Below are 70,475 nucleotides of genomic sequence, written 5' to 3'. Positions count from 1 at the left end.
GCTCCCTCCTGTTGTCCAGTACAGGAGAGGTCCCTTGCCCAAGGCTTCCAGTCCCCGAGGGCCAGGGTGCCAGCTTCCCCCTTGGGACCTTGCCCCATGAGGCCGCACTTTCCTGTCCCTCCTTTTGTATTTGAAACAATGTGTTGTAATAAATCATGAGACGGATGTTTTCCTCAGGCCTCTGCTGACTCTTTCTTAGGGCTGGTTGTGGGAGCAGTTGGGCACTGGGGGGCAGTCTGGAGGCTTCCTGAGACAAGGACCTGGTAGGTTGTGCCTGCAAAGTCTATTTACTAAGTGGGTAGAGGGGAGAATCTGAGGCTTATTTCTGGTAGACCAGGTCTAGAGGAGGGGCACAGGATCTGATAGGCACTCCTAGGATGTAAAATACCCATTTTCCGTACCTACTATTAACTGAATCCTAGAAAACTTTAAATATCAGTTTGCAGGCTGCAGAGATGCTTCACTCAGTATTTGCTGGGCAAGTGTGAGTACATGAGTTGGATCACCAGAACCCAGGCATGGTGGCATACCCTTGTAATCCCAGTGCCAGGAGGCAAACACAGAAGGATCTTGATGCTTTAGGGCCAGCCAGCCTAGCCTACTTGATGTCCAGGCCAACTTGTATGTGTCTCAAAACAAGTTGGATGGTGTTTTAGTTAGGATTTCCATTGCTGTGAAGAGACACCACGACCAAGGCAACTCTTATAAAGGCAAACATTTAATTGGGGCTGGCTTACAGGTTCAGAGGTTCAGTCCATTATCCTCACGGTAGGAAGCATGGCAGTGTGCAGGCAGACCTGGTGCTGGAGGAGCCGAGAGTTCTACATCTTGATTCAACTGCAGCCAGGAGACACTGTCTCATAGGCAGCTAGGAGGAGGGTCTCAAAGCCCACCCCCACAGTGACACACTTCCTCCAACAAAGCCACACCTTCTAATAGTGCTATTCCCTGGGCCAAGCCTTCTCAGAATCACCACAGATAGCTTCTGAGAAATGACACCTGAGGTCGACGTCTAACCTCTGCACACATGCATGTGTAGTCTGCATACACAAGTGAGCACATACACAAGAGCTCACTTGTCAACTGCCCTCACAACACAATCCTACTGTAACACAGCTCATTCCTCCAGATTTGTCTTTGTACACACACCTCACCATTGTCTTTCCACCACACATGGGGTTGACATGTAGTCTTTTATGCAGCACAAGAACCAAAAATATACTGGGGGGGTGCTGGCTTCTGCAGCACACACACTAAAACTGGGACAGCATGGAGAAGTTTAGCATGCCTCTTGTGCAAGGATGACACATAAGATTCATGATGAATTCCATTTTTTGAGACCCCTGGTACATCGACCAACGGATCTCTGTTGCAGCCTACCGTTTCTGATCCCCCAGAGGAAGTGCTCTTGGCTGTGACTGTAGCCCCTCTGCCTCATTCCTTTCCCCATCACTCCTGCATGTGGAAGGGTAAAGAGAGCAAGGCCCAGACCTTAGGTCATGAGTATCTTGCCAGCCATCTTTCCCTTTATCCCCACCGGGACCATGAACTGCTCCTTTCTCCTTGCTCACTCTCATCCCCATTGAAGATCTTTGGATTGATGGAAACAGACGCCAAGGTGGGTGTTGGCCCAGTTTCTATAACCTTCATTTTTTAAAGTTTGTTTTTGTAAAAAAAAAAAAATTAAGCAAAAGCATACTAGAGTGTCTGATGCGACCCCTTGTCTTTAGACACAGGACTCCTCTCTCTGGACAGATAATCCCTACATCAGTGCAGACCAGACAGTGCCCAGGCTTATCTCTTGTATGTTATTACAAGTTATGTGACCATGGGCATCCATGTACCATTTTATAGGACAGAGTTCCAGATGTGACTTTTACGGGTCACCTCAACATTTGGTCCTCATCCTAACCGTCTCTGTGTGGAACGCTCAATATGGACTACCCTGGATACCATGTGGGAATTCCTAGGTGGGCTTCTTGGAGGATTTTCCTTCTTATCTCTGTCCCTGGATAATGGGGCTTTCTCCAGGTTTGGCCATCCTATCCCAGAGACCCTTTTTGCTTTCAGGAAGACAGTGGCATTGTCCACTCATGTGACTAGATAGGTGTGTGTGTGTGTGTGCGCGCGCCAGGAAATGGAGAAGGAAGATTCAGGAGAGGAGGGGAAAGGATGTGGTTTGCCCCTCTTCCAGCGGATCTTGAATTCTGCATCCTCAAGAGCCCTCAAAGAAGCTGAAAGCTAGCAGTATAGTCTGCCTCTAGCAAGGGTATTTTTAGCTCAAGAACATCTATTTATAGCCCTGGCAGCCCCTAGGAGTCAATAAAACCAAGGACTGGAAAAAGCTGATGGTTGCCTCAAGTAGGCCCGGTACTCCCTCCACCCTCAGCATGCACGAGCACCTGCAATTGCAGAAGATGAGTGACAGCATTTCTCCTAGGAGGCCAGCTGAGAGCATTGGCTTCGGGACCCTGGAGGCAATGAAGGACACCACATGGAAGTGAAGGAGGTGCCATTTACCAGTGCACCAAGACTTCTAGAGGTCATCTCAGTCAACTGTGCTGGGCGAGCCCAGTGTTCAACTCCTATGCTGTCATACCCAGGTACATAGCCTCTGCGAAAGACCTGACTTCAGCTTGCAACTCCCTCCCCAGCCCTAAGCCATTGGAGACATGGTATAACACATAGCCAAGATAGCCTCAAGACTAGCCTTAGACAATGGGTAGATGGCTGGCAATGTGGAAGATAAATGAATAGAATAGATAAGATGACAGGTAAGAAGGATGATCAATGAGAGGATCAATGGGAGGATCGGTGGGTGGATGGATTGATGGATGGGTGGGTGGGGTGGAGAGATGAATGGATGGACATATGGACAGATAGATGGCTGGGTAGATAAGAGGTGTCTGGCTGGCTAAGAGAGAGATGGTGAAAGTATGCATGGGTAAATATTGCTCTACTGCAATGGAACTCTTCTATCTTATATTGAAGCTGTGTGTTCAGCCATGCACGGTGGTGCAAGTCTGTAATCCCAGCACTCAGCTGAGGCTAGAGGATTGCTTGGGGTTGAAGGCCAACCTGAGCTACGTGAAATATTGTTTAAAAGCAATCAAATAGGGGCCAGGCAGATGGGTTTAGCAAGTTAGGGCACTGCTGTCAAACCTAATGATCCTGGTTCAACATCTGGGACCCACAAGGTAGAAGGAAAGAATCAACTCTTTTTATTATTATTTTATTATTATTATTAAAGGGTTTATTTATTTGTATGTATGTTAGTACACTGTCATTGTCTTCAGACACACCAGAAGACACATCAGACCACATTAGAGATGGTCGTGAGCCACTATGTGGTTGCTGAGAATTGAACTCAGGACCTCTGGAAGAGCAGACAGTGCTCTTAACTGCCGAGCCATCTCTCCAGCCCAAGAATCAACTCCTGTAGGCTGTCTTCTGAGTCCCATGTGGAAATTGTGTCATGGACACAAATACGCAGGTCACACATAAATAAATGTGAAAGAACAAGCAAATGATAATAATATTGATGAAGGTATGTGTGCCTCTTCCCATTCTACTTTGGGTTATATGCAGACACTCACCTTAACTATAGAGCACACCCAGTGAACACCCTCTGACTAAGCCAACATTAGCAATTCTAGAGCTGCACACCACCATAGAGCCCAGTTTCTCTCCCAGGCCCAGAGAGAGGAGCAATTTTGTCCACTATCCCTCAGCAGGTCAAGGGCAAAGTGCAGTGATGAATGCTGCCCATTTTGCTCTCTTGTCAGTCCTTACAAGACCCTGTGAAAAATCTCTGAAGATATCCCAGGGGACTGTCCTCAGTGTTATGTGACCTGTGCGGCCCTGGGTGAATTTGTCAAAGCACTTTACTGTTCAGTATCGGAGGAACTTGCGAAGCAGTGTGGGAGGTCAGTTTGCAGCATCATTTAGCTTCTAAAGGCTGAGTGGTTGGGAGACTCTGAGCCATAGAGAGGTAAGGGGCATTGCAGAGGGTCACCAGACAGGAGAAAGGATGGAGGATAGACAGTTGGGAGCCATAGAGACGCTGGAAGCCTCTATCCAGGCAGGTATGCTGGAGATGGATGGAACCTTGTCACTGGACTTGTGGTTACTTTGTGGATTCTACTTTCTTCTACCCTTCTCCACCCATACTCCACCCTTTTAACACCCTAACACTAGGTAGGAGAGGAAAAAGGACAGGTGGGAAAGGTGGTGATGTTACATTAAACTACTTCCTGCTGATTAGAGGCATTGAGTTCCTTGGGGCAACTTTGATCTTTGCTGTCAGGATATCTGATTTCTTCTTTGAGCACAATTACTTAACAAATCCAAGAGCAACTAACCACCAACCCACTACCGCTAACCTACACCTCCTCGAAAGGCCCTAGTATTTATATACCCTCTGAAAAGTCCCCAGAATTCTAAACATCACACAATCACAGAAATTATCTGCCAATGGCAAAATCACATCCCTGCTAGAGCATGTGGCAAATCATAGTCAGCTGCTGTGGACAATCTGAAGCAGCCCCATAGCCCACATCTGGGATTAAAACACATTCCCATAATATTTCTGCATTTTCCCCCAAAGAAACCAAAATTATCACTACAGGACTTACCTGGCTCTAAAGGTCAAGTAGGGTAGAGAACGGGACTCATCTCAGGGTGGTGGCAGAGGTTTGGAAGCAATCTCTCCAGAGAAATCAAATCCTATATAGAAGACGTCAAAGCTCCTGCTAGGGAGGCAGAGATCGGCTCCAGGCCCATTCTCGGCCCCTGAGCACTGGTCTCTAAATGTAAGGTACTTCCTGGGAATAGAAGCAAGCATCTTGAAGTGAAGGTATCTTTATGAAAGGATTGGGCTCCCCAGCCCCTGCGGATCAGAAGGTGAGCCAGTCTTGACCAACGAAGAAAGACGAGGTTATCTGGGACAATTTCCAAAACTGTCCTGAAGGGTTAGGGAGCAAAAACTTGCTCGTTCTTCTGCTAACCTGTGTCCCAGGCCACAGAGAAGGATGCTGTAAGGGCAGGCTTGTTGCTAAAGCTCAGGCAGATGTGAGCTCCCTCCAGCCTTTCCAAGCAGAACAAGGCTTGTCTGGCGTTTAGCTTCTGCCAATGTACATCTTCACTCCCCAGAAGAACCCTGTGGTGGAGGTGATCGCAGAAAGGGGAAGATTTGAGACAGAAAACTTGGGAGACTTTCCCTAAGTAGAAGAGTGTTAAGGACACTGCAGGTGTGACCTAGAGACATGCCCCTACATATTTGCGGACACCAAACTGGAAACTAGAGCACCAGCCGAGGGAAGTGCTGGCAGCCAAAGCTGAAGTTCCTCTTACCCTTTTCTCACCAGGAATCACACCGAGGTATGGGGTCAGTGGCACCATTGGCATCTGTGGAGGAAGCCAGACTCAAGCTGATGCAATTAGTAGGCATGACTATAAATAGCCAAAGAGAGCTTTAAATAGAAGGGGTGGAGTGAGTCCCCAAAAGGCTGGTGAGGGGTAGATCGGATCTGAGTGCCTGACTCCAGAGGAGGCAACAAAACCAGTTCTGGGTCCTCAGTCTGCTACTGCCCCTCAGCCCAACCAGTCTGTACCCAGAATGTTTCTGGGAAGAGGGTAATGTCAGAGACTCTGCCCATTCATTCTAGGGTGGTAACTCACCTCACCATACTGGAGCTAGGGAGGGTCAGGGAGATGGGAACCTATGTCCTTCAAATCATGTTTTCCACAGCAGCTCCTGGCCTTGGGCTCCAGATTCTTTCCTGGCAGCACCCCCCACCCCCACCCCAAGACTAAAGAACGAAGTAGTAAGGAGATAGACTACCTACCTTTCTGTCCTTTTCTAGTCAGGTCATTGAATTTGACTCCTCCTACACATCATAGACACACCCAGAAAGTCCCAGATGGATTGACACTCCACTTGCCCTGAGTCTGGCGATGGTCACTTGTGAGGAGAGAAAGCTGGGGCTGGTAAGACATAAGTCACCCCCCCCCCCATCCTGAATCACAGGATTTTGGTTGGTTGGACGAAGTGGGAAGAGGAGGGGACGATTGGGCTCCACCCTTCCTTTGGCCCCTACGCCCCTCCCCAGCTTCTGCATCCTGGTATGGACAGTGCTAGGGTCAGGTGAGCGCTGCTGTACTAGTGGGAGTGGGCAACATCTTGATGAACATCGGGGGTAATTGACTGGTGCACAGCAGAGAGCACAGCGAGTACTCTGGGGCTAGAATTCTAGTCTGGGTAAGGCGAGTGCCTCCCATTCTCTGCAGCGCCCTCCTTTTAAGCGCTGCAGGGGAGCTTCACCAGCAGCGCAGAGACAGAGGAGCAATAGTGCCGTGGGCATCTGCTCACTCTGAGATCTGTACCCAACGCAGCTCGAAATCTTTACACTGGGTGGTCAAATGGTTGCCTGAGTCTCTCCTGGCACAACCGGGGTGAATAGGATTGTGTTGTGCACCGAGTGAGACCTGTCACTCACCTCTGGGCTCCAACCTGGGGCGGAAGCTGAGAAGGTTGAGAGCAGCCCACTAGTGCCACCTGCTGCCCGCGTCTGAGCGGACAAGGGCAGTCCGTGAATGATAACCATTCTACTCTGTGCTTCCCATTGATCTGGTTCTCCTCAAGCTGAAAGAAGGACTTGACCCAGACTGGGGTCTCCAGCTCCCCCCCCGCCTTCCCACCTTCCTTCTGAGGCCCTCCCCTTGGCCTGTCTGCAGCTATAACTGTGCTGGCATCTTGCACCTGCACCTGGCGTCCCTCTGAAAGGTCAGCCACACCCATGGTTTCAACTGTCAATTGACCCGATTGTTTCTTCCACCAGATTTTTTTCCTGTACTTTCAGACCTGGAAATGCCAGGCTCACCTGGATGGTTTTACCACCATCCCTCTATTTGCCCAGCCACTCCTCCTACTCTATCTACAATACCTCCCAGAGGCATCTGTCTTTTTGGCCTGCCTCCAGCCTGTGCATGCACCAGGCTGGCACTCCTACCAAGCTGCTGCCAGGTTCAAGGCTTCATTTAAACCCCTCTATGTTGAGTGAACAAACATTCAAGTCTTGGGGTGGGAGTCAGTTCTAGCCATCATATCCGGTAGGGCCTGCCTGGTATTAGAGTTTCTCTTTAAGGTACTATGTGTTTCCCGGGGCTTCTGTAACAATCCTCAGGAAAAGGGTGGTTTAAGCAATGGGAGTTTCTTTCTGAATTCTGGCTAGAAGATGAAAATCAATTGTTGCTAAGTGGATGAAGGAGTGGGTTTCTTCTCAGTGATGAACGAGAAAACCCAGCCTGGGCCTCATCCTTAGCTGCAATGGGCTCCTAGAACCCTTTATTAGATCACCAATCATTTTGGATCAGATCAGCATCCCCACATATTTCAAAATGACCTCATCTAAGTTATATGGATAAGGACACACGTTCACTAATATAACATTCAAAGATCCAGGGTATTAGACTCAAATACAAATCTAGGGGGTTACAATCCAACAATAAGCATCAGAGGTTGGCAGCACACACATTCTGGGGCTATGGTCATGAAAGCCACTTGGACCTCTTGAACTGCTGCTAGCCCTGATGGAAGCCGTAGGCAGGAAGGTGGTTGACTAGGGAAAGCCACTAGTGATCATGAGTCCCAGTGGATTCCCGTCCTCTCCGTTCCAGAGAATGTCTGTAAATGCAGGCCTCTTGGGCCCAACCCAGAACTTCAGGATGAGACCTAAGGGAAAAGGCTCAGGGACGTGTCCCCAGGGATTCCCCAGAGAGACCTCATGTCTGATGGTATTCATCCATTGGTTGGGAGGAACAAGAGTGAGCTCCAGTTGGTCAGCACAGAGAAGGGCAGCAGAGTCTTCTGGCTTCCTCCAAGCCTTCTTCCTGCTCTCGTGTTAGTGAGTCACCTCCCAGAAGTGGTTTGAACACCAGAGAGTCAGGCTTGCTGAAGCACAAGTTATGCCTGGCTCAACACTACTTGAAAACCCATAATTGAAATGCTGAGTGTGGCCCTTGCCCATCCACCCTCGTGACAGTTGATCTTTGTTGTCAGTTTGATTGCATCTAGAGTTAACTAAGAGACATGCCCCTGGGAAAGTCAGTGAGGGTATTCCCTGGAAGTATTAACTAAGGTAGGGAGAGCCTATCCTAAAGTAGATGGAATCTCTAGCAGTAGCCCAAATATAAAGATGGAGGAGAGGAATACAGTGTTGCTTTTCCTGCCTGTCTTTGCTTCTTGCTAAAAAGTACATGTATTATGTTGTTGTTGTTGTTGCTGCTGCTGCTGCTGCCGCCACCACCACCACCATTCTTTGCAGATATCAGAGCCCAGTTTCGTTGCCCTTCTAACGATGGTTGAAAGCTCTCCAGGAATCCTTCAGGCCTTCAGCCCTGTGGACTGAGAATCTACAGGGGTCTTAGTCTGGCCACTATTGGACTACTGAGTCTGGATTATATAAGCTAATCAAATAAATCCCCCTTGTAATACATATTTATTCCATCAGTTCTAATGAATAGAGCCTCTAAGCCTCCTTGTTGTATGAAGACAGAGGCAGAGGTTGAGCTATGTGTGTGCAGCAGAAGAACACCAGGAGACATGGAGCTGGGAAGAGGCCACAGGGTCCTTCCCTGAGACCTGTAGCTCATTGATCTCATGCTTCTGGCCTCCAAGAATCCACTTCTATTGTTTGAAGTCAGCAAGTTTGTGGTCATTGCTAGGACATCCCTAAGAAAACCCATAACCCCCTACAAGTCACTTCTAGGTCTCTCCGACACAGCATAAGCTCAGAAGTGACAGCCTCTGAAGTTGAACTGTAGCGAGCCTCTGGGAACAGAGCACCTGATGTGTGTCATGCTTTTCAGGGGCCTACTTCCTCTTCTGATGACTTCAGGCCTAAGTTAAATGGGCAGGATGCCTTTCAGGAAGCAGTGAGATCCTGACTAGCATGCTGTCTCATTTGGACTTTGACTGGCAGGAACTGTAATGAGCCTGATAAAAGTTCCCTGCAGATGCCAGGCAAGCCCAAGGTGAATAGGACCGGGTACACTCCAGGATGCAGGCCTCTGCTTCTGAGACCCTAGGCAGCACAACACACACAGTGTGGAGCCTGGGAACAACCTCCCACTGTGTCACCGTGGCTAGCCATCTTCGCTGCACCTACCTGGAGTACAGTGCCAGACTGCCTAGAGGCTGCTTGTGATGCACTCACCAAGCTCTTGGTGAGTTCCTGGAAATGATCCACACTCGTGAGCATCCCCTACCCAGAGCTCTGGCTACCCCAGGAGCAGAGGACCATGCCGGGTGAGCCACAAAAGGGGCTTCTGTGCTCTCTAAACACATTTTAGCCTTTCTCTGCCACTGGGTGGAGAACTTGCTACCACCTCAACAGACCTCTTGGGCCTGAAGAGGGGAGCTCCCCTGGAAAGCAGAATGGCTTAAGAAGATGAGAGCACGGTTAGGGAGCATAGCTCCCTGCCTGAGTGGCCTTAGATAAGTCTCTGTTCCCTGAGAATGCAATGGAGATACAGAATGAGCTGCAAAGGGTGGGTGGGTTGGGGGAACACATCTGAGGGGCAGGGCTTGGGTGGGGGGAGGTCAGACTACTGAAGCCCACAGAGGTCTGACTCTCCACAACTCTTCCCCCAAAACAAATCCCTAGACTTATAGGAGGTGAAGTAAATATTGTCCTTCATGGATGGTGAGGAGAGAGGGGCCCTCTCTCCTGTCCAGCAGGCACTAGAAGCTGTGGGTGACCTCTGGCTTCACTTAGGACAGTCCTAAGTGCAGAGCCCGTTCCTGAGGTGAGAGGGAGCCATTGTTCCCAGTCTCCAAAGGCACTAGAGTTTGTGTCACAAGGCTCACCCTATGCTGAGCCCCCATCCATGAGGTGGCAGCAAGGAAGAGTGGAGATACTTGCCACCCCACACTGGCTGTGCTTTTGGCTGGGGGAGAGGCAGGGCAGCAAAAGAACTCTAGGGAAAGCAAGAGTAGTCAGACCCAAGTTGTGAGAGGAGAGGGCCGAGCAAACTCATGTGTCTCCAAAGCAGTCTGACTCGGGTGAAGGTATCATTATCCTCTGAAAACTTGGCCAGTTGGTAGGTATTGTCCTGAAGGCCTCAGCCCTCTAATTCATAAGGGGACAGCTTCTGGGGTAGGGGTGAGGGTCCCATAGGTTCTGACTTGAGGGCTGCCTAGTCTGGGGTGGAGACCAGCCTCCTAGATAGCTGAAGGAATCTACACCCTCACTTCATGACCCAGAAATCCCTCAAAACTGGGCAGAAAGGAGGGACATGATAAAAAAATGGGATCTAGGACCTGTGTCTTATTCCCCAAAGCTTCTGTCACAATGTGCCACCAACCAAGTGGTTCAGAAGGGCAGGCATGTGTTGTCTTAGCTCTGAAGGCTTGAAGTCCTGTCTTCAGTAGCCTCAGGACTGACTCCTCCCTAGGGCTGTGAGGAGCACCTGCACTGGGCTCCTCTATGCCTTTTGGATGGCTGTGTTATCGTAGCCTTTCCTCCTCGGTGAGAATCTGTTTGAATTTCCCCTTTATGTAAGGACATGATCTACCGAATCAGGCTCCTCCACAGTGACCTCACCTTCAGCGATGATACCTCCAATGCCTGTTTTGCATATGGTCCTGTGCTGAGGTACTGGGGGGTCAGGGGCTTACAATGTCTTCTTTTTACCCCCTCTGGTGGCATACATCAATCTTCAACAACCAGCATTCTCTGACCCTTGTAAGCAGTGGTTTTATTATCCAGTGTGCCCATTACTTTCTGACATGTATATCTCCTCTTTTTTTTTTTAGTCAATTAGTAAGTAACCTTGCCAGCCAACTGTTCTTCTAAGGAAGGCTTATGTGTATTTTCCCATTTATGTTTCCAAGCACCTTATAAATGCCTAGAGCATGGTTGGCCCTCTGCACTTGTTAATGGATGGATGGGCAGATGCAAAGGAGGTGGGGCTACATGGGAAGCTCTCTGATTTCTACTTTCTTGGTAAAATAGTATAGTAAAACTAAAACTTCGGGGCTGGAGAGATGGCTCAGTGGTTAAGAGCACCAACTGCTCTTCCGAAGGTCCTGAGTTCAAATCCCAGCAACCACATGGTGGCTCACAACCATCCGTAATGAGATCTGACGCCCTCTTCTGGTGCATCTGAAGACAGCTACAGTGTACTTAGATATAATAATAAATAAATCTTTAAAAAAAAAAACCCCAAAAACTAAAACTTCGTCTCCAGAGAAACCCAGAGGTTGTTGCCACTCTCTCAATTCGAACAGATATGGAGAAGGGGCTTCTAGAATTGCAATTTTATTCCCGCGTTCCATCCCTGCACAGGACAAGGAGTGTCACTAATAAACTGGATTGTCATACATTGGAAGACATAAATGATTCCAGTTGCAGCTATTTCTCCAGAAGTGGGGACCACACTGGTACATCAATAGTTATTAACCCAGCAATCCATCAATGTATCAATGAGCTTTAAGTCACTATAATAAAATATATTGAGCTCATGCTAACTTTGTAGAGTAAAGAGGCTTGTTTGGACCTTCTCCCCCCCCCCCCCCCCCGATCCCCCCGCAAAAAAGCCGGACAGTAGTGGTGCATGCTTTTAATCTCAGCACTTGGGAGACAGAGGCAGGCAGATTTCTGAGTTTGAGGCCAGCCTGGTCTACAAAGTGAGTTCCAGTACAGCCAGGGCTACACAGAGAAATCCTGTCTTGAAGAACAAAACAAAACAAAACAAAACAAAAAAAAAGGAGGCATTTAGCTCAGTTTTGTGCAAACAACATGGTGCAGGCTCTGGTATGGGCCCTTCTCTTGGCTATAGCACTTCACAGTATATAGCAATGGTGGGAACATGTGTAGGGACTAGTGATTGAGTCCCAAACCCAATGGCAGAGATCCCAGGGAAGGGCCAGCTCTGCTTCTTTTATAACAATTACCTTTGAACAACCACAAAATTACCTTAATGCTTTTCAGAGTAGGGCCAAAGGACCACCCCACTTCACCAAATGGCTCGTGAAGGTTCTGACACCTCCCCTACCATCCTGGGAACTACATTTCTAACATTTCCACATCACCCCAATAAACAGAGGATGCCAGAAAATAACATGTTGTCTCTTGGAAGGATGAACCTATCTCTATGATCTTGCCTTAAAAAGTAAACCAGTTCAAATTCGGTTCCCCTCAAGTTAACTCCACACAGACGTGTCCCAGCATGTTCAAGGTGTCACAGCATTCTACTACATAGACAGTGTTCCATGGGTAGACCCCGGAGCTGAAGTGCTAGTGAAAGGCTAGATACCAAAATAATGTACTAGTCACTGTTCTATTGCTGTGAAGAAACACCATGACCAAGGCAACTCATAAAAAAAGAAAACATTTAATTGGGAACTTGTTGCAGTATTAAATTTAGTTTATAACTAAACTAGCTATAAGTTTATAAGTTTAGTTCATTATCATCCTGGCAGAGTATGGAGGCATGCAGGCAGATGCTGGAGCAGTGGCTGAGAGCTATATCCTGATCTGTAGGCAGAGAAAAGGAGCCTGGGACTGGCATGGGCTTTTGAAACATTGAAGTCCACCACCAATGACATACCTACTTCAATACGGTCATACCTATTCCAACAAGGCCACATTTCCTAATTCTTCTAATCTGTTCAAAGAGTTCTTCTCTGATGACTAAATATTCAAATATATGAGCCTATTAAGGGCCATTATTATCCAAACCACCACATACCCAAGAAAGTTTAATAACTCAGACATTGGTGACATTTGAAGGCTCTGTGGTCTGGGAATGCCAAGACATCAGCTCTAACCAGGTGAGGTGGCTCATGGCCATAAAGCCTAAGGCAGGAGGGTTGCTGAGATGTTGTGGTCAGCTTAGGCTATGAAATGAATTTCAGGTCAGCCTGGCTACAGAGTGAGACCCTGTCTTAAGCACACAGTGTTTTTTTGGACGTGATAGAGTCATTGTAATTATGAATGTTTGGCACTCGAACAAGCCAGTGAACATTCCAGTATGGACAGGAGAGGGGTTCATGAGGTTCCATTCCTCACTGAGGAGCAACTTTCAATTGATAACTTCTGGAGAAGGAAGAATCATTTTTCTTTGAGAGTGTGGCTGCTGGTAGATTGCTCATGCTCCAGTGGATGGGCACACACTTGCATGTACCCAACACTCAAGTGTTTTGTTTTGTTTTTTTACAGAAGAAAACATGAGGGCTGGAGAGATGGCTCGGTGGTTAAGAGCACTGACTGCTTTTTCAGAGGCCCTGAGTTCAATTCCCAGCAACCACATGAGCCATCTGTAATGGGATATGATGCCCTCTTTCTGGTGTGTCTGAAGACAGCAACAGTGTACTCAAATAAAATAAAATAAATAAATCTTTAAAGAAGAAAAAGAAGGAGAAGAAGACATGAAGGTGAGAGGGAGAAGTATTGGAGACCTCTAAGGGATGGGGATGGGGATTTTTAGTTGAATATGAAGATAAAATTTAGGTGTAAGAAATTATCAAAGAATAAAACATTATTTTAAAGAAAAACCACACATGCATTCACATTCACAAAGAGCAAGCAAGCAAAATCATTACTCCTATAGAGAAATATAAGCCATCTTTATTAATCTCAGCTACTTGGAAGGCTGAAGCAAGAAGAGACAAAAAGTTCAAAGCTGGCATAGCTTACAGAATGGGTTCAAAGCCAGCCTTACCAACTCATTGAAGTTCTGTCTGAAAGTAAAGACATCTGGGGATACAGGGGTAGAGTATTTGCCTAGTATGAACAAGACTTTGGGCTCCGTTTCTAGTACTGCAAACAAGAGTATTGGTTGTGAAACATTCCATCACTAGGACACAGGGCTCCCAATCAGAAGGTTTGTAAAGTCCTGGGGTATCACACAGCATATGATCTGAAACTGCCCCCTCTGAACTAGGCATTTGGGTTGGCCTTTAGTGCAGTATCATCCAGGGAATGAAGGCCAAGGTTGAAACCAGGCAAGCTATACCAGCCAGTGGACCACAGTCCCAGTATGTTCAGTCATACCTCACTCTCCCCTATTTTTCACCTACACAGTGACTTCATGAAGAATTACTTATGCCCTGTTTTGTAGACATTTATAAGATGTTTATGTGATCTATGTTGTAGTAACAGGTGAAATCCATATATGATGGTGGTCCTGTAAGAGTTTAATGGAGCTGAAAACTCCTACTGATGTTACAACATCTTAAGTAATCCATCACTTCTGTTTGTGGTGGTGCTGGTACAGATGATCTGTTTAGATACCTAGAACCCAGTGTTGCAGTTACCTACAGTGCAGTAACACACTATACAGATTTGTAACTCAGGAATAACAACCTACACCATGTAGCCTATGTGCAAAAGGCCATAGCATCTAGGTCTGTGCATGTTGACTTTAGAACACTTGTGCGACAAAACGGCCTAACCAGGAAGTTCTCAGAATATATGTCCATCATGAGGCAACACATGACCATATTATTATTCTCATTACAATGAAAAGGAAATAGGCCACGAATGTCAGTGCATGCCTTTAATCCCAACACTCAGGAGGCAGAGAGAGGCAGATCTCTCTGAGTTCAAGGTCAACCTCATCTACAAAGCAAGTTCCAGGACAGCCAGAGCCATTACACAGAGAAACACTGTCTCAAAAAACAAAAGCAAAAAAGAAAGAAAAGAAAGGAAGAGGGCTGGAGAGATGCCCAGAGGTTAACAGTGCTTGCTGCTCTTCTACAAGACTGGAGTTCAAGTCCCAGTACTCACACCGAGTAGGTCACAAATACTTGTAACTTTAGCTCCAGGAATTTGATGATCTCTTCTGGCTTCTGCAGGCAGCAAACACACATGGTACATATATACACCTACATTCATACCCACATACACACTCACACACACCTTTTTTTTTTTAATACATATAAGAAAAGAGATAGAGGCACAGGCCATTAAACAGCTCGTCCAACTGTCCCACATTAGAAACTGGAAGAGACTAGCACAACTCATGACACCCAATCTAGGGCAACAGCTGATGGCAGATGGTGGCAGTCAAAAGCAGACTAGCTCACCAACGACTGATGCTCCTCGGAAGCAGGGGACAAGGCCACACTGCAAGGTAGTCAGCTGACGGCTGGCTAAAGCAAAGTGATTATGATGTGGGGAAGTCATCCAGTATGACTGGGCATCCATAGGAATAGAAACAGAGGAGAGCACAGGCCTGATTTTTCTCCTCCTGATATGGTCTTGACTTGGTGACTTTCCCCTCTCCAGATCTTTCATTATTCAGCTTCATCTCAGGTATTTTTTGGTGATAAAACTGCAACCCCACCCACTCCCAGTGTCTGACTGTTCATGCTATAAAGAAGGAATGAACTGGACATTTCCCAGCATCCTGGAATGGTTCTTTGGGGAAGGTGAACCCCATTTCAAGTATATGACAGCTGTATTACAGCAGGCAGCTGGCCTGAGGTGTTATCTGTCTGGTGCCTGCTATTCATGACACTCTATTGAAGACACTAGTGAGTTAGGTTGTTGTGATCCTTCTGCTCAACTGTGTGCTTCTGCAAGCATCTCTCCCGTGAAGAGAATGGAGAGTCGGCCTTTTAAAAGTATTCAATGAGTTCCTAGTACTGGTCAGGCTCTGGAAAGAGCGGACAATAGGAAAGATACCCTGGATCACGAAGAGACTTACTCACTGGAGAGAAATATCCTGGATAATAGAGGCTCACCCAGGAGCCAGAGGGTACAGCACATAGAGGAAGGGAACAGATGGGGATTGAAGGGGACAATCATGTCCACTGGGGCGGGCAGCTGGGATGCAAATGAACAGCCAGCAAAGCGAAGGGACACAGAAGAGGCAAGTGTGGTCAGAACAGTTCTGGCAGAGGCACTAGGTGTGGCAAAAAGATGATAACAGTGTGAAGATGGACATCAGGAGGGATGTAAGCAGCAAGGGGTGAGGCACTGCAGAGGAAAGGAACACATCCTGCAGGGCAGAGGAACTCCAATGTTCCAGCCTGGGGGGTCTGGGTACTCCCAGGTCTGGGATACTGGGATCAGGGATACTCAGGTCCCAGGAACTTCAGACTCCTACGGGTCTGTGCATTCCACAGATTCAGGCACGCTGGTGGTAAGGTTCACTCCTGGGGTCAGAGCACTCTATGGAGTCCTAGCACTAGAGGTGTGCAACACCGGAGTCACTCTAGAGACACCGGGGGTGTGATACTCCAGGATCCAGGGCACTGCATTATTACAGGCAGTTTGCGAGTCCGAGGCACTCTGGAGTTCCGGGAGTCTGGGTTTCTGGGGCCCTCTGAAGTTATTCTCACTCTGGTGATCCAGAAACTCTGGACGGTCTTCAGATACAGGATGCTCCTGGGTCTCGAAGCCCCGAGGTTGGCGATGGGGAAAGGTCCTGAAACTCCAGAACAGGTACTCGGGACATCGCCGCAGGGGCCGCTGGGACTACGCGTCCCAGCAAGCCGTGCGCGCGTCACTTCCGGCAGCGGGCGGGAGCCATCGAGTGTTTACTTCCGGCCGCCGGCGGGGCTGAGGCCGAGCGAGGCGCGGGCTCCGCGCAGCCATGGACTGGCTCATGGGGTGAGTGGCGGCGGACGGCGTAGCGCGGCGCTGCGCGGGGCGGCGGCGAACGTAGGGAGCGTAGGGCGGCGGGCGGCGGGTTCCAGGAGGGGCCGGGGCACGGGAGGACCGCCAGCCGCTGCGGGGTGCTGGGAGGCCGGGCAGGCGGCCGGCCAGCCGGCCGGCGGGAGAGAGGCCCGGTCCCCGAGGCGCTGTCCCGAGAGGCCGCGGTCCCTCGCCGCGAATCGACGGGCCGCGAGTCGGGCACCTGGCACTGTCGGTCGTCGGTCTTCGCGGGGCCTGCGAAAGTTCTTCCGCCCAAGTGACTTTCTTCCAATTTACTTTTGAGGAGAGTGAGAGGCGGGCGCTCCTAGCCGCGCGCGCTCTCCCGGCGGCTCGGTTCTCGACCCTGTGGCGGTGCCCGCGGCCCTGCTGTGGGGTCCGTATAATCCTGCTGGACCACAGAGAGAGCCGGCCTTCGGATTCGGCAGTGCGAGGGCTGCGCGGGACTCTGGAGATAGAAGCGGGGAAGGTGGAGGAAAGTGTAGTGGTGGCACTGTCAGGACGTCTGAGGCTGTTTGACCTCCCAGTGCTGCAACCTAGGGAGACGGCGGACTAAGGGAGCAGCCCCAGGGATAATCAAGAGACTAAGGGAGGCCGGGAGCCACATAGTGCCACTCAGGACGTTAAGTGTGGGTGACACGGGGGACTAGGCGGAGGCCCATCTTGTTTCTTCAAGAGGAAGCCCTGTCACTGGTTCCTATCTGCTTCCTAGCTATGTGGTCCTCTCTAGACTTGTTTTAATGGGTCGTCTGTCAGATGGAAGCTGTGAAATCTGCAGTGCAGGTTTACTGAAGGGTTAACTGAGGTAAGGGCCAGCACATGTTTTGCATATGGTAAGCTTGGCAGATGTTATGTCCTGGCCATTTACAAGGTCTCTGAAGCCCAGGGGTTTTAAGCATAGGACACATATTTGTAACCAGCCTATTCCAGATCATTCTTCCTATGTGCACTTGTGGAGAGGGCCAGCACTTGACTATAGCTTGATCTAGGTATGGTTTCACTGCAAGCGAACTGGATCTGTCAGCTTGGTGATTGAGGAAGCTGACCACTGCTGTATGTGTAATTTTTCCAGGCTCATACCCATCCAACGGCAGGTGCTTTTTGCTTGGAGGCTGACCAGAAGGCGGTCTTTAAGCTACTCATCCCTCTTTCATAGCATTACTATAAAAGTAGGAAGAATGGAAGTTGCAGAGTGAGCCTTCAGAGACACACACACCCCCAAACCCCCATCTATTCCACTTTGTCTTCTGATCCCTGGTGAGAGCTGACAACTTTGTCAGTAGGGGGTGAAGCCATTTTTTTGCTTCTGAGTACCCACTGTCTGCTCAGGGCTGAAACTCTCTCTGTAATTAACCATTTAAGTAGTTTTTCTGTCTGGAAGAATAGGACAAATGTATCATCTTTTATTGTGTCTTGGTCTTTTTCTTAATTCAGACCATCCAATATCAAGGAGGGGTTTGGAATGTTTCAAGGTTTGTTTGTTTGCTTGCTTGCTTATGTTAAAGTAAAGGTTTTGTTAATTACTTCATGTTGGGTGAACCCAAGTATGGGTGCAAGAGTAGAGGTCTCTTGCCAACAGGGAGGTCTACAGAAGTGGAAAGCTACATCTTTCTCTTAGTTGGGTGAGGATCACGCTGGGACTTTGAGCATCTCACAGCCTTATCTTTTGTGTTCCAGCTGCTCAGGAGGAAGGGAGGCCCTGCAGGGAAGCATGCTTTGGATAACCAGAGCAGAATTTGGCACGTTGGGACTTGATGGTAAACCTGCTGGGACTTTTCTGGAGAATGTTGTAGGTGTGGCTCTTAGCCACCTCTTGTCCTGTAGGTTTCCTCTGCTTGGAGAAGCGTTAAGCTTGTTAAGCAGTATATATAGTCAGGCTCCCTTCATTCTTTATTAGAAAGGGTTACAGTTTTTGTGTAGTGGGTGTTTGTTCTGTTCTGGACAACCAAGTGCAGGGTAACACCCAGGGGAAGCTGCTCAGGATTTGGAAGAGAGAACCCCAACATGCTATGGGATACTTTTGGCAACACTTGAATCTTTTCTGAGGTAAGCATTTAACAGGAGGTCTGAGTGTTTGAATTTTATCTAGCAGAAAGCACAGTCCAGAAGCCCCTTGGAGTCAAAAGAATATATTTTCTCCTCTTCCCACTGATGATAGTGAGTTGTCCCTCCTGCCTGGCCACCTTAACTGAACCTCTGCCCTGTCCAGTAGTCTCTCTCCAGCCTGCTACTGAGGCTCCCTTTCCGGGTGTACCTGACTCTTATGGAGCCTTTAGATCTCTTCAGTGCAGGTAGAAAGAGATGAAACCTGGTGTAGGCCATTTGATACAGTGTATATTTGAAGGTCTACTCTTGCTCATCTAACAGATAAAGCTAAATGGCCTCAGACCTTCCAGCCTGTCTGGGGCAGCCTTTAGCAGTCCTGTACTCTGAGCAGTTGAGTGTAGGTGTTTGCAAGGTTGGCATAGGGGTGAAAGGTTTTATCTTCTGGGAAAGTATTTCTGGTGACTGACACCTGACTGGGCTTGTAAGAGTCTGTAGGTTTTGTTTGAACAGCCTCATGTGGTATCATTTACATACCACTAAGTTTGCTTGTTTTAAGTATATGATTAGGTAATTTTTAATAAAATTATAGACTTGTTTCTTTGACCATGATTTAATTTACTTTAAAGTGTATGTGTGTGTTCCTATGGGTGGAACCCAGGGCCTTAAGTATGTTAGGCAAGCCCCTTACCATCATCTTCTCAGCTCAATGGGACATTAACATTACTCTTTGGAGAGCCCTCTGGTTGCACCTCAATGAGAGGCAGCACCAATCTGTTCCATTCCATTATTCTGTGTTAATGGAGTCATGAGATCTGGTGGGGGATGGATTCAGTGATAGGTGTCAGCAATGATGTCCGTTTGTTACTCCCCTGGACATTGTGAGGAGGCCTGCATATTCTCTTTCTCCCTTTACCTTTGGGTAGAGGTGGTTGTGGAAAATTTGCAGGCATGACTGATAATGCTGTAACCCAATCTTTTAAAACTGAATTGTACTACTTCCCAGCCAAGGATTCTGAGCCCACCTATGCCGAGGCCAAGGCTTCTGAAGACTCCAAGGTCAGTGCTTTGAGGGCTAAGGCTGGCAGAGGAGGACAGGACAAGCACAGTGGAAGGATCAAAGATCTGAGGAAGGGAGGGAGGGAGGGAGGGAGGGAGGGAGGGAGGGATGTGAAGTAGAGTATAGGGATCTTCTTAAAGGATTGTGGTACAGTAAGTGGAGAGGTACCTGCAAGAGGCCTAGAGGCACGATGAAGGTCCCATCCCTTGCAGCCAGGCTCTCCAGTGGATGGCTCCTCTGGAAGATGTGATTCTAGGAATAACCTCATAAATAGCCTCTTTCCATGAGAGGCTGCCCCAGGTGATCATCTGGGTTTGGTTTGCAAAGATGTGTGCTTTGGGTCTCTTGTGTTCCCATTCCCTTTTTAAAAAGTAGTGGTCATGAATGCTGTGTACTTCAAGACACTCTGAACAACACTTCATTTCTCTTGTTTGCTTAGAGTGTCCCCTAGGAGTTCATGCAAGCATTGCCAAGCTGGCCAGCAGCGAGCAGGGTGAGGCCAGTGGTGTATTGCACAAGAGTCCTGTTGACTGGGGACAGTTGGGTGGTACTCCTGTGTTTTCCTATAAAGGTGTGCCTGAGCATAGTGTGAGGCTAGTGGTTAATATCCTTAGTGGGTCCTTAGTCTAGCTGTTGGCTGGTGCTACCATACTCTGTACCTGCTCAGCAAGCATCTTCCCAAGCTGCCTCCAGAACTTGCTATCATTGTTGCTTGTCATATGACAGTTGAGAGTGTGCTTGCAAGACTTCCTCTCATCTGGTATAGCAAGGTATTGAAGGCCAGCTCGGTGGGGAACTCCCATAACAGTGGTCCTGGTAGCCCAACATTTCCTGTATCTTCCTTGCAATGGCTATGGAAACAGAAACACTCAAACCCCACTTCCTGTGTTTGTGTAGACATGCTGTACAACCTGAGGTCCTTCAGCCTAAAGGGTTGGCAGGGTGGGCAGACCCATATCCTGGTGGGCACCATTTGCTCTCTGTTGCTCTGCTGTGTAACTAAAAATGCTGGGGTGAGGTGGTTAGGCATTTCCTGCTAGGAATTTTAGTGCATCCTGCCTGTTATGGGCTAGTCTGGCAGAAGAAGGTGTGAGCTGCTCCTGCCTGCCTTGCCAGAAGTTCCACCTGCTCTGTGCCTACCTCCTGTTTGTTTTTCTTCTGCACAGGATTTCTCAGCTGGGGCACACCCACTGGTGTTCACTGTAGCTCCATGGGATGGTGCCTGGAACACGGAAGTAAAAACAATTGGAATAAAAACAAAAGGTTAAAGAAAGGAGGAAGAGGTTGTTAAACAGGGCATCAAGGCCACCCATGGCCTCTCCACTTGGCATTATCAGTGTCTGTGCCATGGACCATGACCATACCTACTTACTGGTTTTCTTCTCTTTGACGGTTTCCTTTGCCAGAATGCATGCAATCTGGGTTGCAGTTTTCATCCAGTTGGTCTTATAATCCTTATTGGGCACATCTGTGATGGGGTTATGGGGCCATTTTATAGTTAAGTCCATATAGTTAGGTTGTATCCTGCTTTGAGCAGCAGTGATTTTGGCTGAAGTACTTCACTGTTGTGGAGTGTCAGGATGACATGGGTGCTCACTTTTGTTTTTGAGTTTGTGCCTATAGGTTATGGGTGGTTGATTGGTTGAAACAGGAGGGAAGACCTGACTTCTGCCTTTTGCCTGTGGCCATCTCAGTGTCAGGCACTTTCTCTTGGTTGCCTTTTCTCTTGGTTGCCTTTTCACGGTACTTCTTTCCTTTCCTCCTTGAGCTAGCCTATTCATTCTCAACCTTCCTAATGCCTCGACCCTTTAATATAGTTCCTCATGTTATAGTAACCCCCAACTATAAAACTGTTTTTGTTGCTACTTCATAACTAATTTTTGCTATTGTTATGAATTGTAATATAAATATCTGTGTTTTCTGATGGTCTTAGGTGACCCCTGTGAAAGGCAACCCACGGGTGAGAACTACTGAGCTAGCCGAAGGGATACAGTCTTAGGAGCCCCTGAAGGGGCTGTGCTGAATGTCTCAGCTCTCAGCTTGTGGGGCTGTGTCTTGGTCCTTGAAAAGGCCTGACAATGCCAAGTGGCCCCAAGGAAGTGATGTCTGAGCCTGAGGCTGGCCTTGGGAGTAAGTCCAGGAATGTAAAATTAGCTTAGATATGGTATGACACACAGCTTGGCTTGTCTGCATGGGACCTTGCCATATGACGTCCTGGCCAGGTCCCCAGGCCTGTCTCAGGGTCCTCTGCAGAGCATCTGTAAGCCAGTGGAGCTACTCTGCCACACAGCATGCTTGCCTCCTTAGCCTGTTCTTTTGATGCCATATGTGACAAGGCAGTTTGTGAGAGTTCTTATGTTGTGAGAAAGCATGAGCCAGAGACTGTGATGGAATCAAGGAGCTGCCAAAGGTGGGTGCTATATGAACAGAGGTAAGTGGCTTGCCTTTTGTGGCCACTTTCTGCTGCTTAGGGGGACAATAAAGAAATTAGGGCATGGTGGATATAGGGACAGGAAAGTATTTTTAGTAAAGATCCTGAGGTTTGAGAAGGTGCTATGAAGATGACTGGACTTGGGCTGACATGATGGACATCTTCACAGAAGGACTGCTTGTGTTATGTTTCCTAGGCTACCATATACTTGTTCAGTATTATACAGTCAAGTACATTCTGTTATTTATTACTTTTATTCTTTTTTATTTTGATGAATGTCTTGCCCCAAATTTAGCTAGTGGAAATACTTTTGAATTGGCTCTTTACTCCTTGAATGGGAAAGGAGATAGTTCTCAACCCATGGATTGAAATCCCTTTGGGAGGTCAAACACTTTCACAGGGATTGCACATCAGATATTTATATTACGATCCATAACTAGCAAAATTATAGTTATGAAATGGCAATGGAAGTAACTTCATGGCTGGGGTCACAACATAAGGAACTGTATTAAAAGGTTATAACATTAGGAAGGCTGAAAACCCCTGTGCTAGGGGGTTATGGCAAAGCTATTTTGAGTCATGATTTGATAACTGTCTTCTGAGTATTGTGGCTTAAAACGTGTGTGTGTGTGTGTGTGTGTGTGTGTGTGTGTGTGTGAGAGTGTGAGAGAGAGAGAGAGAGAGAGAGCGCGAGCGCAAGCGCAGGTAACAAGTTGCCCCCCCCCCCGCCCCGCCCCAACCACCTTTGGTTTTTAAGAGTCCAAGTCTTGCTTCAACCTTCCCCAGGATCTGTCTTTGAGTAGTGGAATTGAAAGCCATGCCTGGTTTTATAACCAAGTTTTTTTTGGGGGGTGGGGGCAGGAACAAAACAAAATAGAAAATATAATAAACTAACAAAACCCCTATACATTGTAGTTACTATGAACATAACTATGAGTTATGTACAGATGCCCTCAGTATGCTGAGGGGAGTGGTCCCAGGACCAGTCCTCAAGTACTACGTGCTCAGATGCTCCTTATGTAAGTGACATGCTTATATGGAACATAGCCACCCTCCTATGTACTCCAAATCATCTCTATACTTTCTTCTAGCATATGACAGGTCCAACTGCTGTGTGAATAGTTACAAATTTGTATTATTTAGAGAACAATAACAATGTCTGCCACCTGCTCAACCCAGACACTATGTTTTGTTTATTGGTTGGTCAGTTGATCTAAAACAGGGCTGGTCTACAACATGCTACCCCCTCTTGAGTGCTAAGATTATAGGTATGTATCACCACACATGGTTTATGCCCTACTGGGGGATGACAGAACTTCGTGCATGCTAGACAAGTGTTGTACCAACCAACTCACATCCGCAACCCCAGATATACTTTTAAAAGTATTTATTATTAATGGTATGTCTGTGTGTCTCTCAGTGTGTTTTTGTGTCTGTGTGTACATGAATGTAGGTGCTCACAAAGGCTATAGAAGTTAAATCTCCCCAAAGCTATAGTTATAGTAGGTTGTGAGGCACTAGATGTGGGTGCTGGAAATCAAACTTGTGTCCTCTGCAAGAACAGATTGTATTCTTGACTGCTGAGCCCCTTTCTATCTTTCTAGCCCCTTCCAGATATAATTAAAAAAAATTTTTTTTGACCCTTGTTTGGGTGAATCATGGATCCCACAGATCATTGTATTGTTTCATGGCTATGCTTTAGACTTTGCTTGTATATGAGGAACATTATGGGTTGACCTTGACTATTGTGGTACTTGGATAAAACCAATGGCAAGAAAAGTCCTATCCAGAGCTCTCCTTTATTCTTTCCATGATGCTTTTGCCACATTTTGAAGCAGTGTTGGTTCTCAGCAGAGAGCACAGTTGTCTATTCATTGTGCTCACCATTCCTGCACACAGCTGTGACAGAGACACTCAGCAAGGGTATATGTATATCTTATGGCAGGTCCTGGGGCAAGTGGGAATCTGACTCTGCATCTTTGACTGTGATCATGCCTCAGCAGCCCCAAATGGGGCAGTGATTAGGGGGCTGCTCATCTCTTGCTGCTGCTTGTTGCCCCTGTACCTTTGTGCTTTAGATAAAAGTTTTTTGTTTGTTTTGTTTTTTTATCTAACCTGTCCTAGTTCTTCCAGGTTACCTGTGCTGCCTCCATTGGTGGCTATTCTGAGAGGCCCGATCTTGCTTTCTTGAGTGTCTTGATATTGGTTGTCTACCAGAGCATGTTTTCCCAATGTAGTCTTTCTTTTTATGACGTTTTCTCCTTGGCCTACAGCATTCTCAAACTTTTTGCTCCTCGGACCTCTTTACACTCCAAGCTTTAACTATATTTGTGTTACTTGTAGGCATCAATATTTACCATTTGGATGTTAAACAGAAATATCGTTCACCATTTAAAAAGAATAAGGACTAAATATAGTTTAGCATAAATAACATTTTTAAATTGAAAAATAACTACTTTTCCAAGTGGAAAAGCTGACAAGAACAGCCTTGCTTTTTACCACTCCTGGAGCTGGGTTCCAGTGTGGCTTTGTATTGGTTCTGCTGGAATTTGGCCTTTACTAAGCTATGCAGAGCTTCATTGAACACTAATAGGGTAAGAATAAGCAAGGGATTTTTGGTCAACTTGTGGGTCTGGACCCTACTCTGAGCTCTATCTCAGGAGTTCTCCTCCCTGGGGGAAGTGGGTGGAAGGGGAGAGCAGTGTTCTTGTCAGCTTCTGTTGGTCAGTGTTACAGCTGCTTGGGTAAGTGGGAAGGACTGGGAGGAAAAGCTGGTCTCTGAATGAAGTGAGATTATTGTTGGTCATGTTAGCCCTTGGTTCTTTTCCTAATAGGAAGCTGGGCAGAAGGGTAAGACACTAAACATTACCAGGGTGGCATTTCTTTTCTTAGCAGGTGGGCGGAGTTCTGTGGCAGTGTAGCTTCAAGTTGACCTCCAGACAGGGTGAGATAGACTTCTACCTATATCCTGCTACTGAATTCCATCCCTAAGTGATTATTACCTTCGGTTTGTGCCTGCAGTTGCAGTCTGTAGGGTCACTTCTGCTGTAAACAATGGAGAGCTACTGAGGCCTGACACCTCACTACTGGGATAGAAGGAATAAACTTTCATACTAGTTTGTCCTCAGTAGTGTGACTAGGTTCACTCTTCTTATTGTGTCTTTTTTCTGTAACCTTGTGAACTGTCTTTGTGCCATCACAAGATGTGATGGACCCTAGTACTCAAGGGCCAGTGCTCTTGGTAGCTAGCAAGGGAAAACATAGAAGCAGCCATGTTGACCAGATAATGGGAGTCTGCTCTGTCCCTAGCCTGCCTGTTCTGGGCTTTGCTTTTTATCAAAATGATTATTTCGTAATAAAATGTTTAGCTTTTTGTTTTGTTTAGTTTTGTTTTTTTGAGACAGGGTTTCTTTGTGTAGTCTTGACTGTCCTGGAGCTAGCTGTGTAGACCAGGGTGACCTTGAACTCACAGAGATCCACCTGCTTCTGCCTCTCCTGTGCTGGGATTAATGGCATGTGCCACCACCTTCTGGTGTTTAACGATTTTTAAATTATTATTTCTTATTCTATATGTATGTATTTTGGTTTGGGTACTCAGCACTTCCTACACATCCTGGATTTACCTGCTGCCTGGCACCTTGTAATTGGCAGAGTGGTATTGCTGGAGGAGGGAAGAACCTGTGACAACAGACCAGAGCAAGCACCTGACTCCTCGAGACACTGTGCTTCCACTTAGTGATGTATCTAGCCAGGTTTCTTTGAGAGCTGCTCACCTTAGTCATGGGCCTGCACATGATATAAGCTTTGCTGGCAGCAGACTCCACAGGATCTTACCAATGAGTAGAATCTGTATATGAGGGACCGGTGGCCTTACAGGAAGAGTAGGATGGGGGTACATAAGAGACTATCATTGAGCTGGAGCTGTTATAGCAGGGTAGAGGACACACCACACATGGCAGGCAGCCAGATACTCCCTGAGCTCTGGTGTCACTGAGTGGGTGGGCTGAGATGGGAGGGGTCAAACCAAAATCTTGGCTCTAACTGGTGGTCTCTCTCTGACCTGCTTTTCTCCTGAAAATGAGTGAATCATTATCCTTTCCTTACTGAAGGTAGAGACAACTCAGTCCTTGCAGTGGCATTCCACACAGTGTTTAGTCTCCTGGGAAGCCAGGAGAGAAAGTTAGGTTGCCATTTTGCCGTGTTGTATTGATGGTGTTTAAGACAAAGAAGAAAGGGTATAAGAAGGGCACTGGATCCTGCTGCTGTGTTAACACAGAGGAAGAAAAGTCTGATCTAAGAGCCCAGAGGGCACTGCCAGTCCTGGGTAAAAATGGGGTCAGGTCTGGCCAATGGGAAAGATGTGATTGAGGTACATATTTCCTTGTAAATGTGAGCTTCTCTGTCCTCATGAGCTGTTCCCTGGTGTTCCATGGTGCTGCCTTGGGGTTTTGATGAGGCCGGGCCTGGGGGGTATTCATAATGAGTTCACAATGAGTATTGGTTTCTTTGCCCCCTCTGAAGTTGTGTCACTTCTGGGAGCTGGGTACACAGGAATGTTTAGAATTCTCTATTGTATTCACAGTCCTGTCTGTCCAGAGCTTATGGAATTCTGATGAGTATGCTTTGAAGCCTTGTATGGTATGTCATGGGAGAGGGAGCAGGTTTCCTGCTCTTGTGGAACTTGGTATTATGTGTCTATTGTAGAAGGATGAATCACAGCAAAAACCAGAAAACAAAAGCTAATTATCCCATCACTTAGATGGTTCGAACTGTCACACTCTGTCCCCCTTTCTGTGCTGGACATTTAGGATGTTTCCAGACCAGATTGTGCCTTTAAAGATCCAGTCTGCTATACCTGATGATTTAATGGCATTCTTGAGTGGCTGCTGGCATATTCTACAGTGGTTCTGGCCCATGCTTATCCCACCTTCCCTGGTAGCATTAGGCAGAACAGTGTCATTGCATGGCACCGGGACCATGCAATTTTCTTTTGTGATTGTCTGCTTTGCCTACTTTACCTTGATTGGTTTTGTCTTCATTTGATGGGCATTGAGTTCTCTGTATGGATGAGGATCTGAGTATTAGGATTTAGCCTTGAGTAGGTTCCTAGAGGCAAGTAAAAGCCAAGGCAGACACTGTGAGGCATGATAGGGCCAAAGCATCTCTCTCACTCTGAGCTGCAGTGAAGCAGAGGATCTAGACCAGAGGGCAGAGTTGCATGGGGCCAGGCAATGGTGGCTGGAGGGGTTAGGGATGGCAGAGATAGGCCATGGCATACCTGGCATCTGTTGGGTTTTATGTCTACCCTTTTCTTTGCTGACCTTTGAGGGATGCTCTTGTATTTATTGTATCTTACCTTCTTTTCAGCCTGTTCCTCTCCCTCCAACTTAGTTCCTTAGTTCAGTACTCATTGACTCTTAGCACCACATTGCCCTTATGTATTCAGTGCTGAGGCTGCAGGGAGTTTTGAGAAAGCACTGGGTACAGGACATTGTGGAAGGCATATAGCAGTTCCTCAAATTGTCTTTCAGGGAACACTTGCCAACTGAAATGACCAAGTGAGTGTAGGAGACCATGGATAAATCTAGGAAGTTTAGTAGACAGTGGTAGGGCTCTGAGCCATTCTGAATGACAACTAAGGTTGATTCTAACCAATGGCTCCTACTCCTTGACTTCTGTCACCTGTTTTGCTTACCTGATATTTACTCCCATGCTGAGGCAGGGTTGTCTCTTTCTAGTCTTTTGTCCCTGTCCTCCTCTTAGCTACTGGAGGTGATAGTGGAACAGTAGAAGGGACAAGAGACCCTCAGGGCCTTGGATGGCATACAAACATCCTCCTGTTTGTCTTTTTGTGCTTATGGGAATACAGATGGGAATATAGGCCAGGGCATTCTCCCAGTGGTCTTCCAGAAATATCTACTTCTTGCCATAGATTTTTGGGCATTTATCCCTTAGTGATTTTTCCTTCTATGCCCTGGGTAAACAGCATGGTGGTCCAGGTCTTAGGGTCTTCTGTATTGGCTGCTTTCTGGCAGCCTCGCCATACCTGGCTGAGGACTCATACTAGCTCTGTCTCCTAAAGGCAACATCTCTCCCTCTGTAACAGCAGTATTGTTTGTGATGTCCTTTCCTTATGTCATCCTTGCCTTGATAAAATGTCTTCTACATACTTCTTTTGTCTTTTCTCTGTTCTTTTACTTCTTCCTCACTCAGGAAGACCAGGAGTGGTGCTAGTTGAGCCTCTCTGCCTGCCTTCCTTTATAAGCAGCGGGGCTGTATTGAGTTATAAGCAGGAGACTTGTCTTCTTTTATGCCTTGGAAATGCAATAACACTGAAGGCAACATCTCCTTATCCATCACTGGAGGCTGGAGCCTTTCTGAAAATGGTACTGTCAGTAGGAAGGTCACAAAATCTTACTTTCCAATACATTCTGCTGTGAGGATGTCTTCTGTCTTGGTTGAAGTGGTGCTTGGGACCTTGAGTTCTGCTGTACTCCAGGCATGAGTTCTCTGTGTGGCCAGGGTGCTAGTACTGAGTGTTAGAATTTAGTCATAAGTTGATTTGTTTGTTTGTTTTTTCATTCGAGACAGGGTTTCTCTGTATAGCCCTGACTGTCTTGGAACTCACTCTGTAGGCCAGGCTGGCCTTGAACTCAGAAATCTGCTTGCCTCTGCCTCCCGAGTGCTGGAATTAAAGGTGTGCGCCACCACTGTCCAGCTCTTAAGTTGATTTTTGAGACAGGTAAACACCAAGGCAGATAGACACTAATGGTAGGTTAGGCTGAGAATATCTGTCTCCACCACTCACAGCTGAGTGGGGGTCATGGGAAAGTCAGTAATGTCTGGCTGTGCTATGTGACTGTCATGGACTTCCAAGTCCACCACACTCAGTGGGCTAAATGCTACAGTCATTTGGTTCGTGTGTGTTTACACTCTTCTTGTTGCGGTAAATATTTGGGGGTTTCAAGCCCATGTAAGATCATTTAGTTCCCAAGTAAAAGACACAAGGCCTTTATATTTATAATAAGCCTTAAAGCATTAGAGCTGGGGAGATGTCAGCCCTTTACACTAGTCTGTTTCATTCACTCCCAGTAACTCCGAGATACCATTGCCATGTTCCACCTAGTCTGCTCCTGCTCCAACTGGCTGCCCTCGCGGCCACGGGCATGTGCTCATGAAATACCTCCTCCTGGTGCCCTCTGCCTTCTCCTCCCCCCTCTTTGTGGAGCAAGGTTTGCACAACAAAAGCTGGCATATGTGAGAATTCACTTGTCTTGAGGCAACTAGACCTTGGGATACAATATAGTATATAGCAAATGAGATCAAACCTCACAATTCCTTTTTTTTTTTTTTTTNTCTAAATAAAATGGCTCTTTTTCTTATAATGAACACCATTTTACTGCTGTGAAGACACCATGGCCATGGCAACTCTTGTAAAGAACAACATTTAATTGGGGCTGGCTTACAGGTTCAGAGGTTCAGTCCATTATCATCAATGTGAGAGCATCCAGGCAGGCATGGCTGGGGAGGAGCTGAGAGTTCTACATCTTAATCTGAAGGCTGCTAGAAGACTGTCTCCAGGAAGCTAGGAGGATGATCTCTAAGCCCACCTCCACAGTGACATGTTTTTTTCTAACAAGGCCACATTTACTGCAAGGCCACATCTCCTAGTAGTGCCACTCCCTAGGCCAAGCATATTCAAACCACCACATTCCATTCCTTATTGTCCCCATAGGCTTGTTCAAACATATGAGACTATGGGGGCCATACCTAGCCATAGCATAATGCAAAATATATTTTATTCAACTTCAAAAATCTCCATAGTCTGTCACAGCCTCATCAATGTTTAAGTGTCCAAAGTTCAAAGTCTCTTCAGAGATTCATTTTTCTTTTTTTTTCTTTTAATTTATTTATTTAATGTATGTGAGTACACTGTAGCCATCTTCAGATACACACCAGAAGAGGGCATCAGATTCCATTACAGGTGGTTGTGAGCCACCATGTGGTTGCTGGGAATTGAACTCAGGACCTCTGGAAGAACAGGTAGTGCTCTTAACCACTGAGCTATCTCTCCAGTCCCCTCATTTTTCTTTTTAAAGATTGATTTATTTATTTCATGTGAGTACAGTGTAGCTGTCTTCAGACATCACAGAAGAAGGCATCAGATCTCATTACAGATGGCCATGAGCCATTATGTGGTTCCTGGGAATTGAACTCAGGACCTCTGGAAGAACAGGTAGTGCTCTTAACCACTGAGCTATCTCTCCAGTCCCCTCATTTTTCTTTTTAAAGATTGATTTATTTATTTCATGTGAGTACAGTGTAGCTGTCTTCAGACATCACAGAAGAAGGCATCAGATCTCATTACAGATGGCCATGAGCCATTATGTGGTTCCTGGGAATTGAACTCAGGACCTCTGGAAGAGCAGTCAGTGCTCTTAACCACTGATCCATCTCTCCAGCCCTCATGCAGTCTCTTAACTGTAATCACCTATAAAATTAACATCAAAAGCAGATTGCATACCTCCAGCATCACAGGCTATACATTACCATTCCAAAATGACATAGTGAGGAAATCATGGATAAATGCAAGATGAAAAGGCAGCTGGACAAACTTCAAATTCCACATCTTCATGTCTGATGTCCAACTCCTTTCTGCTTTGTTGACTGCAGCACAATTCTTGCTTTGGCTGGTTCCATTCCCAGCTTTCCTTAGCAGATGTCCTATAGCTTTGGTATCTCAAAACATCTTGGGGTCTCCAAGGCAATTACAGCTTCTTGTTCCAGTGTCTGGGAACCACATATGATCTTCTGGGCTCCTTCAAAGGGCTTGAGTCACCACTCTAGCTCTCCCCTCTGTAGCACTCCAGGGTCTAGTTGACTCTACTGCTGCTGCTGTTCTTGGTGGTAATCTCATGGTACTGGCTTCTCTAGTTCCCTGAAGTCTTCTCCTGCAACTAGGCTTCACCAATAGCTTCTCATAGGCTTTCTTCATGGTGTCAAGCCTCAACTTCTTTGCATGACCTCTTCAGTCCTGGGCTATCAACTGCAACTGAGGCTGCATCTTCACCAATACTTCCCCTGGCCTCTCACAGTGCCAAGTCTCAGCTGTTCTCTATGACTCCATACCTTCAAAACCAGTCCCACCTGGGTGATTCTTAAACATTACCAAGTCCAGCTGCAGCACAAGTTAAACACTGGCTATCTCTGGAACATAGCTTTGTGCTCTCAGGAAACACTTCCCAGAAGATTTCACCACAGTGATGCTGGTCTCTTCTTAATCACTGCTAATTTCTTAGCTCCAGCTAGGTTGGGAGCTGGTTCAAACTCCTGCCGTTCTCACTTAGGAGTTTTATTGGGGTTCTGAACTTTGCTACCACCTTACCAGTTCTTGTGTCTGGTGGCATGGTCCACTGTCCCACAGATAACCAGATAACAATGCCTAGGGATATGACTTTTCCTTGTTCAACAGCAAATGCAAAAACAATAACCTTATCTGGGTGGGATCTTTCCCCAAAGTCACCACTCCCTTTATATGTTTATTTCCCCAAACACGGGATTTAGCTCCATTGCACTTCCTGGTACCCTTTATAACTTGAACCATATATTTTGTACTTTTCCTTTTCAAACCTTGCTACTACTGATCAAAATGTTCTTCATGAGGCTAAACCAGAGAACAAAGACTCTGCTGGGTTTTTTTGAGACTCCCTTTGTTAATGCAATTAATACAATCTCTTTGCTTTAGCTTCAGGGAGACTCCTCAGACAAAAGTGGCAAAAGCAGCCACATTCTTCACCAATCAAATCGATGTAAATCAATGTATTTTGTAACATAGGTCTCCTAGAAGAATTCTAAAGAAACCATCACTGGTGAACATTAGTAAGACCCTGTTTCCCCTTCTCTTTGCCAGTGTAGCAGTCTGGATTCTGAGTTGTATAAAGAAACTCCAGGCCACTTTTGTTTCTGTGAATTATGGATCTCCTTGCATTGTTGATGTTGAGCCAAGTGTGAGGCTAGTGGTTCTCAAATCCATTTCTAGATACTGTCCTAGATGAGATTCCTTTTCCAGCACAACTTTATCCCGAAGTTCTAGTTTTTATTTATTTGAGACTGTAGCCCTGACTGTCGTAGAACTCTTTGTATGCTTGGCTGACCTCAAACTGACAAGAGATTCACCTGCCTCTGCCTGGGATTAAAGGTGTGTGAGCCATTATACCTGGCCTGAAGCTCTGGTTTCAGTGAGACCTTTCTTGTTTGTTTATTTTCCTTTGAAACAGCATCTCATATAGCCCAAACTTGGTATGTGGTTGCGGCTGGCTTTGAGCTCCTGATCCTCTTACTTCCACCTCCTGGGTACTGTGATTATAGGCATAAGACACACATATGGCCTGGTATAACTTTTTTTTTTTTTTTTTTTTTGAGACAAAGTGGTCTCCTGGTCCTGCCTTTATTTCCCTAGTGCTGAGATTAGAGATATAAGCCTCCTCAGTTGGGCCTAATGTAACACGCATTTATATTATTTTGAGACAGAATCACCCAACCGTGCCTCCGTCTCCTCAGTGCTAGGATTACAGGAATGTGTAACATAAGTAACTTTTATAAAAATCTGTGCCAGGCAATGGTGGTGCCTACAGGCCTTTAATCCCAGCACTCAGATTTCTGAGTTTGAGGCCAGCCTGGTCTACAGAGTGAGTTCCAGAACAGCCAGGGCTACACAGAGAAACCCTGTCTCAAAAAACCAAAAAAACAAAAAAACAAAAAACCTGCTGTGACATACTTGCACTACTAGAGCCTATACTAATCTTGTTGGTGTTCCTCTGCCTAGCAACAACCCAGAATTCCTTTCAGCTTTCAGAAACTTATGTTCGGTTGCAGCTTACTTTCTGACCTTTGTCCTGTGTCACTGGCCAATGCCATGACCTATCTTTACTACCAGAGACTATCCAGAAATGGTCCAGGTCTACATTCCTTTGCTTGCTTCCATCTACTGTGTGCTGAGATTCTCTCCCCCACAGTGGAGTCTGTACTAGTAATATCTCTTCCTGTAGACTCCATGTGCTAGCCTTCCCCTAGAAACTGGATGGAACTGTTAATTCTTGGGTTCTTTGTGCTATGGTCTCATGACACTGGCCTGAGAAAGACACTGCATCAATGCTCCCTCTGTTGCCATTGCCCAGCTTCTGGCTGGCACTGTAGAGAGGCAAAAGGGCCCTTCCCATGCATGTAGCTTGTTCGGGGTATCTAATAGGACAGAGCCTTGCCATCAGTTTTAGAGGGCTCATCAAAGTACTCAAGAGAGCTATGATGATTTATGGTAGCTAGACTCTGAACATGTAATTTTTGGCTATTCTTTTTTATAATCTTGTGAATGAGAGTTAGGGGCCTTCTTGAATGGCTTGGGCGAATATAAACCCACTTTAGAGGTTAACTATAAATGGGTCCCACAGCATTAAATCCACCAGGTTATAAGATATTCTGCTACCTGTGGTGGGTATGGTGTACAAATACTTTGTCCCATCTGTAGTCCATGGGTACCTTAGGGCCCTTCATCTTTTCTTGTTAGCACAGCCCACTGCTGCAGCTCATTGCACACTGCCTGATGTGCAAACTTATAGCCTTGGGGCAAAATAGACAGACAGGTAACTATTTTGACTACCTCCTCTAACCTCATTCTGAGCATCTCTGTCCACATGTTTGTCAGAACAAGCTATGGCAAGTTTTTGCGTTGGCTAGGGCAGAGAGACAGCTCCATTGGTAATATAGCCAACTTCCCAGGTCAGAGTTGAACTTGGGTTCTCATTCACTGTTTCTGGTTTGCTCTGTGTTCAGATAACAAGCAAGGACATCTTTTATCTTCTACGTCTTTCTATGTAGAGTCTATGTATGGGACTTGACTACAGGTCCCATGGTCTGATGGGGCTGCTTAGGGGTTAGTCCAGGATGAACCTGAGGCTGATCCTGGTTCTGCTCATGTCTTGATTCGTTGTTCTTCCTGGGTAGGGGTTACACACCTGAACTGTTTTGTCATACCTCCTCAACTCTAGACACTGACTCCTCCCTTCACTCACACATTGCCTTGAGCCATTAGGACTTAATCTTAGGGCAGGTATGTGAGGAAACTAAAGGAAACATGCTGTGTCTAGGCAAATGTGTACCTGTTTGATGTGTTTCATCTCCTGCAGGAAGCTCCTCCCCCGAGAGACATTGGAAGAGCCAGAGAGGTTTCTGAGAGCTTTTCAGAAGCAAGAGCCTAAAAGTCTGGGGCCAGTTGCCAGTGCATACTTTACCCAGACCCAGGATTACTTTTGGGTCTTTCCTTGGTTGCCATCTTTTTCTAGTGGGAGCTCCAGTGGCTCCAGCTGTGTGGGTGTGGGTGTGGGAATACTTTAATGCAAGCAGTTGCTGTTTCTAGATTTGGCGTCCTCTGCACACACCCATGATAAATGGTTCTACAGCTGTTATTCAGGAAGTGTGGTGGATGTGGCTGATTACGTTGTGTCCTGAGGTTGGAAAGGGAGGACCCAGAAGGGCCATTTCTTCTATGGAAACTGCTTGTGAGGAAGGAAGTGTCTGTGACCTCATCACAAGGCTGGACCTGAGGACAGACCAAGCCAGGCCTTCAGGTCTGAAATGAGTTAATTGTGTTAACACAAGAGTCACTACATGGTTATCCTGGGTTGTGGTGGTGCACGCCTTTAATCCCAGCACTCGGGAGGCAGAGGCANGCNGATTTCTGAGTTCGAGGCCAGCCTGGTCTACAGAGTGAGTTCCAGGACAGCCAGGGCTAAACAGAGAAACCCTGTCTCGAAAAACCAAAAAAAAAAAAAAAAAAAAAAAGAAGTGTCTCTCGTGCCTGCCGGAGCACCCCCAAGAAAGCCAGGGTATATGCTTGTTTTTTTTCCTCAGTTTGCCAACTCTCAGAATGAAGAAGCCAACCCTATTTGTCTTTCAGAAGTGCCAGTTTAAGATTCATATATCTGTAAGCACTTTGGACTGAAGGTCTGTCACCTGTTATAGCTTTCACTATATTTATGAACACCATGTTCCATCCTGAGCCAGTTTTTGTGGTCTGCTCGGCTCTGGTATCTACTGTATCCTCATGTATGTGTCCCTCAGCCCTGTTCAGGCTCCCTGCTGCTGTCTGCAGTCTGCAAAGTGGCCCAAGTATGTTTCTTGAGCCTTGACTCAGTATTTACTTCAGGGTACAAGTAATGCATATACTAGATGGACATCATCACTTAAACCCTCCCTGAAAATGGAAGCCTGGATCAGGAAAGCTTGGAAGGTATAGAGGGCGTGAGGGGTAAGCTAGATACAGTTTTCTATCTCATAAGTATGACTTGTTGGAGCTATGATCACATCCCTTACATCTACTGTAGAGGCCGCCTCTCATTGTTCTCTGTGGAATGAGCTACCTAGGCAGAGAGATGGCAGATGGCAGTGAGCATAGGCTAGGTCCAGCCGGGCCCTAAGGCAAGAGTAAGGCTGAGTAAGGGTGAAGTAAAGAAGGAACACAGAGAAGTGAACACGAGAAGGCTTGCATGGTCAGGAGTAGGGTGCAGGGACAGAGGATGAGAGACAGCAGGTGAGTTGTAGGTGTGTATCTCTGCAAGCAAAAGAGCTGGGTACTGGTACAGAGGTGGCTTGTTGGATTAGGCTTGTCTGGGGCATAAGACAGGGATGGCCCTGTCAATGCAGCTAGTATTTGACATCATCTGTCTGGCAGCTGGAAAATTCTTCATGTTCACAGCAATCTGTCCAGACATTCTTCAAGTATTGATAGCCTTTCCATTTTCAGCCAAGGGTGTCCTGGGCTATTGCCGTATTTCTAGAAAAGTGCTATATTCTGCTCTCTTGAACACACCTGAGCCATTATTTTCACTTCACAAGTAAGAAGGTGAATCACAGAGGTTGATGAGCCCAGGAAGTCTGGTTCTGCAGAGCCCACCTGGCCTGCATGGAGGGCCTCTGTGGAGGCAATGCCCAAGAAATTATTGCTCCTTCAGGACCTTGCAACCACTGTGTTGCAGTACCTGTGCTCTCTAGTTTTCTGAAGACCTCAAAGGATTGTAGGCCTGGAACCTGCTGGCCCAGACCGAGGCAGCCCACGTGGAATCCACCAAAGATGATTGAGAAGAACTGGCTATTTATCCACATGTTAGTATGTCCCATCCCTATATGTGTCATCCTACCCCCACACCAGGTTGTAACTGCACGCAGGCTAGGCTAGGCTAGGCTAGCCCTTGTCTCCACAAGAGGGCACTCTTGACCACTTAGGGCCCCACAGTGATCCTGTTTACAGTACAAAGAACAGTTACTCTTTTGTGATTTTACTCTGTGGTTGGTTGACTTTCCTGAGTTGCTGTGGGGTTAATGAGAGAAGGCTGGAGGAAGCTCTGCATAGTAAGAGCATATCCAATACCAAGTGCAGAGCTGGCATTGGGGCTAGTGCCTAGCAGCCTACGCCCTGAGGTGTGTCTGTACACATGCACGTGGGACCCAGGAGCCATGCCCTAAGACCAGTTGTGCCCTGTCCCAGGAGTGGTGGGAGAATCTGAGTGCTCATCTGTGCCAGCTTAGGGAGACACTAGCAATTTAAATCTCTGACAGTCCAGTGGGCGAAAGAGATTATTCTAATTGGATCACCTTTGACCTTGTTTATTTTGACCCACCATCCTCATTACTGATACTTTGTTTTAATGGTTTCAGGTTGCCTTTGACCACTCCTACATCTCAAGAGCAGTAAGGATAGCCATGGGAACATGTCCATTCTGTTTATGTCTGGTCCTCTTGGCTCTTTATAGGGAATGACATAGAGGGGGTGTTTGTTTGCTTGTTTGTTTTGTTTTGTTTTTTTTGTTTTTGGAAGGGATGTCCAGAGGAAGGGCTTGTAATTTATCACATCATTGACCCTATTTAGATAGCAACCCTGCTTAAAGATTATGGTCTGCTATTATCCCCTTTCACAGATTGCCGTGGGTTTGGGGGTCATATCACTGCCAGAATTGTGGCTGGCAAGACTTTGCACCGGAGGGAAAGGGAGCCATAAGACCACCTAAAAGTGGTTGCAGAATTTTGTGTGTGTTGGATATGAGGTAGGTACACAGTGTTAAGCTATGATGAATTTGTGTGTGTCATCTCCAGTGACCTGGTTTAATGCATCCTTCCCTGTATATTTTGGCAAGACAATGATTGACAAGTCTACCCAGGGAAGAGAGAACATAGCTAGCTGGGTATCATTTAGTCGTTGGAACAAATCACCTTGGAAACAGTTACGGTTTTGTTTTCTTAGTTTCTTTCGGTTTTTTCCCCACTTTTGGTGCTGGGCGAGGGGTAGGGGGTGGAACCCATACCTTTGTGCATGTTAAGGAAGTACCCTACTACTGAGCTGTATCCCCAGCCCAAGTACATCAGTTCTGAAGCCTTAAGCCAGGACATGGACTTAGACATGATGGAGTCCCTGACCTTCAGGGTCACAGTAGTGACATTTATTATGGGATAGGTGTGGAACAAAGGCCCTGTCATAGGCCTGTGTGCTGATTAAGATGTAGGGCAGGTGTGGAGCCAACCCATCTACCGTGCACGGGAATCTGCAGTGCAGGCTTCCTCTGGATGCCCTAGAGTCTACCCGAGAGGGGATTGATGCCCCTGACATGCCCAGACCTCCTACTACATGGACCTCCTACTTCACCAGCTGCTGTCTTTGTAGAAAAACAATCTTGTAGCCTTCATGAAGGTAAGGGCTATCTTGTTTTTTCTGATGTGTCATTCTAAAATCAGTGCTTCATTCAGCCTCATTATTTGTAAGTTACTATGAGTTTAGATGTTTGTGATGAATTGCTTTAAAAAAAAAGTCAGACTTTTTGGTCCATGGGTGTTCATGATTTGCATGCTGAAGCACTCTGTGAGGTGGACTCTGGGCAGGGAATGCCTGGCCTGCTGTGATGGACCATGGTGATAGTCATTGTCTTTAGTTGTTTCTTTTTTTTTTTTCCCTTTTGTTTGTTGGCCTTTTGTTCTCCCACCCCAGTTGTGTATATTGTCTTCCTTGCCTTTTAGTACTATTTTTGAGTAGAGTAGACCTCTCCTTGAGGTTGATTTGTAAACGGTTGAACCTACGGCATTGTCCCTCTGCTGTTGGATCCTTCTTTAGGATTCAGGTGTCAACAACCTATAGACTAGGCAGGACAAGGAGGATGGTATTCCTGAGTAACCTTGGGAAAATTCATAAAGACCTTCAGGAGCAGTGGGAACCTGTGGGCAGAGGGCACAGCAAATTCTGGGGTTTGAAGAAGGGCTGTGTATGCTAGCACCTGTAGGTCATGGGAGGCCATAGAGACCCCAAGTCTGAGCAGTCAGAGCAAAAAAGGACTGCTCAGGTTTAAGTGTGTTCATGCTAGTATTATGCATAGGCAATATTCCTGTTTGTTCTTTCCTTTTTTACCCTTCTGCTTTTTGCTATGAATGCCATAGCATGGAGGCCTTCACCAGATGCCAGCTTCTTGGACTTAGGAATTGAGAACTGAATGAGCTGAGTCTATTATAAATTTCCCACCTAGGTATTATTATGTTATATCAGCAGGAGATGGGTCAAGATGAGTGCTGAAAACTTGGATCCAAGAGCGATTTGGGCAAGCTTGGCTTTGAGAAGGCTTTCTTTGGCCAAGGGCCAAAGTTGGGCCAGGGTTAGCAAGGTACTGAAAGGTAAATTACCCTGCCATGACCATCTAGTGAGGTGGCAGACAGTGCTGTCAGGCATTTCCTCAGGTCTTCTCCAGAAGCCACAGCCTCTTAATTGCTGCCTCCTTGAAGGATGTGAAGGATGGGCCCTGGCACCTGCTCTGCTGTTCCTCTCACTTTCAGAACACAGGCCACTCCTACATCTAATGCCTCCCCCGTCTTTAAATGCAAAAACATTTTCAATTAGAGAGGAATGTGCCTTTGAGGGGACAGCCTGCCTGCCTGGTGACCTGCAGCTGTTGGGTTGGAACAGGTGGCCAGTGAAGGACCAGTGCCCTGTGTCGGTTTGGAGTCCTGCTCTTCTACCCACGCAGTCTTTCCCTGTACAAAATGACAAAGACTGACAGAGCCCTGGTAAGGCCTGGACACTTCCCTTACCTGGTATTTGTGACACAACAAACAAGGGCTGCACACAAATACCAGGTACTGCACTGACCTCTCAGATCTTAAGAGACTACTTGGTGGTTTCTGACTCCTCCTTAGAGCACGTGGAGGGGTGTATACCATGCTGTGTGATTGAAGCTGCACTTCTGTGACAGTAGGCCTAGGCTTTTCCACCTGCATCAGGTGGGCTCCTGATGGACTGGGGCAGTGACCAGTCCTCAGTGGAGCTATCTGCATTGGAATCCTCTGCACTCTTTTCTGGAGATGCCTTTTATCCTTCCATAGAAGTTCCCTTTCATTTTCCTCAGACAGACAGTTTCTCTATATTTTTTTCTTCTGGATTTCAGGCTTTTCTTTTTTGGGGGGAGGAGGGAAACCTACCTAAACCCTACTGATACTCAGTTTTTGTTTTTGTTTTTGTTAAGAGTACCACAATAAGGTCTCTGTTCTTTGCCTAGTATATAACATGGATGGGCAGGATTGGAACCCAACACTCAAAGAGCAGAGACACCCAGTAAGTTCAGAGCAGCTCTGCTCCATCTAGCCAACCTTGTCAGAACTGCTGCCTCCCTCTTGTCAGGGCTCCCTGCCTCGTCCCTGTGGACTGAGCTGGGCTATATTTTGCAGCTGAGATTTTTATACCACTAGACAGGGAGGGGCAGCTTGGCAGGGCTGGCCATTGCCCTTTTCTGGCTGTCTGTGCTCAGGGCCTGTACAGCTTGGTGACATGCCAAGGGTGTGTGATAGACAGGATGTCACAGTCTTCCTGCTATGAATGGACTTGGTTTTGGAACCTACAAGCTCCTGGGAATGGTGAGCAGTCTACTTGGTGGGTGTAGGTCCCACCTGTGATTGCAGATGAGCCTAGAACTGGTTCTATGTCTCTAGTACAGGGCATGCCTTAGCCATAACACAAGTCTTCCTTCCTCCCTAGACCTCCTTCCCATTTGCCATGTGTATAGTTTGTGAGCATAGGAAGTCCAAAGAAAGTGATGCTTAGGCCCTTTAACACCTCGACCCTCTGTTGGTACAGGAGCTGGGCCAGGCAGGCTGACTGTGTAGGCTCCAACAGCCTCTTTAATTGTTCAGTTTCTGGTGGGACAAGAGCTTGGAACTGAAGGATTTGTGTGGCACGGTGGTGCATTTCTTTGCCTTCTAAATTTGTCCTGGAATTCTTGCCTTTCCTCCTTTTCCCTCTTGATTGTACCAGGCAGCACTTTGTTTCCAGTCTTACCTTGTGCTACTTCCTCACAATCAGTGCCTAACCTTTACTTTAGGAGGGTGTTTGGCCTGCTGTGTGGCCCCTGCGAGTCCTCTGCTTGCTGCCTTGGAGGAGGGGTTCTTGCTAACTTCTTGTAGCTGAGTTGTGTGAGTTTACACGGCATGAGGTGGTTCCACTTGGCTTCCTCTTGTAGCTGGGGTCCCCTGGTATGCTGCCTACACCTTTCTACATTTTATGTTGACCTGTCCTGTCCAGATTGACAGCTGTGGAAGGGCGCTCCTCCTGACAGACAGGAAAGGATATTTCTGTCCTTGTCTTCTCAGTTCATCAAGTGAAGAGACAGGTACTGAGTTCAAATATCACTGGCTGGCTTGTGGGAGCAGTGGTGGGTTCAGGGGTAGAGCTCACAGCGGCTTTGTCTCTGCAACCCTGAGAAGGAGTGGGATATCTCATCTTGAGTAGGAGTGGACAGAACCAAGCACAAGATTCTTTGTGAAGGGCCATGGAGTCCTAGCACAGGAGCATCACCACATGGGTGTAAATATGGTTGCCTCCTTACCCTGTGTACTGTACTCTTGGAAGTGGTCAAGGATAAAAGCTCCAGTGCTAGCTGCCAGTACAGGAAACCACGTGGAACAACAGCCTTGAGGTATAAGGACTGGGTCAGACCCCACCTCAAGGGCGGGCCTGCCTCAGTTACCAACCTCTACCTTAGTTTCCTTTCCTGGGTGCACGATGCTGGTAAGTAAGCTGGTTCTGAAAGCTTTCCATGTGTCTCCAGCCTTCATGGCAGCTCCTTTTCTTGTGACTGCTAGGATGTTAGTGAAAGGTTGAAGCTTTTCTTAAGTTGCTTTTGTGCCCCTTCCTTCCTTCCTTCCTTCCTTCCTTCCTTCCTTCCTTCCTTCCTTCCTTCCTTCCTTCCTTCCTCTTTCTGTCCTCTTTCCTTCCTCTTCCTTCCTTCCTTTCTTTTTTTCTTCTCTTTCTTTTAATGGGATTTAACTGATTTTTAAGATTCATTTATTTTATTCTATGTATATCAGTTTTTCCTCACATGTATATCTGTGCACAATGTATATGCCTGATGCCCATGGAGGTCAGAAGAGGGCATTGAACATCCCCAGAACCAGAATTATAGGTGGCTGTGAGCTACTATGTGGATCTTAGGAATTGAACTCACATTCTCTGTAAGAACAAGTGCTCTTAATTGCTGAGCCATCTCTTCAGCCTTGTGCCAGTTTTTGTGCTGCCTGGTACATAGAGGTTTCTCAAGACCTAGTCTAGCCTGAAATTACTCTGGAATTGGCAACAAAGTTTGGTTCTAGCCCAGAAGCCTCCATGTAAAGGCTATCACCTAGCAGGTGTGGACGCCCTATAGTCAGAAGGGAGTCTGTAGCTACTGCTAGTCATCTTGGCTACCTCTACCCTTCCATTTACTCAGACTACTCATTCCCTTGAAGGGAGCTGATAAGATGAGCCCCTGAGTGGGATAATCTGCCATCCAGAATCTCTTGGTGTAGCCACATAGGGTGGATGAGGCACTTGCGTGCAGGAGGCCTTCATGGAGAAGGATGAAGGGTGTTAGGGAGCCTTCCTTCACCAGCTGGAAAGGTACAACCCAGCATCATAGTTTTGAACCCTATGGCACACCAGGAAAAGAGTATGAACTGTCTGGAAGTAAGCAGAATAAAGATTGTCTCCCTGTGACTCATTGCCTGAGGCTCCTGGGCTCTGGAGGAGGGATTGCCAGGAGTCTGGGACAAAGGAATCTTCACCCTAGGAGTTCTTGCTCTCTGGCAGTGAGCAGGCAGTGCTCCTTTTGCCCAACCTTGGCTCTTTGGCTATACTGCCTGGGATCTTGCAGGCTCTATAACTCAGGGAGGAGCAGAGAGCTGCTGCTTCCAATACAACTAAGCATAGGCTAATAGAATACTGCAGTTGGTCACTCTAGATTTTGTTCAGGGAGTCTTTTCTACAGTCATGTGGCATGTGAGGAATTCCTATAGCCTTGATTAGGTATGTTCCCAATGGACTGGGACCTGGCGTGCCTCTGCTTTTTGTAAGGTGACTTAGGTCGCATGGCTGGTAGCAGCATTATTTACTTAACCCGGAGCAGTTAACTAGACTGTCCAATATATGTCTGGAGGATACACTTACTTTGCTTGGGCACAGTAGGGCACTGAGATGGCTACTTTGTTTTGAGATCTATGTTCCTGGCTAGAGTGGGTCTGTGGGCCCTGGAGCTTCTCAGTCAGGAATTTGCCTCAAGTATGTAAACTAAAGGCAGATGTGTGCATGAGGGTGCTGGGAATTGAACTCAGGACCTCTGGCAGAGCAGTCAGTGCTCTTAACTGCTGAGCTATGATATCTATTAGTTAGGGGTTTTATGCTTTGATAAAATACTGTAACCAAAAACAACTTAGGGAGGAAAGAAGTTTTTTTCATCTTAAAGCTTGTGGTCTATCATCCAGGGAACTCAGGGCAGGATATCAAGGCAGGAACCTGGAGTCAGGAACTGATGCAGAGGCCATTGAGGAATGCTGCTTACCAGTTTGCTCCCCATAGTTTTCTCTGCCTGCTTTCTTATACCACCTTTGACCTACCCAGGTTTGTACCACCTACAGTGGGCTGTGTCCTCTCATATCAATTATCAATCAAGAAAATATCCTACAGACTTGCCTATAGGACAATCCTATAGAGGCATTTCCTGGGTTAAGATGACCTCTTCCCAGATGATCCTAATTTGTGCCAGGTTGACATAAAACTAGCCAGAACACTGTGTGATTGTCTGCCTTTGTAACATATCTTGTTCAGTCTTTAGCTCTTCTTGAAAACAAGATTATCTTTAAATCATTGAGTTGTAGGACTTCTGTACTTAGTGCAGATAAAAGTATTTTGTTTGGTACATGCAAGTTATGGTTACCTACTTTATTCATTTTTTTAATTTAATGATTAATTTATTTTTATTTTAGGCATATAAATGTTTTGCCTGTGTGTATGTGTATGTACCATGTGTGTGCCTGGTACACAGGTGTTGCCTGCAGAGGCCAGAAATGGTTATCAGATGCCTTAGAACTGAGTTTCAGATATTTGTGAGCTGCTACATGAATGCTGGGAATAGAACCCAGGTTCTCTGGAAGAGCAGCCAGTGCTCTTAACCACTGAGCCATCTTTCCATCCCCAAGTATGTTTATTTTTAGTAGCATTAAAACAAAGTTTGGGTATGTTTAAATGTTGGTGAGATCCTTTTTTCTCTTTTTAATTTAGTGCTGTTTATATTCAGAATAACTTTGCCTGCTCTGAGTTTGGCAGAGGCACTGCTGAGCTTTGGTTGTGTTTAGTTCTCTGATGCATCTGGGTGTGAGATGGGGCTTACCATTGTTTCTTACCAACACATTCCTTTCTCCACTGAATGATTTCATACCTTTGTTTTGACATAGTTTTCATGTCTCTAGGTCACATGCCCAGGAGAGAAGTGGTTGAGTCATATGTTAATTGCATGTTTCACTTTTTAGAATACCTTCAAACTGTTTGCCAGACTAGCTGGTCATTTTAGATTTCATCCAATAACGATCAAGGAATCTACTTGTTCCATGTTTTTGTTAGCACTTTATTTTAGCCATCCTGATAGGTGGTGTTGTCCCCCCCAAGCCTATTGACTTTAATGTCCAGTATGAGACATTCATCAGTGGAGATTGATTCCTGTCATGATGTTCAGAGCCAAGAGCTTCAATGGGTGACTAGGATTAGAGAAATCTTTCGTATGATACCTTGGAATTTAGTCAGCAAAAAGGCAGTTGATATGAAGCTGGAGAGGTGGCTCAGTGGTTAATCTTCCAGAAGACTGGAAGTTTGATTCTCAGCATTTATATGGCAGTTCACAACCATCTGTAACTCTGACTTCTGGCCTCCATGTGTACCAGACACACATGTATAGATAGACATGCAGACAAACACCCATACACATCAAGTAATAATAATAAAAAAGGATATTTGAGGGGGTTGTTGTTGTTATTGTTGTGGCTGGTTGGTTTTAGTCTTGACAGTTGCCAGATGGGGGCCCCTGAACTCAGAATTGTAAGCTAAATAAGCCCTCTCTTTAAGATTCCCCAGCTTCAGGTTAATCTTAGTAGTAAGACAGAATAAAGTGATGCAGGTATGGAGTGGCTGGATGCTGTCTCTTCCACCATCCATACCAAGTTCACCATCAGGCCATGGCACTGTCTCCAGAGCAAGTGCTTCTTCCCACCCCAGGTATCTCAATGCTTGGACAAACTGCTAGCCCAGATTTCTTACTCCATTCCCATTAGCACATACCACAACCAGTTAAACTTCTGAGGAACATAAATTGGATCATGCCTCTGTCCTTGATAAATCTTTTGATGGTTTTCTGTCCTGATCCCTCCCTGGACTTTGGGCTTTGTACCTTTTGGCCAGCCTCTGTGTTTCCACCACTACAGAGCACTGATTCACCTTTTTCAGTTCTCGCCTTTTTAAAAGTTTTTCTTTATTTTTTTATTGGTTATTTTATTTATTTACATTTCAAATGTCATCCCTTTTCCCCATCTCCCCTCTGCAAACCCCCATCCTATCCCCTCTTCCCTTTGCCTCTATCAGACTACTCTTCCACCCACCCACCCACTCCCACCTCACCATTCTAGCATCCCCCTACGCTGGGGCATCAAGACTCCACAGGACCAAGGGCCTCCCCTTCCATTGATGCCAAATAAGGCAATCCTCTACTATATATGTAGCTGAAGCCATGGATCCCTCCAGTGTATACTCTTTGGAAGGTGGTTTAGTCACTGGGAGCTCTGGGGAGTCCAGTTGGTTGATATTGTTATTCTGTTGCAGTCCCCTTCAGCTCTTTCAGTCTTCCTCTAACTTTTCCATTGGCGTCCCTGGGCTCAGCCTGTTGGTTGGCTGTGAATATCTGCATATGTATACACTGTTGCAATGTATACACCCAAGAAGCATTTGCTGACAGGAGCCTGGTATAGCTCTGTGTGTGTGTGTGTGTGTGTGTGTGTGTGTGTGTGTGTATCTCAATAGTGTTGAAGCTTGGTGTCTGCAGATGGGATGGATCCCTAGGTGGGATAGTCTCTGGATGGCCTTTCCTTCAGTCTCTGCTCCATTTTTTGTCCCTGCATTTCCTTTAGACAGGAACAATTCTGGGTTAAAAATTTTGAGATGGCCAGGCAGTGGTGGCGCATGCCTTTAATCCCAGCACTTGGGAGGCAGAGGCAGGCAGGTTTCTGAGTTCTGTAGCCAGCCTGGTCTACAGATTGAGTTCCAGGACAGCCAGGGCTACACAGAGAAACCTATTCTTGAAAAAAAAAATTGAGATGGATGGGTGGCCCAATCCCTCAACTGAGGGTCTTGCCTATCTGCTGGAGGTGGTCTCTACTGGTTCTGTCTCCCCTTTGTTGTGTATTTAAGCTAATATCATCCCTGTTGGGTCCTGGAAACCTCTTCCTTCCCTGGTGTCTGCGACTTTCTAGTGGCTACCCATAGTTCCCCACCTCCCACTGCTCCGTATTTCTATTCATTTTTCTAATCCTCTGGACTCTCTCCTGTCTTTTTCCATACAGGATCCTGCCTCCCCTTCCCCTTCCCTTCCAGGTCCCTCCCTCCCTCCCTCTACCTCTCTCCCTCTACCTCCCTCCCTCTACCTCCTGTGATTATTTTGTTCCACCTTCTAAGTAGAATTGAAGCATTCACACTTTGGTCTTCCTTCTTCATAAGCTTCATATGGTCTGTGAGTTGAATCGTGGGTATTCTGAACTTTTGGGCTAGTAACCACTTACAAGTGAGTACATATCATGTGTGTTCTTTTGTGTCTGGGTTATCTTACTCAGGATCTAGTTCCATCCATCATGAAATTTGCAGGTTCTTGCCTTCTATCTGTTCTTTAGCCAGCTGTTTGGCTTACCCTGCCTTCTCGTGTCACTAAGGTCTCATTTCACAGTATAACAGTTTGACATCTGTGTGTGTTTGTTTGAATACTGTTTTTAACTTCTAAAAGTTGACACATACCTGCTTATGGGGTTAGTTATTCAGGATCATTGTCCTCTCAGGATCTGTTTGCATTGGCTTTCTCCCATGGTTCCAATTTTTTTTTTTTTTTTTTTTTTTTTTTTTTTTTTTTTTTTTTTTTTTTTGCTTTTTCACACATCTAGCACTTTTTTATATACTACTAGAAGGAAGTATATTATTCAGAGGCTCAGCTTCTTGTAACCAGATCACCCTTCAGGAGGTAGGGCCCAGTTTTTCAGCACTCACCTGCTTACTTGTGGCCTTTCTCTTCCTGAGAGGAGAGAGCTCTGTACAGTGGGAGACCTTACAGACGGCTTAGCAGGAGAGCCAGGGTTCCTGGCTCAGAGAGGACCCTTAGTGAGAGGTTAAGAGAAGACCATCTCCCTTTTTCATCCCATAGCCTTTGTTTAATTTTGGGGAAAACATAAGAAACATCCCCATCCCATCCCTGCTTCCCTTTGCCTCTATGAGAGTAAGTACTCCTCCACCCACCCACCCACCCACCCATTCCCACCTCACCACTCTAGCATCCCCCGCTGGGGCATCAAGACTCCACAGGACCAAGGGTCTCCCCTTCTATTGATGCCAAATAAGGCAATCCTCTACTAAATATGTAGCTGGAGCCATGGATCCCTCCAGTGTATACTCTTTGGAAGGTGGTTTAGTCACTGGGAGCTCTGGGGAGTCCTATACCTATTACCTCTGAGGAGAAGTTCTACAGTGTCCATCTCTTGGTTGACAGGAGAATGGGAGCTTGACTCCCACCAAACCATAGTGGAGCTTGGGGGCAGTGCCTCCCTGTCAGTCCATATTGACTATTCTGACACTGCAGTGGAGCCCAGGATGAGATGGGGTGGGAGTGACCACTCCCAGGTATCTGACTTCTGAGGCTTGGTAGTCTCCCATAAACAAGGCTTTCACTACATAATTTAGGTGCCCATGAGGTGTTCCAGATATTCCTGCTGCCTATGGCTCATAGTGGCAGTTATCCTGACTGGCAGACCTGAGGAACAGCACTGCCCAGAACCAGCTTTGTGTCCTCCAGATTCCCCCGAAGCCTGTTGACCCTTTTCAAAAAGCTGGTCTGACACCCACCTGCAGAGTAGTAGCAGCTAGTGCCCACTCTGCAGGGACCCTAATGGCCTGTTGATCCCTGTTCTGAGTGTGCTTGTTAAAGAAGCTCTGCTTGCCTTCAGTCTCCAGGCCCCCCTTGTCAAGGCTGTGTTGAGTCTAGTCTAGGTGGCAAGGGAGGGCCTCCAGGTGTGACTTGGATCTCTCTGACCGGCCCTTCCAGCTGCTGGGTCCACCCTATCTCCTCCCTTCTGGCCTTGCTGATTCCACCCTGCCCAGACAGCTCTTCACTTTGCAAAAGCAGTTCAGACACTCCCCTATTTCACCAGCCTGGGCAGCCCTTACTATGTAAAGGAGCAGCTGTTTGTCTCTGCTGTGGTCCTCATTGGCTTAGAGCAAGGGCGGAGGGCACTTCCGAGGGAGGGAACCGAGAGCTACATTGCCTGGATCCCGCTTTCCCTCACCAGCTCTGCAATCTTCACATCATGGTTGAAGACCACTACAGTCTCCCTTCAGAGCGAACTCTGCTCAGCCGTTCCCCCAAAACTGGACTTCGGTGTAAAATGGTGCTTCAGGCAGTCAGCAAAGTGCTCAGGTAACAGCCTGCCCAAATTTAAACGCAGTGTGTCTGGGAGGTGGTTGGCTATGGCTCTGATTGCCTTCTCAGTAAAGCAGCCTGCTGTGCTGGAGTAGGCGTGCCACCTGTGGGGTTGGTGCTGGGGTAATTGGTGCAGCTTGGCCAGTCTAGCAACTGAGCTCATTGCATGCTACCCAGGAGCACAGCCACCCGCTTTGGACCTTTTCTACATGAGCTCCTGGATTGTCGGGAGTCCTACTCTGCTCCCTCTGGAAACTGCTAGACTGCTTGCCTTTATCACCAGCAAGTTTGTTTGAGCTCGTGTTTTTGGCCAGTGGCTGTCTCTCTTTGGCACAAACCTTGGCTACCCAAGGCTAGTATGTCCTAGAGCTTGCCCTTGAGTGTCCAGAGAAGTGACATGCTATATCCCAGGTGCTTGATGTATGTGATACTGCTTCTGGAGTGTTGCCAGGAAAGCTTCTCAGACTTTTCTGACCTGCAGTGGTGTTCTTTTCCAAGTCTGGGTGTGTGTGGAATGTAAGTAGATGAGTGAGGGGTGGGGGTGTGATTGACTTGCTCATGGGATGGCAGTTTCAAGTCAATTTGGGGCTATACTCCCCAGCCAGGAGGGAAGAGGCACTGCCTTTTGGACTCTAGTTAGTTTTCCCTTCCATGTAGGAGTCTTGTGTTTGTCTCTTAACAAAATGGGCCACTGTCATCCATCTTTTCTTTTCCCTTTCATGTCCTGTTCTCCTCCTTCCCTTTCATTCTTCCTTTTTTTTTTTTTTAAGACATGATCTCACTGTATAGCCTTAGCTATCCTGGACTCACTATGTAGACTAGGCTGGCTTTGAACTCACAAAGATCTGTCTGCCTTTATATGTTAGGGTTAAAGATGTATGCCACGGTGCCCAGCAGGACCATTATTATTTAACATGAAAGTAAATAGCATTTGCTTTTCCAGTGCCCCTTTTAACTGTGAACTCCCAAAGCATAGAGCTCTTGGTGAGGCTTTGACATGAATCCAGCCTGTGAGAGCTCCTTGCAATTGGCTGATGAGTTCTGGAACATCTTTCTGTGCACCTACCTATACCTAGTTACCTCTTACCCTACCTGCTCCTCTGGGCCACTGCTACCTCATCATTACCTGAGCATTCAGACAGGGAGCATCCATAGGAGATGCAAGCAGGAGCCAAGAACTGCTGTCAATTTCAATATGAAGGTGTAAAGTTTTAGGAGCATGTCAGCAAGGTGGCATCATCTGCCCTAATTTGGAATGTGATTGATGGCAGTAGTAGAGGGGCACACATATGTTAACGTTTATATTTCTGCATATGTGTGGTTAACAGATACCAGCATCAGCTCCAGGGAGGCTAAGGAATGGCACTCACCTGCCAGTGACTCCTGGCTACCTGTACTGAGGGAGGTCCCATTGGGAGACACCTTAGCCTGGCCTTCCTGAGGATCACACTGAGTTCAGTGAGGATAAGTGGTACTGTCTAAGCATGCCTCAGCTCAAATGTGTCTGTCTCTTCACTGCCTTGTTCTCCAGGTGAGTGAGTCCTTTACTGGGTCAGGAACATTAGTGAAAGTGTGCCTTATCTGGGGAGTACTAACCTTTCTGGACAGGGGCACAGATATTTTTGAGAGAGCTCCAGTGACCCTCTTCACTGCTCTGAGCAGCCCAGCCTGTGTAGTACGGTAGTGCTGAAGGGTAATAGGACTGGAAGGCTCTTCCTGCCTTGGCCCATGAAGCCAGGCATTGGGCAGTGGAGTTAGTGAGGACTTGGTTCAGGAGTTAAAACTGAGCTTTCTGAGCACCACGGAGACCTAAGCCCTGATAATTGCTGCACAAGAGATGGTAATTAGGAGTGACTATACTCACCAGTGAGAGTTTGGGGAGAGTCTGGGAGTATTTAGCTAGGCTATGAGGGCCATGCTAGCTTGTGCCCTGTAGTCAAAGGGGCTCCTACAGTGATGGGAAAAGAGGTCATTAAGCTTAGAGTTAGTGCTTTGAGTAGGCTGCAGCATGGATACTTGCCCTGACCAGGAACATAGGAGTCCCCAGTAGCACTCTCCTCTTAGCTTTTAGCTGTGCTCTACCTAAATAAATAGTGTTTTGCAGACCTGGCCTGAGAGGGCTTGTATCTTTAAGGTCCTCAGGCCCCTGCCTGCTTACCATACTCCCTGGTCATTAATATTCATCCCTTGAGTGTTATTCTCCAACCCCTTAGTGTTAGCATCTCCTTCCTTAATGTTAACCCCAGGCCTCTAGAGGTTAACTTCTGGTCCCTCCTTGCTAAATTCCCACTCTATCTGGCCCCTCACTGTTTACCTAGCTGGGGCTGTTCAGGTGGCAGGGTGGGATGCAAACACATTCTCTGTCTCTCTAGAGACCTAAGATGTCCACACTCAGTGTTCCTTACTTCTTTGGAGTGATGTACTTTGTCTCAAGACTCTTGGATGCCTCCCCCACCACCCTCAGACCTTAGTGTTCTTAAGTCCTTCGTCCTCATGACTTGCCATGTATGTCTCCCCCAACTCTGAGCATTTCTCTCCTAGAGTACTTGGCTTTGTGAGCATCTGTGTTGGGTCAGAGGCTGAGGAAGTTAAATGGGGCTTTGTGGGGAGGCTGCAGGGCAAGAACAGATGGGAACATAGCATCTTATCATCCTGGTCCCAGAAAAATGCTGCTAGCCTACTTCCCACCAACAATATCAAAGCCATCCCAGCCTCATGATTGACACCACATTGTCATAGAGATTCTTGTTATTAACTCTGCAAATTTCTTTTGCTCTTCATTGGTCAGACTTTGAATAAGGGGTTAGCTAACACCTGGTGCTGGGGATGTCAAAGAGTTCAGTGTTATGGGATGTGGCCAGCTAGAATAGAAGATGTGACATTTCATAGTTGGGGTCTTAGAGGACTGGGGGGGGGTTTGCCATATGGGCAGGGTGGGCAGAGCACTGTGGCAGCAGAGATATTGAAGCAGGGAGAAGGAGTCTAGGGCCAGGTGGATGTGTGGGAGGCAAGAAGAAGATGATTCTGGTAGAGCATGGATAACTCTCAAGTAGGTATTTTACTTAAGTAAAATGCTCATTAGGGGCTAGCCTCATCCTCACTGTTGGGAGCTTTGCTTGGGGGGTATTCTCCCAGGAGCTCATAGCAGTTTTGTGGGTATACTGACATGTGGCACCCACTCCCTGGCCCCTATAGTACATTCTCTGTGCTGCTCACTCAATGCTTTGTCTGCATAGTCCTCGCTCCACATGGGTCACAGTGGTGAGTGGTATAAGGGAAGCTGGGAGAGCCTGTGACCTCAGGCAAGTGTGCAAGTGTGGCAAGCCACTGATGCCATGGTCTTTTCACCTTGCCTCAGAGACTGGGAGATATTTGTTTGCCCAACCTACCATGTGAAAACAGAGACACTGGCAAAGGAGCTAAAACTGGTCCTCTACGTGATTCTATTGCCCTGGCTAAGAACTCCTCAGGAAAAGAAATTGGAGTGAGGCTTTTGGTGTCCATCAAGAGGCCTTTCTACTAGCAACTACCATATTCTTCTCAAGCAGAATTTGGCCCCTGTGTGACCTCTTGTTCCTCTTGCTGGAGTGAGGGCTCTGTGACTAGGACTGAGAAACTTAGGTTGGCAGGAGAGTGTCCCAGAATGCACTATGTTCCAGGGTCCAAGTTGGCCCCATGTAATGGGGGACAGCAGCTAATGGGGATATGACTAAAACAGGAAAGGCTTGGGGCTTCGGGTGCACATGCTGATGACTAGCATGGCATCCGCTTGCTGCCTTTTGACTTTACCCTAAGTGCCTGTGGCCTATTATAGAGGGAGGCAGGCCTTCTAGGGGCTCCTTTGCCCACTAGGTTGGGGAGTAGCTTCTGCCCAGAGGAACTGTCTCCTCCCTTGTAAGTGAGTGGAGTAAGGGTAGGACACTGTTCATAGGATATCCTCCTGCATGGGGCCTCAGCTGTGGTCAGGAACCATGTTGATGGCTGGTTCCTACCAGCCACCTTCCTAGTTGTCCTGTCTTTACTTCCTTTAGCTTGCAAGTAAACATCCCAAGCCACAGAACATGGAAAGGGCTTCACAGCTTGGCCCTTACCAGCCCCCTTCCCTGTAGTCTTGGTTTCTAGGATAGGATACACAGAAGACAGAAGGTAGTTGATAGTCTCAAGGGAAACGTATCCTTTGAGGGCACTACAGGCCTGATCCAGCATTAGAGAGGTGGGTCTCTTCTTTCTGACTGAATAGTAGGTGAACTTAGCACACATCACTAGTGGAAGACAAGGATTCAGAGAAGTGCAGAGGACGGGTAGTGGATGTGCCCCAAAGTCATTGGCAGAACACCTCCTGGAGCTTATGCACAACTCCACAAGAGAGGCTAAAGCCTACATGGCTGGGCTCATGCCAGGAGGCCTTAAAGTGCTCTTTCTGTATGGTACATCCACACCTGTTCTTCAGCCCCAACAGATTTCTGTGCTGTTTACTTTAGAGCCTGTGCTGTGCCAGGACCCTAAAGGCTGGTTTTGGCTGTTTTGGCCCTGCCCTGGAAGCCAAGTACACATCGCCTTTTAAGGCTAAGCTCTGCCATGAGAAGCCGAAAGGAAAACATTTCCCTGGCATTCAGGGAACATTCTTCTATCCTCTTTCTCTTAAATAAACCATCAGCAACCTTTTAAAGCACAAGAAAGGAAAAAATAGGTCACAGTCAAAAAGACCTTTCACCCTACCCCCATGTAGCCTCTCAGGGGTGTGGAACACAGGGCTGAGAACCAAGCCAGCTGCTTCCTGATGGCATGCATGGTAGCTGGCCTAATTGCCTGTGTTCTCAGGACAAAAGACAGGTATCTAGCTGGTACTCTGGCCTGAGGGCCTACATTTTGCTTCATCTGGACAGGCAGCGCTAACCTGGAAAGGGCATGGTGAGACTCTGAGTCAAAGGCTACCTCCTGCACTGCCACTTCCATCCTCCTGACTGCAAGGATTCCAAGACCCTAGAAGTCATTCCTTTAATATACTGTTCTTCCCTGCTGGGTGGTCTAGCTACTTTTCATCCCTGTGGAGCAGGGTGGGTACAAGGAGACTGCTTCTGGGACAGAGGACCCCTCTGCTTGGATCTGCACCTCTCCTCACTTTCCTGGTCTGTTGTAGGCTTTGGATAGCTGTTGCTCCTTGCAATTGGTTGCCTTACTAGAGAAGGCCAAACTGTGTTTCTTTCCTTGGACCTCCAACTGTCCAGCACTTCCCACAGAATGCCATATTAGTTTCTGATCAGAAAACATCCTTTTCTGGTCACAAGGCTTCATGCCAATATCAGTTTACCTCTTATATTTTAAAAGTCAGAAAGTTCACTACTGAAGAATTAATTTGATTATGTGAGGACAAGACTCAGGTTTGCTATGTGAACATTTATTGTGCTTCTCAGACTTCTCACCCAGTACTCTCATCCTGAAGCCTCACCGTGTCGGACCTGTGGGTGCCAGCAGTTCAGAGATTGGTAGAGCCTCCTTTGTTTCTAGCATTGTTTGGTCAGTGCCTAGAAGGGCCTGCTATCTAGTGTGCTGGTCTGACATGGACAGCCAGGAGCATCTGTAGATTACTTCACTTGACTACCTCAAGGAGCTCACCAGGGAGACTTCAGGTCAACAAGTCTTTCTAACCACTCATAGACTTAGCTACATGACAGAGACTTCAGCAGAATTATCTGTTCTGGTAGGCTAGCACCCCATAGATAACTCAGACCAAGTAATCCTTGGCAGTTGGGCACTGTAGGTCTCCTCTCATAAAGGTCACACCCATCTCAGTGCCTGCCTAGAAGCTTGTTCACCAAGTGCTAAAGGCTCAGTGCTGCCACCAGTGTTTGAGGAGTACCTTGACTGGAGGAATGAGCATGGGAGAGATTGGGGTGTGCTGCTCCATAAATTTAGGATTTCTGTTCAAGTGAAAGCAATACATTTTAAAGACATATTCATTGTTTAAAATAGACGTAAATAAGCTCACTTTCTGTTAACAGAGCAACATAGTTTTATTTTAAAAACTAGTTTCAAAACAAGGTAGAAACTTAACAAAGAGTGCTGTGTAGTCTGGAATGTGAGGAGGCTGGGTTCTCCAATTGCCTCTGCCTTTACGTGGGGACTAGTAGAGGGAGTCTCAGTGCTGAGGCAGAGCCTTAACCCTAGGGGTTGTTTTTGTTTTCTCTTGCATTCACTCCACGAAGGGTAACAAGGTGGGGGTGTTATACCCTAGCCATACCCCAGTGAAAGTATGCTGCTTGGTGGTAGAGCACATTAGCAAGACATAAAGGAGGAGTTAGCTCTCAACTGGGGAAGGATAGTTTGTTCTTGGGGTGCCCCCTGTGGGTTGGCAACCAGGTACTTCCCTCTGAAGCTTTGGTAGCTGTGCACCTTTCTGAACTGGCCTGCCTGGAAGGAAGAGCCTTGGTGTGGCCTGTAGGACCTCTGTTCCGGAATGTCTTTGTGTAAGTGTTAAAGCTCTGAGGGGAAGGTATTCCCATTGTAAGTGCTAGGCTTCAGAGGGGAAAGGTTTCTCAAGTGCAAGTGTTACATCTCTGAGGGGAAAGGTATCCTGGCATTTGGGAGCCAAGGAATACCACAAAGTCACACTGCATAACAAACCTCACACAAGAGATTTATAAGACACAGGAGGGTGGGTGCATCTGCTCAGACGAGAAGCAGCAAAAAACTGAGCAGGAGATAGGCTTTATATAACCTGTGGGTTGCAACCACAGGGGTTACATATCAGATATTCACATTATAGTTCATAACAGTAGCAAAATTATAGTTAGGAAGTAGCAGTGCCGTTATTTTATGGTTAGGGGTTACCATAAGATGAGGAACTGTATTAAAGAGTTACAGCATTAGGAGGGCTGAGAACCACAGACACAGGTGTTTTTGGAGGTGGAACTCTCCAGGGTAGGGATCTCCAGGGTAGGAATTGGTGAGATTTCACAGCTTGAGCTTAAGGTGAGCTCAGGGATTGGTGGGTTTTTGAGCTCAGGGATTGGTAGAATTTTAAGCCCCGAGCTTGGCCACCTGTGTCTCTAGGGCCTGGGTCAGGCCATTATTGCTATTAGAGTGTTCTGTGAGCAGAGCCTGTCAGTTGGAGATTCTCAGGGATGGGGGCTGGCCACTTGAGCCCCTTTAGGGGTCTACAGACTCCCTTTTTTGTTTAGTATTGCTAAACAGCCAGGGGTCAAGAAAGGAGCAATGTAATCATTAGACTACTTCCTGTTGAATGGGGCACTGAAGTCTTTAGGGCCAGCTTGATCTTCAGTGTCAGAGTATAAATCAGGAGTTTCAGGTCTCTGTCTTCCTAGCTAGGAACCAGTAATCCTGTAACAGCAACTGATTAAACGTCTGGTTAGAAATCTTTTGGATCTGTTGTTGAAGAAATCTAGACAAGAAGTTTATAAGGCAAGGAGTGACAGTAGTCTTAAGAAAAGAAGGTAGGGTAAGAAGGGTAGTGTTTGATTCCATCCTGGACTATCAACGATCCACTGGCCTGAGGCATGGAGCTGTTTCTTATATTTTAGAGACCTTTCTGGAGTTGTTGGATCTTATTTTTTACTATACCCAACTAGTTGACATAAAAGCAGTATTCCTCCTTAGGGAAAAGACAAAGACCATCTCTCTCTGCTGTTAGTAAATGTGATACTCACTGGCATTACTATGGCCAGTATTTCTATTTGGTACTGGAGGGTGGGGATGGTCTGAGATACCTGTTGGAGATCCTGGATGAACTTAGAGGAAAACTGATGGCAAATAGCTAGAGAAGTAGTCAGTCCCACCACTTAGTGGTTACGCCCAGGACTGCCAGAAAGAGTAGGACCTGAATCCTTCCTGTGAACTGGCAAGGGTTCTGTACTGCGTGCCATCCCTAGTTTTGAAAAAAGGAACACCAGAGCACAAGTCCCAGACCAGCCAGTGGATAGGCAGCAGTAAACTTGAGTGCTGCAGAGAATTGAGGCATTGTGAATGTTCATACATATCGACTGCGTGGTACTATGGAGGGTTAAGATATTTTTGTAGTCTGAAGGATCCAGTGTGCCCACAAAGCATGTTTCTGAGGAGTTAAAGGAGTTTGTGATACTGGAGGGGTGGGGGAGATAAGAGTGGTAGTGATACTTGGTTTAGAGCAATTAATGAGCAGCCAGGTGAGAGAGTTTTAGCCAATGGGTGAGGCTACAAATGGTGGTCTTAAGTTTGACACAGGAAGGACACAAAACCAACATTCTTCAAAGCAGCCAGGCAGAACATTATTCAAAAGCTGATGTGTGGAGGTAAGGTCTAAAACAAGATGATGTGAGAGAGAGGTGGGATTAATAAAAGGGGTAATATTAGCAAGGAGCTGTGGACCACTTCTTCTACCATGCCTAAGGGTTGAGAGAGTGGGGATATGTACCCTCTGTATTTTGACTGTCCCTGACGGCCGGCTGTGATAATTGCTATAGTAAAGTTTACCAGTGACCCTGTCTGCCATCTGGGGCGCCATGGTCCTTAATTAGGATATAAAGATCCCCCCATTCTGCATAAAAAACAGAACACCTTCCTGGAATATGCATCATGTCTCTTACAAAGCTAATAATAAGTCTCTGGCCAACATGGTCAGTAATCTCTAGTTTGATCATAGAGGAAGAAAACACAGGGGACACCTTTTTAGAAATCTATTTAGGTGTTATAGGGATAATGTCTCTGTTTGGCAACCTGCTGGTAAGCAGTTCCCAGACCCCACCACACCGTTGAGTATAGATTTCCTGAACCTTTGAAATCTTAGTATAGCAATAGTATAGATGGGAAAAGAAATCTGAAACTTTTTTTAAATTATTTTAACTTACTTTCTTAGGCCTTCAGAACTTTAAGCTTTCACATCCTCAGAGCTTTATGTACTTTTTAGGCCCTCAGAACTCAAGCATTTTGAAAGAGGTTTATGCTTTAGGCATCAGGTGCTGCCCCCTGCTGTCACACATGTGTTGCAGCACAGGTCCACAGTGTCATCCACCAGGATATTTCTATAGGGTCATGACCATTTGGATTGACCTATGGTAGCATAGCCACCCAATTGCCCAGAGAAGTCTGGCCTTTGGTGGCATCTTTCCTTGCCTGCATCTGACTTAATTTACCCAATGTGCAAGAATCCTTCCTCAGAACCTTGTGGTTTGGGCCCAGGTGGGACATATGATGACCATGCCCTCCTTTCTTTCTTGGCAGAAAGTCTAAAGCTAAGCCAAACGGCAAGAAGCCTGCTACAGAGGAGAAGAAGGTGTACCTGGAGCCGGAGCACACCAAGTCCAGGATCACTGACTTTGAGTTCAAGGAGCTGGTAGTGCTGCCCCGGGAGATCGACCTCAACGAGTGGCTGGCCAGCAACAGTGCGTGCGGGTGGGGAGACGGGGGCAGCAGCTGCAGGGCAGGGAGCCTTCCCCATCTCCAAGCACCCCCAGAGCAGTAGTCAATGGACAGGCTGAACTCAGGTGAACCCACTCCCTGTCACACCAGGTGGAGCAGGGGAGATTACTCACAGGCCCTTTGCTTCTCTTCCAGCAACAACATTTTTTCACCACATCAACCTGCAGTATAGCACAATCTCAGAATTTTGCACAGGAGAGACGTGTCAGACAATGGCCGTGTGCAACACGTGAGTAGCAGCCTGGCCATAGCACTTTCTGGGAGTGTGGGATGGGCTGTGGTTGACCTTGCTGTCTGGGCTACTAGCTTCTCAAACTACATTCTTACCTAGTTAGATTTCCTGAACAATCTCAGGCTAGACAAAGTCTTTCTGTATCTGAGAGGCCAGGTGCTCAGTGTGAGTGTTTCTGCTGGGTGCTGCCAGAGGCCATGCTTAAATGGTCCTGAGCCTGGAGAGTGCTCAGTGTCCTAAGGAGCAGCAGGGCCAAATGAGCAGGTTCATTCTACTAGTAGAGGTGTCTTATTGACAACTTCTGAACAGGTCTAGTGCTGACAGCTCCCTTCTGATGTATATGTGTACATTCATTGCTGTAGAATGCAGATACCTTCAGGGGCACCAAGGACCCTCACTGCCATTGAGTGGCACATGTTTCCCAGCAGCTCTGAGTCGATGGTAGGAGTGACTATTGCTGGTGCTGGCAGAAGGCTGGATGTGGCCAAGAAGGCAGAAGAGCGTCTATGATGGCTCCTTGTCATCAAGATGTTATGGGCACATGGAAGTGGGTGTGGGTGTAGTATATTGTACACTCAAGCAGTCCTTCATGTAGATGCAGCTCTCCCCAAACAAAAAAGAGTCCACTGTAAGTCCTGATATAGCAGGTGACAGGAGTCTTTCTGCCTCAGCTAACTAGGTCTGCTCATATAGCTGTAGTGGCCACAGCTCAGTTTCTGGCGGTGTAGGGGGAACAGAGTGCTGGCTCTGTTCCTCCAGGGGGGTCAGGTATCACCTAGGCATTTTGCCACTGCCAAAAGTGGGCAGGCTTTTGGGAACAAGCTTGGGTGTATGACAAAGGTGTAGCCCCTGAAGGAACCATGACAGATTTTGAGTTGGCATTTGAGAGTGTCTGCACGGTCTAGACAATGTCAAACAGCATGGTACTCTCCCTGGCTTCTCCCATGTGCCTTTTAGTCCTGACTTTGTTTGGGAGACGCTTTCTCAAGAGCATACATAGGAGCTAGTGTTGTACAGACCTGCATATGGTTTGTGCTGGAGAGCCTGGGCATCCAAGCCTTTCACTTACTTTGTGGTATCACTTAATTCCTACTATAACCCCCTGGCAGGAATCATGTTAGACCAAGGGAAACTCAAAGCTATTTTAAAAGAAAAAGGGGGTTAGTCAGAAATCCACAGAACTCCTTGCTGTGCACCAGTCCTGGTGGTTTGCCTAGGTTAGGGAGGGTCTGTACTAGGCTAGGTCTCTTTTCCATCCTTGCAGCATCTGCAGGATAACCTCAAAAGGCTAGCATTGGGATCCAGGGGGCCAAGGCATATTTAGAAACATCTCCAAATAGGTCCCTCAGAGACATCTCTTTACATTGGCAGGTCTGAGTGAACCCTTAAGGACTAATCTGTGAAATAGCACCGATGCCAAGCACAATGAGGCCCCACGGCATCCAGGGCAGAACTGTGGGCCTTGGGGAAGCACCCCCATGTCTCAGGTGCTACAGGGATAAAATATTACTCCACATCCAGCAGCCATTACCTTCAGGAGCACAATTGAATGGACCACTGCAAGCTGTCTGACCTACTTACTGCAGGAGAGTTCCAACCAGTTTTTTGGCTGTGTGACACAGCAACATGAGAAACACAGACTCTTCTTTGGAACTCTCAGAAGTAGCTTGAGAGTGAATGGACTGTGGTCTGACACATTCTCAGAGTTCAGAGAAGGGACATGTGAACATTAGTGGTGACAGGGGAGTGGTGTCTACTTCTGTTGCTGACTGACTTTCCCCAGCTGATGGCCAAACTCAGAGCAAAATCTTGAGTGTGAAGAGCCAAATATGTACTTTGAAATTCTTTAAGCAATTTCAAAATTGACACAAAGACATACAGTCAGAACCATATGGGTAAATTGAAATGGAATAGTTAAAAAAAAGTGGAGAGGATATAGTCCCAAATACAGCAAGACCACAGACGTATAAAGATTTAAAAACAGAACAAGCAGAAAACCAACAATGGCGATGTAAATCCAGCAGTGACAACCACAATGTGAACAAGAAAGTTTCCAAGAGATTTTCATGAAAATATTCTTGTAGAACTAAATCTGAGCTTCCCTATGAGAAACACACTCATTGTTGTCTGTCAGGACTGCTGTAATGCTCATGATGGAGGCTCCTGAATAGATAGCACTGATATATATCTCATGGACTGCAAGTTCAGATCCAGGTTTGGAGTCTGAGGAGGGAGAGCTTTTTGGTTCATTTCAGCAGCTCCTTTTGAAAGGCATGGATACTGGTCATAAGGGCACTGTCATTGGGGCTTGGTCACCTCCAGAAGCCCGCTTACTAATACCATGACCTTGTAAGGGTTCATTTTAGGGATTTGAGGGACTTAGATACACCAAAGTATTCATTTTGATTGATTGGTTGGTTGACTGATTGATTTATGCTTTGCTACCAAGCCATATGGCCTGCCCTGTATAAAGTTTTATAAGAGACAGAATTCTGCCATGTTGTCCAAGCTGACCTAGAGCTGGCACTCTCCTGTCTTCATCTGCCAAGTAGCTGAGATCACAGGTATACTCCACCCACCTGCTCCTGGCTCATAGTGGCACTTTAAATAAAGTGGGAAAGTTAACAGTAGAAGATGACAAACATAGAAAACACTACCAAATGAAAGCTGAAGTATCTGTGTTCATAGCAATAGAGACTCAAAATCAGCCAGGTTGCAGAAGGAAGCTGTAAATTGGGAAGAGCTGGTCATCAGGCCAGTGGTGTTCCTCAGTGCCTGTATGCCAGATGGCAGAGCTGCACAAAGCAAACCACCAGCTGCAGGGGGAAGGAAGAGGAAGGGGAAAGAGGCTGAGGTGCCAGTTAAGGACATTCCATTCCAGTAGCAAAGTGAACCTTATTTTCAACTTCATAAGGAGTGCTCACCAAACAAGATGCTGTCCCAGCTCCCAGAAGAGCCCTTGACAACCTTTAAAGTCATATTAAGTTATCTGATCATTGTGGAGTTATACTGGGAATCAGTGTCAGAGAAATAACAGAACAATTTCCAAACACTTTGGAACTAGCACATTTCCTGAATAATCTATAGGTCAGTGAAAAACAATCTCAAGGGCAATTGGAAGCTTGTTGAACTAAATATAAGTAGAAACGCAAAGTTTCAAATACAGCCAAGTGTGGTAGTTGGTAGTTCACATCTTTAATCCCAGCATTTGGGAAGTTGAGGCAGGAGAATTGCTGTGAGTTTGAGGCCAGTCCTAGCTACAGAGAAAACCTATCTAAGAAAATGGGAAAAGAATGAAAGAGAGAGATGGGGGAAGGGAGGAAGGGAGAGAAGAGGAGAGGAGAGAAGAGAAGAGAATTTGTGGGCTGTAGCTACAGCAAGGTGGTGAGAGCAGTTTACAGCACCAAGTGCACATTTTAAACAGAGACCTCAGACAGAGCAAGAGTAAAACCACCCTAAGTAGACATAAGAAAGGAAATCATAAGAGTAGAAGTCACTCAAGTTGAATTTTAGAAATTGTAAGGAAAATAACGTGCTTGCTTGGAAAGAACAATAAAGTTGATAAGCTTTAGCAAAACACAAAGATGAGACAGAAGGTAGGAATTATGAACATAAGAAAGTGCAACAGTTCCCTATGGCTCTAACAGATGTTACCAAGGTAGGTAGGAAACTTCAGGATCCTCTCCAGCTGTCTCAGCATGAAATCAACCGTTGTTTGGTGAAGAAGGCTCATCCAGTTCAGTAAGACAGGGAGAGGAGAGGAGTCCGTGTCAGAGAGGAAAAGCCAGCAGCAAGCACAGCTGTGAGAACAATCAGGTGTGTGTGCTAGCTGTGTGACTGAAAGTCTAACTAATAATCAGGACCATTTACAGTAGCTCCAGAGGCAAGAAAATACTTAGTTATAGACCACATTCACACAGCTTTGTTTCTTAGACACCTAGGATGGAGAGTCAAAGACAGTATACAAACACAGGCCACACTGTTCATGGATTGAAAAACAACAGTTTAACATACAAATCTACACTGAGTGAATCTGGTTTGTTAATCTGGTTGTGAATCTGTTGAATCTCAGTTAAAAAACTCCATCAGAGCTATTAACTACTAACTATTGTGTTTTGGAATTTACATGAAATGGGCAGCAGGAGTAGCCACAACAACAGTACATCTGGAGGAGGCCCACAGTTTGAAGATAAATTGTTAAACACAGTAACAAGAAGTGTGGTGTTGACCAAATGTGAGACAGAGGTTAGTGGGTCAGAGCAGAATCTAGAAGGAAACCCAGAAGCATAGTCCTTTGATTTTTGATGAAGTGACCAATGAAACTGAGTGTAGAAAAGGACAGTTTTCCAACAACTGTTTCTGTGAATGTAATATTACACAGAGGAAAGGAAAAGTACCACAACTTTAATTCTCTCCCTGATACAGAAATGGGAAAATACAACAGCTTTAGAGGACAGGAGATCTTTGTGACCTAGTATTAGGCTGGTGGACATTACACAAAAGGAGTGGCCCACTCATGAGCAGAACTCAGCCAACTGAGATGAAAGATCAAACACAAACTACGAGGAGACATCTGGGAGGCACCTGTGGCACAAGAGCTACTATCCAGGACATACAGGGAACTCAGGGCAGCAGCATGCAAGCAGTGGCTTGACCAACAAGAATAGGGAAGGACCAGTTGCTGCAGTGACAGGTAACACTGGAGTTTTAAAGAAAACGAAGCCCACACTGGCACTGTAGAACACTAGGTACTGGGAGCACGCCATGCTTGTGAGATACAAGTGGCACAGCATACGAGAGAACTTTGACATGTTCTTATGAAATGATGCACAGACCTGCTTTGACCATAAGCCTGTCGTCCTTGGCTTTGCTTTAGAGACATGAAAACTTGTATTAATATAGACACCCCCCCCCCATGGGGACAAGTGTAACAGTATGATCCATAATTGTCTCCAATTGGAAAGAATCACAGGCCCTCAGCAGGAGCTTGGGGAGCATGCTGTGCCCTGAGTCTAGAATTCCTACGTGGTGTGACATCTCCACAGCATGTCCAGATACCAGAGGTTTGTGAGAGGCCCCAGATTGTTTAATCTAAGATCTCCCAAGGAGATGGCTGAGAGAACAGCAGGCAGTGCATCAGGGCAGCACTAGCTCTTCTTGACAGAACACAGAGTGACTATGATACTGTACGTGGTTAAGACCCAGGAGCTCTGTACATCTAGTATCTCCCCATCCCTGATGCGGGTCTTCTCAGAACTGGCAGTCACACAAGAACTGGCAACCTCATGAATAGTCTAAAGAGTTTGGGGTGGGCCTCTAGGGGTCAAGTCACTTGACTGCAAGCATCTACTATTCCCCATGGGGACAGTATGGCTTCTAATTCTGGGAATTGGGTACTGCCAAGGTTCTAGACTCTGCCCAGTCGCAGGCCACCTCCTAGACAAATAACCTGTACCCAATTAATTATAAAAGGTATGGATTTATTTAAAAGAAATAAAATATGCAGAACTATGCAGTGAATGTGTCACATTGGGCTACCTGTACAAGAGGCCCTTGCTCTCCTTAGATACTGTTCTGAGCACTTTGTCCCATTGGATCAATTGTACATAGCTCACCACACCCAGTTGCCACTGCCTTTGAGTTTTGCTATATATGTGGGAGCCTACACTGGGGTGGGTATTTGGCAGGGTTGACACCCTGACCAAAGTCTCTGTCCCTACAGACAATACTACTGGTATGATGAGCGGGGGAAGAAGGTCAAGTGCACTGCCCCCCAGTATGTTGACTTTGTCATGAGCTCTGTGCAGAAGCTGGTAACTGATGAAGATGTGTTCCCCACAAAATACGGTATGTCTTTTGCAGCTTGTACTTAAATCCTTATGCAAAACCAGCAAGTTCTTCAGCACTGGGATAGAGAGTCTCTGGGTTATGATTTCAAGTGGGGTCTAGAAGGGCTACAGTTCCAAGATTCTAGCTCCTGCTCAGCACAGGGGACCTGGGATAAGGAGGGAGGAAGGTTCCCGTGTAGAGTTCAGCCTAGCTGGGGACAAATGCCTCCCTTTGCAAAGGAGGCTCACTCACCATTTGGCCTCCTTTGGCCCTGCTATCAGCTCTGCACAATGAGGCCATCACAGTCCATCTTCCTGGGGTTGGTATTTCCAGACCTGTCAAGGTCCTGATGGGGGTGAAAAACTCATCCTGAACAGTCAAGGGGCCAGCACTGGCTTACAGGAATTCCCATGTACTTGTTACTGCCCCCAACCTGGTCTGCAGATACCCTGGGTGTCTGCTGGAGGAAGCATATGGAGCCTGAGTGCCCACCACATATTCTTTGCTATGCAGGTGGCTACCATGGCTCAGCTAGCACCTGTTTCTCTAGGCAGATGCCACCCTGGGGGACAGGTTTCTGGGAACTCTGTGGGGGGGGGTGGTAGCAATTGTGAGCTCTTGAGGCCAATCCAGAGAAGCCTAGTTGTAGGAGCCTGGCCTCCTTGCAGGTCTGTGACATGTGGCTTCCCCCTAGGCAGAGAATTCCCCAGCTCCTTCGAGTCCTTGGTGAAGAAGATCTGCAAGTATCTGTTTCACGTGTTGGGCCACATCTACTGGGCCCACTTCAAGGAGACCCTGGCCCTTGAGCTGCATGGACACTTGAACACACTGTACGTGCATTTCATCCTCTTTGCCAGAGAGTTCAACCTGCTTGACCCCAAAGAAACCGCTGTCATGGACGACCTCACTGAGGTGCTGTGCAGCAGCCCGGGTAACAGTGGTGCCACTGGGGATGGGGCCAGCAGTGGAGCTTCTGGAGCACAGAACCACGTGAAGGAGAGATGAGTCTCCAGGGCAAGATGGGTGCACATGTGCAAAAAGACAACTGTGTGTCTGTGTGTGCGCACACATGCCCGGGCGTGCTGGTGGCAAGGTCTGAGGGCCCCGGGCTGCTCAGAGTGTGGGCTTCATGGATGCCGCTGGAGTCAAGGCGTGTTTCCTGACTTCCCTGTTGGATGGATGAGTGCTGTTTGTAGTGAAGAGCCTTTGGAGTCATTCATTCATTCAACAAACATTTATTGGACTGATGTTTTGATTTTTCTTCTGTGGGGTTTTCCTTTCTTGGGTCTTCCATGTGGCTCTTGCCTTCCCCCCCTTCCCGGGGCGGGGGGGAGCTCTGCGGCTTTGAATGGAGCACCTTGTGAGAGGTGTCTCCCCCTTATGGGGCTTGCCCTGCAGATCTGGAGTTCTGCTGTGCTTTGGGGATGGGCTCTTACAGAGGCCTGCCCTGCAGCTTTCCTCCCTAGCTCTTGCCTGGATCTTGGCTCAGAGTCCCTGGGGTAGAGAAGTCTGCCTGGGGTGACCCAGGAGGGCCCACACCTGCTGCTTGCTCCTATTACCCCTTCTTGCTGCCTCCTCAGTGCCCAAGGAGGCCCCAATTGTGCGTAGGGGCCAGGGCAGCCCAGGACCTGGCTGAGGCCCTGTGTGGAGACAGGGCTATCAGTGAAAGGCAGAATCTGCTTTAGTTCATCTGTTCAGACATAATAAAAAATTCTCTCAGGTCAGAGCCTATGTCCTCTCAGCCTGCTATTTCATATTATTCTGAGTCTTCCTTGTGGTTTCTGGGTAGGGACGGGTTCAAGCGCCATAACCTGATCCTCACTGGCTCTACCTCCTTGAGTGGAGATGGAGGTCTTCAGACCTGTAGAATTGGCTCAACATTGGGAGCCTAGGAGCAGGCAACCTGCTGCCTAGGTGGGTTATGGGACCTAAGCCCAAGACTGGAGCTGGCCTGGTACCCAAGTAGGGAAAGAATGGAGCCAGGCATGGCTATGGCTTGGTCTTCACAGATGGCAAACTCAGATCTTTGGATCCTGGCAACCTGCTTGCTATGCCTGCCAACTGGCACCAGCGGCTCTGCTGGTCGATTCTTGGGATGCTCAGCACCCCCTAACAGGTTCCCTTTAAATTGTGGGATGGACCCTCCTAGAGTTTGGTGTTTGCCTGGCCTTCTGGCTTAGCTTGTGCAATGCATTTGTGGCTACTGGGCCTTAAAACAAAACAAAACGAAACAACAACAAAAACTGTACTTGGGCCTGGAGGCTTTTCTGTTAACACCTGGACTAAACCCACCTGCCTTCTGACATTTTCAGTGGCCATTTGTCCCTCTAATTTACCAGAGAATTCCAGGGTACATGGAGTCTTCTCAGCCTGGTCCTACTGCTCCTCCATAGCAGTCCTTCTGAAACCGAGGCAGGAAGATTATGAGTTTGAGGCCAGCTGAGGGCTACACAGAGAGCTCTTGTCAAACAAACAAAATCCAAAATCCCTGGATCAACTCCAAGTTTTTGTCTCAGTTCCTGGGAGTGGAACCCACCAGAGTGCCTGAGCCTCTTCCCATATCTCTTGTCTCAGCATAGACCCCTTAAATAGAAGCCACAGGATTCCCATGGAACTGTATGTCTGGGACTGCTATAGGAACCTGTGGTGGGACCTCAGCTTGCTAGATGTGCCAGTGGGGAGTTCTGGGGCCAAGGGACAGCAGGAACAGAGTTACAGATATCTAGCAAAGGGACAGGTTGGCTCAGTGATACCGCCTTCTCAGCTCCCAAGTACAGGAGCTGAATTCTAGGCAGAACCCCTCAGGGAACCATAGTTCTGGCCACCTAGTGGAAGGGACGATCCCCAGTGCAGAGGCCATGGCTAGCCTCTGTGTGGAGCCTGAAACAATCTAAGTGAAGTGGTGTGTCTCCACCTTTCCTTGGTGGTCAGGCGTGGTGGTGGTGCTGCTGCTGCTGCTTCTGATATGTGGTCTCATAGGAAGGAGTTGTAGGACCTATAAGCACATGGTGGCGTCAGAACCTTTGGAAAGCTGTCCATGAAGGAGTAGGTATCTAGTTAGGACTACCACCTCCCAGGTTGTATGCTGGGATCCAGCTTCTATGAGCCAAGGTATACATAGCAGTTGTGCATGCCACCACATGGATGGCTCCCTACTGCTCCTTGTCCCTGCTGTGGTGGTCTTTTCTGTACATGGAATAGGTCCATGAAGAGCTCTAGACCATCAGGGAGCTAACACTGGGGAGCACCCAGGCTGTGTGAATGACACAGTTTTGCTGTTAGAAAAATGTGCTCCAGAGACAGAGACCAGATGAACCTATGTAGCCCTTTGTTTGGACCTCAGCAAGGCAGAAAGGCTAACCTGGCCTGTTTAGCAGTAACTGACACCTTTTGTCAGCCCTCTTAATTAAAAGTTGAAAGTAGAGCATAGATGTGTGAAGGACTTGTTTGTCTTAGGGATTGAGTCCTATGAGAAACACAGGAGTTGGAGAAGGCTCTTGAATCTCACCAGAAGCCCTGATGAAACAGGGATGAAACAAGGTCTTTTGAGGCAGGGAGGTTTCCGGTGGAAAGCTAACTAGATCAGTAGTGGATGCTACTTTTCCTACAAACAGGGCAGGGCACAGGGCTAGAACCCTGAGCCATAGAAGATGCCTGCCACTGGCTTCCTGTTTGTCCTGTGCTTGGAAGCTTCTGACCTTGTCTGGCTCATTGGCCTACCAGTGTGGGAAGGGTACTCCTAGAATGGATAACGTCCAACACTCCCCTTTGACTTGGAGGATGCAATTTGAGGCTTCTGACTAGCAAGGTGAGGTAAGAGGCCTGGTTTGATACTATGCTAGGTTGAGACATTGGGACGTCAGTAGTTTGCTTATGGGATGGGATCCATGGGCAGACTGAGATAGAATAATGCCTCTCACATCTAACATGCCCAGGTCCTTACCCTGGAACCTGTGACTGTTACTTAGCACTGACAGGACATAAAGTTGCAGGTGGAATGAAGGTTATAAAAGCTGATATGAACATGGACGTGACCCAGGCCCTTAGTGAACAGTGTCCATAGCAGTGGGAGGGGCATCAGCCAGGAGAACTAGAAACAACAACATGGGGACTCAACCTGGAACTTCTGTTTGGAAGGCAGAGGCAAGGCCATGAGCAAAAGGATAATGGGGCCTCAGGAGCTCCAGGATGGCCTCCCCAGGTAGGAATACTCCTCCCTCGTCATTCTGAAGGCTCCACCTACCCTTTTTTTTTTTTTAAACTACACCAGGAGACTTGGGCTTATGGGTAGTGGTGTCGGTGGAGGATGGGCATTGAGCCTCAGGAGAATGAGACACTTAAGGAGCCATCAGCCAGGTTGGCTGTCCATAATGAGCCAGAATTAAGGTGTCGGTAGGAGTGTACAACAGCCAACCCTATAGTTGACCTGAAGGGTTTGAGGCCCCACCCTCCAAGGAATTGTGCCATTCTGCTCTTAGAAGGTACCATGAAGCCTGGGATGGCTCATTAGGTTAGAGGTTGGGTTTTTCCACATCTGAGGGTACCAGACTATGCTTCATCACCCAGGGTAGGAAGCATCCATTACTTCATTCCTGCCCACATACTTACTTCTATGCCAATCAAGTTTAGTCCTAACCTCTGGAGGACTTTTATATTTTAGTAGTTCTTATTTTAATTGCATTAGATTAATGTGCAGACAAGGGTTTACTACTCAGTGTGAATGGCACAAGGCCACGTCTGGTGCATCATTTCTTTATTTTTTATATGAATAACAGGCTGAGATTGCTTCGACTTATGTGCAATCAAGACAGCTTAGTGTCAGGAGTGGGACTGTAGATGAATCCTTTCTGAGCCTTAGAGGTGCAACAGTGTACATGTGGGAAGCTGCCAGGCCTGTGAAGTAAGCGCGTCTCAGTGCCCACTAAGCCTGATTGTAGACTCAATAGCCAGTGGGCCAGATGGAGGAAGATTGGGTGGGAGTGGGTTGCTATACTCAGCAAAGCAGATTCAGGACTACAGGAAGATATCTTAGCATCCTGAGCCCCAGACCCAGAGAATCAGGCACCTTTGGGGTCAAGTCCTTGCCTAAACCTGTATTTCAAGCAGTAGTTAACTGAAAAGCTGCAATTAGGAGCTTGGTCCCTTGTCCACGCTAAGTGCCTTCTGGGTATCTCACTTCTTGGAGGGCACAGTGACATTTAGAATTTAGCAAGGGTGACCCTAGCTCATCACTTCTTGTTTTGAGCTTGAGTCTGCAGAGCTATCCCCCTTGGCTCACAATGAAGCTAGGCAGAAGGAAGGCTCTTAGGCTTCTCTGACAAGACTGTGTGTTAACTAAGCCTTAGCTCCAAGGCAGGACTGCATTTGGGACCACTCTACTCTCAGGAGACACATGGTAGTGTTGGAGAGCATTTGGCTGCCCCCAACAAGGTGGAAGACAGCTGGCATCTTCTATGCAGAGGCCAGGTGTGCTATGAACTCCCACAGTGCACGGCAGTGTCCACCATAGAGAACCGTCAGCCTCCCACTGTCAGTGTGCCATCTAGTACAGTACTGCCACCAAGAAAAATGCATAGCTTCACAGACTGAGCACTTTGATCAGACTCCTAAGGACTGTCTGGCTTCCGACTCTTGGCATTTAAGACATGTCTTCCATGTAATCGCAGCAAAGAGGTGGCGATAAGGCCAGGGCAGCTAGCTGGAGTCACAGGTAGTGTGTTAGGGACTCTTGGGGAGAAAGTCTGAGTGCTAGGTGACTCCAAGCATATCTGGGGTGATAGAGCTACCGTGAAGAAAACAGCACACTCATTCCTATCTTAGCAGAGCTCTGCCAGCCAGTGTCTCTAGACTGTTCTTTCCCTATCCCTGGTTCTCACTAGAAGCCCACCCCTGATGAAAGACAGCCTAGAGAAACAGCCCTCCCTGATTAACAGACCCTAACACATGGATCCTCACCCAGGGGCACAGCCCAGACAGGTACAGTTGGTGACACAAGTCACTTCTAGATATCCTGTGCCATTTCCCATGCCCACCCAACCCGGACGGAAACCTTGCGTCATGTGTCTTTATGGAAGGAATTTATTGTTCCAGAACTGAAGTTGCTCACAGTTATTTGACAGGGGTTACACCAGATGGGGCTTGTCCATTTTTTGTGATGTCTGCGAATCCGCATGTGTCCAAAGTACAAAAGAGGAAGGCTAACGAGAGGTATTGCTTTCAGTATCCTGACACCGTAGATATGCCCCTTCCCACTTGTACTGCGTGGCTTTGCTGTTGTTACAGGTGTTTGATTTTGTTCTATGTATAGAAATCCCAGCCTGTGGTGGTTGAATGTAATAGAAGCATTAAAATCTGTACATGAGGGGAAGAGCAAAGGCATGCATGAAACCTGCCCCCAGCCCCTCCTGCTGCTATGCCGGGCACCTTGGGCCAGCTGGGAGGGACTGGCTCAGCCAGACAGAACGGAACACAGACAAAAGCTGAAGATGAGGGAAGTGATGTGGGCTTTGGTGGGCAGCAGGCAGTGGTGTGGGCCCCTTGCCCTCGCCACCTCCAAGAGGAACCCACTGCAGAGCACTCTGCTAACTCCATTTCTGGCTTTGATTTTTTTTTAAACTTTTTAATTTTAATTTAAAAAAAAAAAAAACAAAAAACAAACCGAGGTACTGCTGCCATCCTGTGTGTGAGTAGGGTGCCAGCTCAGGGCCTTCTACCCCTTCTCAATCAGACACCAAACCAAGATCAGCCTCAGCCT

General features: G+C 47.0%; 2 protein-coding genes and 1 non-coding gene across 17 annotated transcripts in view; 2 read left to right on the top strand and 1 right to left on the bottom strand.

Moving 5' to 3' along the window:
- The first annotated feature begins 1,229 nt into the window (after positions 1–1,229).
- Positions 1,230–1,337, top strand: LOC115031711. Its single transcript, XR_003837366.1, has one exon. It is a non-coding gene; the product is annotated as a U6 spliceosomal RNA (small nuclear RNA).
- A 15,205-nt stretch (positions 1,338–16,542) lies between these two features.
- On the top strand, positions 16,543–65,462 carry Mob2 (MOB kinase activator 2). 5 transcript variants are annotated; one of them, XM_029479465.1, is made up of 5 exons: positions 16,543–16,622; positions 57,463–57,623; positions 57,796–57,889; positions 63,615–63,739; positions 64,420–65,462. In XM_029479465.1, the coding sequence occupies exons 1-5, from the start codon at positions 16,606–16,608 to the stop codon at positions 64,449–64,451; spliced, it is 429 nt and encodes a 142-aa protein (XP_029335325.1). In that variant the 5' UTR covers positions 16,543–16,605; the 3' UTR covers positions 64,452–65,462. The 5 variants fall into 5 exon arrangements, with proteins under 5 accessions (XP_029335325.1, XP_021023093.1, XP_021023094.1 ...); XM_021167434.2 differs by having other exon boundaries at positions 64,416–65,462; XM_021167435.2 differs by lacking the exon at positions 16,543–16,622 and adding an exon at positions 16,759–17,469 and having other exon boundaries at positions 64,416–65,462.
- Positions 65,463–69,783: 4,321 nt separating this feature from the next.
- Positions 69,784–70,475, bottom strand: part of Brsk2 (BR serine/threonine kinase 2) — a 52,292-nt gene continuing 51,600 nt past the window's right edge. For all 11 annotated transcript variants that reach the window (XM_021166178.2, XM_021166176.2, XM_021166180.2 and 8 more), the window contains one exon: positions 69,784–70,475. This exon is cut by the window's right edge. The gene's annotated coding sequence lies outside the window, so the exon portion shown is untranslated.

This window comes from Mus caroli, chromosome 7, assembly GCF_900094665.2.
Source record: "Mus caroli chromosome 7, CAROLI_EIJ_v1.1, whole genome shotgun sequence".
NCBI classification, from domain to species: domain Eukaryota; kingdom Metazoa; phylum Chordata; class Mammalia; order Rodentia; family Muridae; genus Mus; species Mus caroli.
This window is presented reverse-complemented; position numbering and strand designations above follow the sequence as displayed.

What these genes read in the sequence shown, in the direction of transcription:
- Mob2 (XM_029479463.1), top strand. Translation starts at nt 48,134, where the DNA reads ATGGTTGAAGACCACTACAGTCTCCCTTCAGAGCGAACTCTGCTCAGC. An exon ending in CGAGTGGCTGGCCAGCAACA is followed by an intron (nt 57,624 to 57,795) that starts GTGCGTGCGGGT and finishes CTTCTCTTCCAG; the next exon opens with CAACAACATTTTTTCACCAC. An exon ending in ACAATGGCCGTGTGCAACAC is followed by an intron (nt 57,890 to 63,614) that starts GTGAGTAGCAGC and finishes CTGTCCCTACAG; the next exon opens with ACAATACTACTGGTATGATG.